Genomic DNA, 72,089 nt, shown 5'->3' with positions numbered 1-72,089 from the left:
TGAGCCTTACTCAGACCTCAAATCAGAAACCCCTTTCCAACTGCTTTATCTGCTTCTTGATTTATTGTCTGTAGCATTCAGCATATCATGATGTAAGCTCCATAAAATCAAGCATGTTGCCTCTCTTTGATAGGACTCTATCTCCAGTCTTCTAGAATAATGCTTATAGATAGCTGGCATGAATTAATGAATAAAAAGATGAATAGGTTTCAGCTGACTTCATTTGTATACAAATGCTTAAGACAAAAGGACACATTTAGTATTATTTTTCTTCTACCATTGAATTAATAGATTAATAGCTCTATAATCTGGTTAAATACTCAGAAAAACTATTGTCTTTATCTTTTATATTCATCTAACAATAAAGAATAGGGAGCCATTTTCATTTTTCTATCAGTGGCTCCCAAATTTGGTGTGTATCAATAATTTGTATTTTTAAAAAATAATCAGCATTTCCTTTTTGAATTTGTATTTAAAATGAGAAATTTAATAAACCTAATAAACATGATTTATAACAATGTATATTAAATATATGTGTGTGTGTGTGTGTGTGTGTGTGTGTGTGTAAATTTATATATAAATTATCTCTCCCAAATAAGGTATATGATGAGTATGAGTCCATGTGTTTTTCAATGTTGGGTGGCAGAGAAAGAAATAAGAAATAAGAGAAAAAAAGAGATGAATGCTTTCAGTTAAAATATTAAAAACAAATGCATTTGCTATGTATTTTAGGAAAATTTCAAATTTTCAAAATAACATTAGGGGTTTTTAAAACTTTATGTAAGTTTACAAACTAAATTTGTCAATGAAGATTTTTCTTAATTTAAACGAAAATGTGAACATTTAATATTTCATTACAAAAAACAATTTAATAATATTTTGTGATATTATTATAAAATGCTATTAATATTATGTTTTACAATCTGAGGAAATTGTTATTATAGTTAGAAAAATTGTATACAACCTTAAAAAAATTTAAATACATAATATAAAGACTAAGATAAAATATAATTAAATAATATAATTTATATATTATAAAATAAAATATAATTTATAAAATAAATTATAAATGATTGGGGAAATGACTCAGTGGGAGCTTTACTCTCAGAAATAATTCAAAAACAAAGGTCCAATAGGGGTTTCCAGGTAACAGATCTAACATAGAATTATACACAAGGAAACACGCTATAAATATTGTCACATTATCATCTTTGTAACTTTTTAATGCTTCTTATTTTGCAGGGTATATGTATCAAGAATATATATTTTGGCTAAATGCGGAAAGCCCAAGTGTTAATATTATTATAATAAAATAAATGTATGGTATTTACAAATATACCTAAAATTTTAACCACAAATACTATTAAAATGTTAGTATTTGAATGAAGTGGAGGAGCAAAAATTTACTTGTACCATTACCTGAGATTACTCCTTAGGTCACTGCGCTGCACGTTTGCCATTCTAAATAAATGCTTATTTGCGAATGAATTTGGTAGAGAAGAAAAGTATTCTTTTGGCTTGCTCTGTCAGCCCCAACTATTGTGCAACATTATTTTGCAATAAAGGCATTGAATAAAAACAACAGCAACAAAAATAAACTAAGAGAACTTTAAGATCATTTGAGCCTTCTGTTTAAGCAATTTTATTCTACTTTTAATATAGTGTTAATGAGTAACATGATGATGCATTTCTATTAAATACACTCTTTTGAAGATTATTAGTGAGGGCTGGTATCTGTTTGAGGTATCTAACTTTTCAATGTCACTTCATTTTTCTTCATACTCTGTATTCTTGATTATATCTGATTCAAAGATTTGTCATGAATGTTACTATAAATGATTTTGGATTTTCTTCTCTATGAAAATTTGAGTTGGAAAGTTGATTCTTTGCATTTTATCCTTATAAGATGTTAATAAAAACTATCAGTTACAACTGTTTTCTTGAAAAATTCATGCTCTAAGTCTAATTAACAGGCTAAAATGTAGAGTTTATATTTTATTTAAAGTTAATAATATTATTATACCTAGTTACATAACAGTACAAATCATGAGATGATCTAATATTTATTACTTTTTCTAGAATTATTATCTAAAGTATATAAACATTTGTTGGCTCAAAACTATCTAATCTTTCTAAAGATTTTATGTAATTTACTTTCTTAGCATTCATATTAGCTTTCATTTCACTATTTCTTTATCTATTTAAATGTCCTTATTTTTTTTAGCATACAATTAACAACTTCGCCACTGAATTATTGTAGCATTTTCTATTATAATTAAAAGTAAACATTTATAATCAATAACTAGTAGAATGTCAATGCAAAAATTGCCTTAGAACTAGTTTTACTCCCAATTGGATCTGGAATGCTTGCCTATATTTGAACATGTATATTCAGATATCAACTATACATAAAATGCCACGCTTGCTTTTATCGTTGACACTGGTACACCAATTGGCTATAAAAGTACCTACATGATTGTACCATCAATGATGAAATATGATTTATAGGGGCTAGAATGGACAAAAACTAGATATTCTGTGATTCAGTTTTCCAAAGCCTAGACCTGACACCAGAGCCAAAATAATTTAAAAAAACCCAACAACAAAAGGAGAAATTTGACCTGAACATCAAAACTAAAACTACATCACAATGCACCATTAGCCATTTTCTCAACTTTCTGTTTCAATCTTGCCTTAAGGGAAAGTTCCTCACTATGAAAAGTGATCAAGTGATTATTTCCCAAAGGCTTTAAGTGAGGTCCTTTACAGGTCCAGGAAACGGCTCATGTGGGCTTAGTAAATTGTTAGATAATGTGCAGCCAGTGCTGAAATATGACCCCAAAGATAATGTAGGAAAAGCCAGCCGAGAAGAGGAAATGAAACAAGCTGATTTCCAGAGCCTAAGAGTGTGAGAAGCCGGTATAAAGCAGTAGACAGTTTGATTGCCCTTGACCCTGCACATTTAGTAGGAGGAGGACAAAGAAGAAATGAATAAATATTGGTCACTTAACATATGGCAATCACAGGGTCCAATGACTTATTAATTTGCAGAAAGAACTATATAATTTAGGGCTAAGTGGAAAACAAAAATTGGGGGGCCCTATTCAAAAAGTATTAAGAATTTCCATAGAGCAATAGCAGAGCATTAAACTAACTGCAAGGCTCTTCTAAGCACAGGGTGCTGTGCTGTGTGACTACATGGTTCCCATGTCCATGAAGCTGACTCTGCTGGTTTGTCATTGGTGCCTTCGCAAATACTATAAAGCGTATTCTGTTATCCCTCTTCATTGGTTAAAAAACTGACACGTAGAAATGTCTGTTATAATTTGCTTGTTTACACATCATGCAAAGGACAAAAACAGGTACATACAGAATAGCCTGTTTTATTTTACCAGGTGACACGTTTTAAAGGCTTATAAAGCACAGTAGAGGGGTTGTATACATCATCTTAAAAATACGTACTACTGTTCATATGTTGTCCATTTCTGATTATCTCTTGATATGCTCTCATCCTGCTTTAGTATAGCAAGCACACTTCCCTCTGCAACTGTCCTGCTAATAGTTTTCCAAATTACAGTGTGGTTACACATCCAACAGATAGAATACTGCACTCCAGCCATGATAACCAGAGCAGTCTTTGAGTTTTTCAGCATCAGCATAGAGTTAGGACTCCATTATCACCAGTCACATGACTAGAAAGGTTGAAGCTAAAGATTCAATGGACTGCATCATGGATGGTCCTCTAAAAGGTCATTAATACTGAAGGACAAGTGTAATTACTCTCACAAAATCCCATGATGCTTGTAAATCTTAGTTTTTGCCATTTTTTCTTTTCTGTTTTGTAATAGAGAGGTGGTCTTTTGCCCACAGGAGTGTACTCTGTGAATCACCAGCACTTGTACCGTGTCAGGGAAGGAGAACTGCCATATTATTATTTAATTTTTTTGAGAAAGGTAAGTGACAAAGGACATGCTGTAAATAGCACGTGACTTCCCTCTGACCAAATTAGGTCCTGTGAATTCTATAAGTGAGCAAATCTAATTTTAGTGAACAAAAGAAGCTTGGAGATGCTGAGTGTAATTTTTATGTAAAAATAGGAAGTCTCTAAAGACAATTCTCCTTAAACAGATGAATGCAAATTACCAAAGTCATCCAAATAGAGAAAGTTGATTTATGCATTTTCCATTGTATCCTTCAACAAAAAAAGCTTTTTCTGTTTCCAAATAGTATGCATTTGGGGTAAAGTTTCACTTTACGAACCAAGAATGGCTGAGAGAAGAGAGCTCCAAAGCAGTCATGTAGGGAAATTGTTTCTCTATCTTTTTTTTTGTAGAGCACAGCTTCTGCCAAATAGTCTGTCCAACTGTCTACTGTATCCACTTTTAGCTACTTGAATTTTAATTAAAAAATAAAAGTTTCAATGTTATGTATCAGAATGCATGATTAATTCTCCATTGGCACCCTATATCTTCAGCAGAGGGCAGACGTGATAAGAGAAAAATCAAATTCTCCTTGACCATAGACAGCAGCTAAATTCCCAAATCAACACCAGCCATTTTAGAAGATGGGTCTTATTCCATCACCCTCACAGCATTGTCAGTGCTTATTAATTTAGTTGTAGCTTTCAGTGCACAAATATCTTAAAACTGCCAGTGAATTTTTAACTACTAATACAACCCTTAAATGACAGTCTTTTTCAAGACAATATGCTACTTATATGGTTTTCTCTACTCCTAGAGGATTTCTTCTTCCCCTTTCCTCTTTCCAGTATGGACATTTCTAACAGTAGCTTTTATAATCTACAGCAAGAATGAAGGAGTACAATTATCTCTGTCTTTATATATTATTGTATGTGTGGTTTGTAGGGTGGATTTTCATCCATATACCCATGCAGTCACATATTAATTCAAGAAGTATTTAATGAGTGCAAGCTGCTTAGTAATCCCTCTTCTAAGAACTGAGGATCTTTCAGACAAAATCTCTCCTGGAGCTTAAACAGCAGCAAGTGACATTTGTTGTTAGTAAAATAATATTTTTAATTGTTTAATTGGAAAGTTTTTGTCACCCTAGTAATGTACTTGCACCTTAAAACCCAGGCTTTCACCATATGTAACTGTTTTGGAGATCTTCTCATGGTACATGTTTCAAGTTTTTTGTGACTCTTTCCTTTACATCTCAATTGCCTTTTCTTCCTTTTAAAATATGTAAATAAAATGTCTCCAATTCTCTATCAGTATTGCTTCATAATTCTCCTTAATTTTAAAATAAAACAGTTTCAGTATTTAATCCTGTAACTTACAGGAAATTCACTGTCCACCTTCTCTCCAAAGATTTTTAGGAATAACCAGAACCTTATATTTCCATGGTTACATCTCACTACAATTCCTTTTACCCTTGAATTCTCCCTACGTATTTTTTTGTGTCGAATCCTATAAATCCTGGCCACTTTTTTTTTTGTCATTTTACTTGTGGAATTTATTATTTCTACTTCTTCATTTTCTAAAGGTTTTCTTCAAGGCATTAACAGAAGTTTAGGCATAATTATTAAGAATGACTATAGCATAAGCATAGTCTAGGAACCAATTAAATACTCTCACTGTTACATATCAATTTGGTAAAGACTACGTAATTTCTGCCCTAAGGTGGAAACACTAGATTCCTCTCTTGGCCCTAAGATTTATTTGTTGACATGTTGTTGGTCCAACTCTCTAGAAACCTCATCTGAGCTTCAAGCCTTTACATTCAGTATGTATTCTATCTTATTTTTGGTATTCCAAATGTATCTCAACTTCAAATATCTAGACTAAATTCATCAACTTTCTTTCCAAAACAGGCCTTCTATCGGTATTTCTTATCTGAGTAACTTTGGTAATTTTGCCATTTGTCTATTGCTTAAACATCAGTAACCCAGTCCAGTCTTAGAACAATGTTATCTTTATTGCAGCCCAAATAAATGGAAATTATAATATATTAATCTTAAAGCTCTTTCAAATATATCAGGTGCTACAAGTACATTGTTAAATAAAATAGATATTTAACCACCACTTATCATTATTTTATTTATTTATTTAGAGACTGAGTTTTGCTCTGTCACCCAGGCCAGAGTGCAGTGGCACGATCTCGGCTCACTGCAACCTCTGCCTTCTGGGTTCAAGCAATTCTCCTGCCTCATCCTTATTATGCAGCCTCTAGACTTCAAAATCTCCCAGAAGGTTCTTACTGCTCCCACAAATACATTTTCTTTCAACAGAGGTGTTTGTTCTATTTTGACATTGTCTTATTTTACCCCTGTTGCGCTTACTTCGTGCTCTACATGACTTCTCCAGGAGGCTCCAGCTAGTCACTCAGCAACAGTCTTGCTCCACCCTGATGAGGGAGCGTTTTGCTTTTAATGACCATTGTCATTTTGTTGCAATATCTGACCTCAGCAATTTGTCTTCTTGTGTCAGGCAATGAGTGTAAGAAGTAGGTAGAGTAGAGGATGGAAAGGGGGAGGAAAGGATTAAAGTTAAGCCTTCATGGCAAGAATCCTCTCTTCAGACCCCCATATGTATATAATGTTTGCCCCATCAAATGTCTGAGTCTTTCTCATCATTATATGTTCTTTTAAATTGAGATTGTGTTTCTGAAAACTCAGTGACTGAAATGCTTGCTGAATGAAGTAGCAAACATCAAATTTCCACTAGTAGACATCTTCCATTATTAATTTGCTGTGATGTGTATTAGTTTGTAGCTCCATTATGTATTTTTGAATCTTAGAGGAGTTCTTTATTTGACTTTTGTCTTGTAGAAACAAACACAACAGAACAAAACAAAAACTTTGGCTTTTTGTTCTATTTTGAATTGAAGGTAATAGAAAGCAACTCACTGCCTCAAAACATATTTTCTCTGATGTCTGCCAGTTAGATCTCTAACGCTTATGATGAGAAAGCCATTCTAAGACTCCTCAAGGGTTTTAGATATTTTAGATTATTTAGAGATCACATGAATATAAATTGTATATAATGAAACATGTTTTAAATACTTTAAAAGTATTTTACCTTTAAAATTGCAAAATAAAATTAAGCTGCTATTTCTGAATCACTCAGAAAGATGCTGAAATAGAGGTTTTATGTATTAAGTATATTACATGTTTATAAATAATATATTTTAAAATATTTTATCCTTTAAAATACATTATTGATTATAACATTACTTTTTTCAAAATACATAAAAACAGGAGCTTATGAGTTAAAATTGAGGGAAATTGTATTCTTTATCCACTCTGATGTGACTTAATTTTGCAAAAGTATGTGAACAGTGAGAAAATTTTCATCCTTTATGTGTTATATCAAAGAGGAACCATGGGGCATATTAAGTATAAGTCTTATATATAGGTGCATATTTCCTTAATGTAAAAAGTTCAAATAAAACATCGAATGTATATACGTTTTAATATTATTTTACTCCAAAATTTCATGTTTTATTATACTAAAATAATGTACTGCATTTTATTATGTGATTTGTGTTTTCTGCTTCCTGTTTTTCTCAGATATGTTAAAATGCTTTGTGTCACTAATTTAATCATCTTCCCCTTGTTTCATTAGTAGGTATTCTTTTCAGAGATATATGTTTTTGTATAGAAGATATAAACTATGCAGTTCACGTTGTTTCTAAAACATCTTTATTGTCGTCCACGTTCGAAGAGAAACACATTGTTTAATTATGCTAGTAGCATTTGCAAAGAAAAGCTTCAAGCCCGTGTTCTTCCACATAGCATTCTGAGGACTTCATGGCCCCAGTTCTCCATTTTAAAATTACAGTTAGGTGATAATTTTGATACCTTTCAACCCTTAACTTTGAGAAAGAAAAACAGTATCACCTAATCATTTTGTTGATATTTTATTTGTATTCCATTTTCCAAGATGAATTAAGTTAGATAAAAGGATCAACAGGATGTGCCTCTGGGCTGAGATGGCCTAGGATTGGATTCAATGTCTGGAAATCACTTCTGTGATTTTAATATGAGTTGCGTTTGTGGTCAATAGTTTTGCAAAGATATAAGTGTCAAACATTGTACATGACACCCCGCAATGTCAGCCATTATAAAGATATTCTATACTGCCAATATTTTAACATTAATCACGGTACTTCTAAACTTGTTGAGTTGGTTTTATTATTTTTACAGTGTATTAATCATTTTATTTATTCAAAAAATATTTATTAAGCACCTACTGTAAGTTGGTCACTGTGGAAAGCGCTGGCACAAGGCCTCTTGCCTCACATGCCTGATATTATAATGGATAGAAACTAAATAATAGTAAAAAAACACAATAATTATAAAACAAATACACATGACATTGAAATGTAAATAGCTGACAAAGCTAATTAAAGCTAACAAATAGTAGCTTTCACATAAATATCATAAAATATATTAAATAGTGAGTTGAGCTATAACTTTACCAAGAATATGAGAAGCTGAATCTTTTGAAAATGAAAGAAGCACATTAGGAAAACATGGCTTCAGGAGTGTATTTAATTATCCCAAGGTACAAATCAGTACAAGGAGAAAAGATTCTTTATTAATAGACTAAATAAACCAGCTTAAGAAAAAAGTTTCAGAGATACGTATTAATCATTAGTATGTTTTATCAATAATTCTTTAATTGGTGAACTTGCAACTGATGAGTTTGTATATTGTCACCGGAACAATAAAAAGACTAAAATGAGGGATTTCATTCATATTTAGTTGCCAACAAAATGTTTCAGACAATTTATTATTATTTTTAATGGTTGAAAAAAGGCAAGGAAGAAAATGATATCTTTAAAGTCTGAAAGTTAAAGCTGGTTAGAGGACAGTTGAGAAATATCTAATATTGATTGTGTTTAAATCTCTCTACATTTTTTTCTCCAATTTACTTTGTTGTTCAATATAATATTCTCTTCACTTCTATTTTCATTCTCCACCTTAACATGACCACATCCACCTATAGTCAATAAAATTAATTGGTGAGTTGTTTTGTTTTTATACCATTGCCTTTGTGGTCTTTTTTGTGTGTGTGCAGGCATTAAACAAATTGCTCCTTCACAGAAACCATTATTTTATTTTCTTACTCTTATTTATATTGATTATGAAATAATCAAATTATAGTATCAAATGAAGCAAATTTAATTTTTTAAAAGGCCTCAGACATATTCACAATGAGAAGCTGTAATTAGTAAATCTGCAAATCAATGGTATATTTATGCAAAGTTGACTCACAAAGGTTCTTCCATGTTAGAGAATTGATTATGCAAGACTTTGTCCAATCTGGGCTTGTTCTTGTAGAGCATCAGGACAGTAACAAATGCTACTAGAGTTCACTGAAGCTTAGGAATTTCTTTTTAAAGATGCTCAAAGTCATTTTGTAACATGAGAATTCAGAATGACAATAAAAATGACTCATTGAAAGGCAAACAATATTAGAGATAAACACCTCTTTGATTTAAATAATTTATAAAATGTATGTAATATATTAGACATTCTAGTATCAAATCCCAATCAGTTGTCATTAGTTGATTGGTAGAAACTTAATAACAAAATATTATACTTGTGTTTAGATGATAGGTTTATTCCTGCTCCTGGTTCACATATCTTTTTTGCATCTTGTTTCTACCTTAAACTGGTAAAATTATTTAGTTTGCTTTCTCTTCGATCCATAAAAATTATCTATTTCTAGAATCAATTATAATAACATATCTAATATTCAATATTGATATCTAATACGATATCTAATAAAATGTTCATAACACACAAATATTTTATGTATGAATAATTCTTAGAACATGTCAATAAAAAATTCTAAAACTTTATTAATGAAAAGGCATGACTTTTAAGTAGAATTAATTCAGTTTTCTCAAAATCTCTAACTATTTAGAAAAAGTGTTTATAGCTTGTTAGAATTAATTTAAGCCTTACTTGCATAGTATTTTTTTTCCTTGTTTGTTCCTGTTAAAATGCCTGGAGAGCTAAGATCCAAAAAAATAAATTCTGACATAGAATACGAAAAAATAAAACGAAGAAAACTGGAAAAAAAAATCAAGATATGCATTACAAATTAACCTTCTTGACCATCTAAAGATTTAGATAGCTCTTAGGAAATATTTAATTTTGTATAGAACGTTTTATGACTAGGCTTACTAAGATAGTTAATTTATTTTTAATCAGAATAACTTGATCAATTGCCTTGATGCATACAGTTATTTAATATCATGTTCTGACTAAATATTAAGTTTTTTGGCCAAGCTGATGTTGAGTAATTCTTTCTGCCAACTTTGAGTAATAGATGTTTACTGCTTTTTAAGCCCCTTCTAAACCTGTAACACCAACAAGGAGATTATATTTAAATATATTTATTTAAATTCAGCCAACATTAACTGAGCTTCCATTTTGTGACAAGTATGAGTATCTGCAATGCAGAAAATAATTACAGTCCATATATCCAAAAAATGTATAGAAATTAAAATATTTTATTAGTTACCTATGGCTGTTTAATAGCTCACTCCAAAACTACAATGACTTAAAATGACAATATTAGTTTGCTGTATCTTATGGTTTCTGTGGATCAGAAAATCAAGAGTGGCTACACTAAGTAGGTGTGACTTGGGGTCTCTCATGAAGTCACAGTCAGATGTAGGCTAAAGTATCTGACAGTGTCCACATAAATGGCTAAAATTTAATGATGGCGTTTGTGGAAGTCTTTATGTCTTTCCTTCCAGGCCTCTCTACTGGGCTGCTTGACCTCCCTCATGACATGGCAGTTGGTTTCTCCCAGAGCAGATAAGTCAAGAAAGCAAAACAAAAATGACATTGGATTTTATGATCTAGCCTAAGGCGTGAAACACCATCATTTACTTTGTATTCACTTTGTCACACAAGAACAAGGGTGATTCAATATGGGAGTAGGCTATCATCTGGAATGCTCTCTACCACAGGCATCAAAAGCAAATGATTACAAAACAGTACATCAATCCAACAATGACAATATATACAAGGTAAATACATAGGACACAATAATAAAGTCATAATTGTATGTAAAGATGTGATAGAAATTCTAATTAGGTATTATACCAGAAAAACATAAATTTTCTCAGTAAGATGAAATAGAGCATATGCGTGTTACATTTTGGAAGTAAATATTATTTGTTTTCTATTCAATACTTCACTAAAAAAGTAAGTTAAACTATACTATATTGCTAGTTATAGAAGTAAAGGTTGAATACAATTTCTTTACTACAATTTTTTAATTTCTTTATTCTAATCACAAAAACTTCACTGACAATTTTTTATTTAAGAACATAGTGCTGAACATACCTTTAAGAGAAAAAAAAATCACAAATTATAAAGTGACAAGAAATAAAATGATGACCATAATGAATAATTTTCTTACTGCCTTGTTTAATATTAATAAAAAATTAAAAGCTGAATATAACTTACAATTCAACACTTGTTCGAAGGAACAGGATTTCTGTGATCATCAATTGTACATCGAAATGACTTCTATTAATACGTACTAATCAATACTGGGCATATTAGCAGATTGTGTCTTTGGACACAATATTTTTTCTGATAATCATTGATGAAATTAATACGTTCAGGTAAAATTGTTTAAAATAATCTGTTAGCACATTTATCTTAAGAACAGATAGATAACAACATATATAAATATACATATATTTATTTCATGTATCAGTAAGCATAATAAATCACAATAACAACAATCATACAATATTGGAGACATACCGTAGTTTTAAACTAAACGTTGTAGTCAAATTGGTGAAATGTTTAGCCCAAGGTTATGTTCTCAGTTTGTAAAACTAAAATGAGACCAGGTTTCTGTATTCTCATTCTTAATTCTCTTTCAACAGTCGGTTCTAATGAAGATGACAGCCGTCATTTAAATACACATCATTGGGTAAAGAACATAAATGTCAATAAAACATTTTCTATTAAGTAGCAGGCTGATGGCACCATAAAAATGAAAATTTTTCAAGTTGTAAAATATAGTCAAAGTCATAATGGAGTACATTAATATAGTTTGGCATTCTCTCCATATTCCTTAGTGAACTGAAAAAGAGCTTTAATTGAAAGCGATTTTGATTGCTTTACGTTCAACCTGCAAAAGATGTACCATGTTTTCCAAGAAACTGTTCTTCACACTAAACTAACTTAAATGTACACTACCTATCAAGTGACTTCACTTATTTTTCTTTGAGTTTTAAAAATTTCTTTCATTGTTATTTATTTGAATTTATATTACACAGAGGGCTTGAATTTGTGTGTTCATCAGTGGCATGTTAAGCCCATGTTGGCCCACATGTGTTAGTTGATGTAGTAAAATGTACATTTTTTTACATAACAGTACTTATTTCAAGGGTTTGCGGAATAAATAGACACAGAAACACGGCACCAGATTTGTGTTTTTGCCTTTCATATTGCTTCATTCATAACACTAATATATGATCCTCCAAATTTGCCCATTATTCAAACACAGTAGAGATTTGAGAGTTTTCTTGTTTTTAAAGTGTACAGCCATGAATACTTTGAACTGCATGATATAAATTAGCTACAACAACAATTTTTTAAAAAAGAATTGCTGCTACTGACAAATCTAACTTTAAGAAAATTTTGTTTACAATGGGAAAGCAAAATGGATGTTTCAATCCTAAATAAGATAATTGTACTATCCTTAATTTTGACAGAGCATTACTTTTTTAAAAAGTTATAGATTAATGCTTATAATTAACTTAGAAGATTTTTTGCAATATAAATCAGGAAACATTTATATTTTAAGGGTATATGACAAAAATTACCTAAAATTAGATGCCTATAAATAAAATATAATTCTAAGTCAATTTGAGACAAATTTAAAGAATAGTATGAACTTGGTATCTAGTCTTGAGAAATATTCCTTTATTCTCTTTGTTTTTTCATCTTGAACATTAATATAGAATTTTGGAGGGAAATCACAAGAAAACTGAAGACATCTGTCCACCAAGAAAGGCATAAAAGCTATAAACTAAAGATAGATATATTTTCAGCTAACTGCAGTCTTCAACTAAACAGCTGTTATTTTAAAAAGCAGAAGTAGAGACACAGAGAACTAGGATCTCAAATAGAATTGAGATCTAAAATTATGCATAAGGAATTAACATATTTTAATCCTAAAGAAAAAGAAAAAATATATTAAAGGTCATCATGACTAGAACTTTTAATTGTCAAAAAACTTGTATGCACACATCTTATCAGATTATTTCCATTTGTGAGTGATTCTTGATTCTTAATTCTTATTTCATTATAACAAAAGGGAAAACTACCACATTTCAGCAAATCAAAAGATAACCTCAAATATCTCCTTCACCTCCATCCTTCAATTCTTGCTTAAAAGAATTGTATGCCCAAAAGCACATATACGCACTCTCATATAAGTACCACTAAATGCCATGCAGTATCATTTATGAGGAAAACATTACCACTCACGTACATAGACTTGCAAATAGTCTTACTTATATTTTTGTCATTTTACAAACATTTCTGGTATTAGCATAAAAAAAGGAAGAAATTCTAGATAAAACAAGAGTAGACTTAGAATATCTATGATTTAACATTTTAAAGTTTCCCTCCCTCCCTCCCTTCTTCCCCTGTTTCCCTCCTTCCCCCCTTGCCTCCTTCCTTCCTTCCCTCCCTCCCCCTTTCTCTCTCTCTCTCTCTCTCTCTTTCCTTCTTTCATCCTTCTTGCAAATCCTCTTCTTATCACTTATCTACACATGTATTCTCACCTGGAAAGAACAAAGCTTTACCTTTATATGACAACAGCTAAAATAGTTTGCAGGAAATTAACTAAAGTTCCTGGGAAAATTTTCATGTTGACATACTTCAACTTTGTGTGCAGACATTCCAATCACTGCCTTGGGTACTCTTATTTACCCATTCTGAATTTACATTGCTTCATCTATGTAATGGGAATAAAATAACAATACCTTGAGATGACGGTTGTGAATCATACAATTTTTTTGCAGATCTTATTAGTATAAGATTAATAATTGTTTTGAATATATTATTCAAAGTTGCAACAAAAATTACAATTAGAATGCAATCTCCAGGTATAAATGTGGCAATCAACTCTGAAGGATTGTGTTCAAAAAGAAAATCCATGTATGCCAGTTATGTATGTATATTAAGATAACAGAAATGATACATAAAATACATCTAATGCAAGCCAAGGAAACTTTTAATTTTTAGTTCAGCACAAATAAAATCCCTATTGTAAACAAGAGTTATCTTGTATAGCCAGTAAACAAGAAAGGTTGACATATTTTTTAATCTAACAAGTAAATAAAATATCTAATGCAATGTTAATATTGTTTGGTCAATATTGTTTGTAAACTTGAATTTAAAACTCTTGATATAATCAGGTGTTCTAACATCTTACCCTCTCAAGGAATCCCTACTACAACCTCAGTGCATTTAAGTACCTGTATATAATGGGAAGCTCATTTTTTTGAGGCAGAGGCTGTTGCATTATTAGACCACTCTAATTGCTGATAAATTCTATCTTAACTTGAATTCAAACATATGCTTCAACAATTTACACTCTTGAGATCTATTAATTACCTGTGGAGAAACAGACAACAGGTTTACTTTATTTTCTATACAATAGTAGTCCTTTAAGTATTTGAAGACAACATCGATATCTCCCTCTAGATATTCCTTAATGATTTTTAAAAATGTTTTAAAATACATTACTTTTTTATCTTTTAGTGTGTAATCAATTTCAGGTTTGATTGTGAACAGATAGATGTTGCTACAGCGATTTGTTTTGCTATTAAGGGAAAAAAGAAGTAAGGAAAATAATAATGTAAAGTGTGAAAAAAGTGCTGGTGTCCTCATTAAAATGTGATTAAATGTTTAAACTTCCAGTACATTAACCCTGACATTTTGTCTTTTAAACAGTGTCAGGTAATGAAGGTCAACACAAGCAAGCATTCTGTTTCTGGCCCTTAGTTAGAAGCACACTGTACTTGGACTTCACAGCAGGGAACTGTCAGGCACTGTTCTCCTCTGTGCTGCTTCTCTCTAAGTACTAGCTTGCAGCTGGCTCCAGCATATGGTAGTGTATGGAGATATTTTCTGGGGTCCACTGCTTCAATCACTATTTAATGATTAATTACTGCAGTCTGATGTCAGGGTGAGACATTCAATGCTTCAGGTAAAAATCTTAACTATAGAAAATGACAGCAGGCAGGGTTTTGAAAGCTGAGTTAACTTTGTATTTCTTCTTATGAATTTATCCAATTTTTCTATCCACTTGCAAAAAGTGAGGTGAAAAAAGACAAAATTGTCAAGTAGCAAACGCCAACCAACAATGACAGGGGTGGTATTCAGCAGAATAGTCTATGATTGTCACTCACAATGAGAATAGTGCAGACAGATACACAATAACTAACTCTCTACTGGAAACCAAGCAAACAACTTTCAATTGACATTCCGAGATACAATGGATCTGAGCTGTGAAAAGAGTCTTCTGACAATGTTCCTTGTAAGCAAATAAGGGGAGATACATTTTCTACCAATATATGTTTTTGAACTTCCTGTAACCTGATGAATGAGGGGATAATATTCTTTTTTATGTATAATATTTAGCAGTAAAAGAAATAATCTGGTAAAAATACTATCCTGATATTAAAGTAGCATAATTGACTATTTTTATTTCTCATAATTGCCTGTAACTTTGAACAATTTATATTGAAAGAAATTTTATTTTAAAAATAATGCAGCAATATGACAGCTAATACTGACATGTATCATGCAAGACGATAAATTAACTTTGGATTCTGATAAATTTAGATAATAATTTTAAATAATCCAGTAATCATTAAAATGTTCACTAATTCAATTAATCTTTTTTGTTTATAATTTTTAGCAATTTCTGGTTTTCTATGAAACCAGTAACAGCTTTCTTTTCTCATTCTCTGTGTTTTTCTTCAATATATTTGCCTTGAAACAAGCTCAAAATACTTTTACACAACGAGAAATATTTTTAAAACTTGCCAAATAACTATTATTCAATGATGTTGGTCATTATCCTTTGCATGTGACTTGGTAATAGATAAAGAGATGATTAGAATGTTTTAAGTGTACAAAAGCAATTTATGCGGATAGGATTACAATATCTATTTGGTAATAGATTCCAGAAGATCACCAATCTGTAAATAGGCATTTATAACTTATTTAGAACTCAGAATATGTTTTTATTGAATAATGTAATAAGCATTTGTTACATTTCTAAGCTAGATTGCCCAAATATCTTTTAACAAAACTCAGCAAGCTTACATTTGCTATAAAGAGTAGAGTAGTAAATGTCACTGAGAGACAATATATGGTATTGCAACTATAGGTTTACTAGTATTGATTTTTAATGCTGTCTAGGTTCCAGTTTTGGATTCTGGGATTATTTGTATGCCACTCGATAGTCTCAGAAATGAACAAGGATTTGCTTTTCACTTTCTTCTGTCCTTCAGGTCTGATGCTTATGGCAGTAAGAGGGTCTTAATGCCTATAGTTTTAAATATGTAAGCATCCTGTGTAAGCCATGAGGTTGCCTCTAACGGACAGCTCTACTAGAGCAAGTAATACCAAAATCTCAATTCACTAGGTACACAGAATTGGTTTTAAAAGAAATAAGGAAGAATTATATGTAAATATGACTTATTTTTCCTTGTTATGGGAAAACATAGATAATTTATTAAAAATTAGATATGGGCCACAAAAAGCAGTAGAAATATGGCCTATTTGATAACATTGGTATCCTCAACATTTAAATATTTTTAAAAATTTGTTAAAAATCATAAAAGACAATTCACTTTGTTCCTGGCATCTGTGTTCAAATGATTTAAATATTTTTAACTTCATCAAGAGGCAGCTTCTCTGCCCCTTCTGGAATCTCCACCTGGGTCAGCCCGCCTGCCTCCACTCCTGCCTCCAGCATGTCCATCAGGGTGACCCAGAAGTTCTACAAGGTGTCCACCTCTGGCTCCCAGGACTTCATAAGCTGCTCCTACAAGAGTGGGCCTGGTGCCCCCATCAGCTCCTCCAGGTTCTCTCCAGTGGGCAGCAGCAGCTTCCAGAGTGGCCTGGGCCAAAGCTATGGTGGGGCCAGCAACATGGGAGTCATCAACACTGTCATGGTCAGCCAGAGCCTGCTGAATCTCCTTAACCTGGAGGTGGACCCCAACATCCTGTGCACACCCAGGAGAAGGAGCAGATCAAGTCCCTGAACAACAAGTTTGCCTTTTCATCGACAAGGTACCATTCCTGGAGCAGCAGGACAAGATGCTGGAGACACAGTAGAGCCTCCCGCAGCAGCAAAAGACAGCTGGGAGCTACATGGACAACATGTTCGGGAGTTACATCAACATCCTTAGGCAGCAGCTGGAGAATCTGGGCCAGGAGAAGCTGAAGCTGGAGGTGGATCTTGGCAACATGCAGGAGCTGGTGGAGGACTTCAAGAACAAGTATGAGGATGAGATCAATAAGCGTACAGAGATGGAGAATGAATTTGTCTTCATCAAGAAGGTTGTGGATGAAGCTTACAGGAACAAGGTAGAGCTGCAGTCTCGCCTGGAAGGGCTGCCTGATGAGATCAACTTCCTCAGGCAGCTGTATGAAGAGGAGATCCGGGAGCTGCAGTCCAGATCTCAGACACGTCTGTGGTGCTGCCCATGGACAACAGCTGCTCCCTGGACATGGAAAGTGTTGCGTAGGTCGAGGCGTAGTACAAGGCGATTGCCAACCGCAGCTGGGCTGAGGCAAAGAGCATGCACCAGATCAAGTACGAGGAGCAGCGGACGCTGTCCGTGAAGCACAGGGATGACCTGTGGCTACAAAGACTGAAATCTTCAAAATGAACCAGAGCATCAGCTGGCTCTAGGCTGTGATTGACGGCCTCAAAGGCCAGACAGCTTCCCTGAGGCTTCCATCGCAGATGCTGAGCAGGGTGCTGAGCTGGACATTAAGGATGCCAATGCCAAGCTGTCCAAGCTGGAGGCTGTCCTGCAGTGAGCCAAACAGGACATGGTGCAGCAGCTGTGTGAGTACCAGGAGCTGATGAACATTAGGCTGGCTCTAGACATAGAAATCGCCACATATAGGAAGCAGCTGGAGGGCATAGAGAGCCAAGTGGAGTCTGGGATGCAGATCATGAGTGTCCATAGGAAGACCACCAGCACTATACAGGTGGACTGAGCTTGGCCTATGGGGGCCTCACAAGCCCTGGCCTCAACTATGGCCTGGGCTCTAGCTTTGACTCTGGCACGGTCTCCAACTCCTTCAGCTGCACCTGCTCCACCAGGGCCGTGGTTGTGAAGATGGAGATCTGTGATGGGAAGCTGGGGCCCGAGTCCTCTGATGTACTGCTCAAGTGGACAGCTGCAGTCTTCCCCTCCTGCAGCTTCCCCAGAGCCCGCCAGGGAGGCAGTTGTGCAGGGTAGTACAGGGAACAAGAGACCCACCCGAGGCTCAGCCCTAACCCTCAGCCCACCTGCGGGGGAGTTTACTGCCTGTGAAGCTCCCTGCCCATGGCTCCAGCTACAAAACAATTCAATTGTTTTTTTTGGGGAGGGTGCAAAATAAAACCTCAGCCAGCTCTGTAAAACATAAATATTTTTAACTTCATTGTAGATCACTATTCCTCATTCTGACAATCAATTAGTGAGTTCCAAGGGAGGTGGCAGAGACAGATCTCGAAACTTCAAATAGTTGGCAGAATACAGATTATATGAATTAGATGACTTAACATATTTGACTCCTATACAGTCCTGAAGTTCCCACTGATATGGTTTTGCTCTGTGCCCCACCCAAATCTCATCTCAAATTATAATCCTCACGTGTGGCAAGACAGACCTGGTGGGACGTGACTGTATCCTGGGGTGGTTCCCCCATGCTGATATTGTGATAGTAAGCAAATTCTCATAAGATCTGGTTGTTTGACAAGTGTCTGACATTTCCCCTGCTCTCTCCCTTTCTCCTGCCACCACGTAAGATGTGCTTGCTTCCCATTTGCCTTCCGCCATGATTGTAAGTTTCCTGAGGCCTCCTAGCCAGGCTTCCTGTGAAGACTGAAGAACTGTGAGTCAATTAAACCTCTTTCCTTTATAATTACCCAATATCAGGTAGTGGTCTTTATAGCAGTGTGAAAAGAAACTAACATACCTATAGTGTTGTCACAGTTTAGCTCTAAAATTCTGTTAGTTGGAACAGCCACAAGACACATTTTGGGCTTGTGTTAGGTGACCAAGTTAAAAAAAAAAAAAAAAAAAGGATAAGCAATTGGTGAAGATTATTTGGGGCATGTCTATTTTATAGAAGCCTCAGGAGAGTCATGGCAGAAACTTGAGAATTAATGATATCTATTAATCTTAATTCATGCTGAAATGGCCATGCAATCAGAAGATAGGCAAGTGCAGTATCTAACTACAAATATAAAAAGGTACCAAACTCGTTTGGCCTACTCTAAACTCCGAAATAGGAGCATTCCAATTTCATTTGGTTGATCTGGCATATTTATGTCCCCAATTTAATGAAGCCTGAAAAGTCAAACTAGTAGTGTTATGATGAGTTAACACCACAGCTTTGATTGCTCACCATCCAAATAGCAAAATTTTCTAATATCATTTTATGGGACTTAAAAGACATTAAACTAAATATGATTGTTGCTCTATAAAATGGTAGAATAGTTTTTCATATACTGTATATATGCAAATATAATATCCCATCTCAACCTCCAGTGCCCATAGTAAGTTACCCTTACAGCTTAGATTGAATAATTATTATTGGTTTATACGCTTCTAAATCTTCCCTTTTTGTGTAGCTAAGACAAAGCTAAGCTTTCAAAAAAAAAAAAATAGAACCATGCCTTATACAGAAGACCATCTTGTTTAAAAGCTTTGCCTTGTTATGCAAGGTATCCTTTCCCATTTGAAATAAATTCATAATATATACAGAAGACAATGCATGTAACCTGAAAATTACAAGAGAACGTTCTGAATGTTAAATGTTTCATATACCTCTCATTCCTTCAGAGAAATGTGGGCTGGGGTTGAGAGATTCAGAAGAAAAGAGAATTATAATCTAAAAATACAAACTTCCGTGACTATATACTGTAGAGACATTCAATTTCTAACTTTTAAGAGCAGCAGTAAATGTATAAATCATTATTTCATCATCCACTCAAGAATCCCCAGATTACAGAGCCCTCTTGGCATTCTGAATGTCAGTATAGACACTACAGAATTGCAGGAACTTTTTGTGAGGTTCATTTGTTTCCCAAATGAAAATCTATAGCCATATATATTTTTTCTGTTCTCCTCCAAATTGGCTGATGTAAACAAAATTGTGTAAAGCAAGTTTAGGAAATAGTCACAAGGTATGGGCTGGAATACCTAGCTGTAGGATATGCCTTCTGTTGTAAGAAATATATTCCTCTTCCCCCACTCCTTGTGATATGCTCAGTAAACTTTCCTTTATGGCATCCTCCACTTTTTTTCACTGACATGATGACAACCATGACAATCATATTTTATAGAGGTATGTTCTTTAATGCACTGATGTGTAAAATAGGTTTACCGTACTTAAAGCTGCTCTTTACTGGCAAGACTATGTCACAATTACTTGACTATAATGATCGACAAAACTCAAAATAGCCTCACTTTGGATAAGCATCACAAGTTAGAATACATGTCTAAACTATCCAACTTTGTCAAACTCCTTTTCCTTTGTCTTCCAAGTAAAGACTCTCTGAAAAAAAATTCACTATTATTGATAGGATCTGGATTTTGATTTTTTTTCCCCAGGCTTTCTCACTATTCCTTGACTCTGATTTTTAGAGGGGAATATTTAGTTTGGATGTAAGTAAAATAAAAAGTCATAACTTTCTGTTTTTGGAGGCTTAAAGTAATAATCTTTTCATATTTGAATTGTATTGGATTGTGTTTCATACTTTCAGAAGTTAAATATACAAATAATTTATATTTTCTATAGAAAGTAAATGTATAAATCATTGCACCAAAATGAAAATAACTAGTCATCTAGTCATTCAAAAATATAGTGAGAGAACCAGTGGAAATAGGCATCAAAATTGATAGGGGCCAAGACAAAATAGAGTGAAATTTCAAAATAAATAGAAAAGATATTTACATATAACAGTTTTCACAGGACATTTCAGAACTCTTGAAAACATTGACAATGTTAAGGACTAAAAAACAGGTTATAACAGAGAAAAGAAAATAGGTTTGAGAGGAAGATATCTTTTAAGAAAAGTGGTTTGTGAGAAACCTTTAGCCAGGCATATAAGATGTATTGCTTCCAGGAAGTTTTCTATCCTACATTTTGGGGACGTAGACCAGGGTCTGACTTAGGCCTGAGAAATCTAGAAATAAAAGATTAATTCTCATAGTGGTAGGGTCAGGAGACTTCCATTTCAGTACCATAGGACTGCACTCTGAATTTGTTGGAATGAGGAATACATGTGTTGTCATGCACTGGATGTAGGCCATAGGAGAGAAAATGTTGGCTTGGAGTTATTTAGGGTTTCATCTACAAGGGCTGTTTAGAGGATTTAAATATCTAGAAGAAAGAACCTGGGAGAAAAGTTCTAGGAAATCAGAAAGTAGTTCTTAGCTCTTCTGTAGGGATATCCAGGAGAGAGGATTACAGAATCACTGGAGATTCTATGAAAGAATACCAGGGAAGGAAGGGACAGACTAGAACTTGTTGCCAGTTTCGGAGAATACCAATAAACTCACAGAGAAACCATTTAAGTAGAGATTTTCCTTTGTCCTTATCATTTCTTCATAATTTCTTGCTCTGACTCTTCAGGTGTTCTAAGCTGACTAGCACAGTAGTGCATGGGGATGGAATAGGGTTGTAAGAAAGAAGTTCAAAGCCGAGAACTGGAGAAGACAGAAATATTATTTTACTACTGCCAATTTAAACCTGAAGCAGTCAGGCCCTAGCTAGTTAGAGAGGGAAAATATTTAATACAAAATCAAACAAATGCTTAATTAAAGGAGCTTCAACCATGGTATATGCCCCCTAGTACCATTTTAAGATGATGTTTTGAGAATGAAGGTTAGAACATTTGTTATTTCAATTTGCCAATGAATTACTATTTTCATATATTTTTGGCCAGCACAAATATGTACTCTGGTTTTATTCTGTAATTCTTAATGTTCAGCAAATTTTAGCCAAACTGGGGAAAGAAAGAACTAAACAAGACATTTTTTTTTCTGTAAATACCTTTATTTTTGCCTGCATTATTAAGAATATATTTGTTGTCTATAGAATTATAGGTTGGGAAGCTGCCCCCCAACCCCCAGTATTTTCCAGATCTAATTTCAGTACTTTTTGGCTTTGATTGTTTCTTTGGGAAGTCTGCTATCACTATTGTTGCTAAGATAGAGGAAATACTGTATACTGCTTTTTTTCCAGGCTACTTTGAAAATGTTCTCATTTTTGTTTGTTTGTTTGTTTTGCTTCGTTGTTTTGTTTTTGTGTTTTGAGCACCTGGCATAATTTTTTATTTTTTTTATTTGAGAAATAAAAATGTATAAAATTATGGTGTACAACATAATGTTTAAAAACACATGTACGTTGAGGAATGACTAAATCAAACTAACATATGTATTATGTCATGTATATTTTGTGGGGAAAACAGTTAAAATCTACTCTTTTCAAGTATAATACAAAACATTGTTATTAACTATAGTTACTATGTTGTACAATAAATATCTTGAACTTATTCTTTCTGCTTAGCTGAAATTTTGTATCCTTTGACTGTCATCCCAATATCCCTCAACCCCTGCTTCTGCTATTGTGAATAATGCTGAAATAAACATGACAGTGCAGGTATCTATTCAAAATACGAATTTTATCACCTTTGGATGTATATCCAGTAGTGGGATTACTGAATCTTATTAGTTCTAGTTTCAAGTTTTTGTGGACCCTCCACACTGTTTTCCGTAATGACTGTTCTAATTTCCACTCACCACAACAGTGTGCAAGGATTCCTGCTTCTTCACGTCCTAGCCAATACTTGGTATATTTTTTTCATTTTGATAATAGCAAGGTGTAAATTGACCTCTCAGGTGTGAGAGGATAGCTCTGTAATTTTAATTTGCATTTTCCTGATGATTAGTAATGTTGAACATCTTTTCCTATATCCGTTGGCCATTTGTGTGTGTTCTTTGAAAAAATGCATATTCAGATTCTTTGCCCTTTTTAAAATCAGTTTATTTCTTTTCCTGCTACTGAACTATTTATTATACATTTTGGATATTAACCCCTTAACAGATGTGTAGTTTGCAAATATTTTCTCCCAATCCTTGAGTTGCCTCTTCCTTCTGTTTATTCTGTGTTTTCTTTTTTCTTTTTTTTTCCTACTGTGACAACAAAAGAGGAAGTTTAATGTAATCCCATTGGTCCATCTTTGTTTTTGTTACCTGTGTTTTTAGGGTCATATTCGAAAAATCATTGCCCAGACCTATGTCATGGAGGTTTCCTTTACGTATTCTTCTAGCAATTTCACAGATGCAAATGTTATGCTTAATCTTTAATCCATTTTTAGCTGATTTTTCTATATGATGTAAAATAAGGGCCCAATTTATTCTTCTGCATGTGAATATCCAAGTTTCCCAATATCAAATATTAAAAAAAATACATATCCTTTTCTCATTGAATGTTCTTAGTATCCTTCATGAAAAATCAAGTGATCATAACTGCTTTGTTTTTTTTTTTTTTTCTGGCCTGTTATCCTGTTTCATTGATCTATGTGTCTGTTTTTGTGGCAGCATCATGCTGTTTGGGTTACTACAGATTTGTAATGTATTTTGAAGTCAGGTAGTATGATGCCTCCAGCTTTGCTCTTTTTGATCAAGATTGGCTATTTGGATGTGTTAGTGGTTCTATATGAATTTTAGGATTATTTCTTCTATTTCTGAGAAGGCTTTCATTGCTTTTTGCTTGGGATTGCATTAAATCTGTAAATCATTACAGGTAGTATGCCCGTTTTGACAATATTAGTTCTTTAAATTTATGAACAATGCATACATATTTCAATTTATTTGTATCTTCTTCAATTTTTTCAATGTTTTATGTTTTAAGTGTGCAGATATTTCACTTCCTTGGCTAAATTTATTCCTAGGTATTTTGCTGATTTTTCAGGTTTTTGAAATGTATGATTTTCAAATTTTATTGATTTTGCGGGATTTGAAACCCTGCAAAATATCAAAATACTTAGGATTAATTTGTAAATCCTGCAAAATCAATAATTAGAAATAATTACTAGGATTTTCTTGACTTCTTTTTTCAGATAGTCAACTTCTTAGTCTTCAGACACCCCAGTGATTTTTGTATGTTGATTTTGTATCCCACGATGCTATTGAATCATTTAACAGTTTTAACAACTTTTGGTGTATTCTTTAGGGTATTTTAATGTAAGATTAGGCCATGCAGAAACAGAGACAGTTTAACTTCTTTTCTTCCAATCTGAATACTTCTTATTTCTTTCTGACATATTATTATGGTGCGTAGAGAAAGTGGGTATCCTTTTCTTGCTCCTGATGTTAGAGAAAAAGCTGTTCACTTTTTACCATTGTATATACTATTAGCTGTGGGCTTGCCATATGTGGCCTTTATTGTGTTGAGATACATTTCTTGTATACCTAATTTGTTGAGATTTTTTTTTTAATCACAAAAGGTCGTGTAATTTTGGTTTTTCTTCAGCATTTATTGAGATGATCATATGGTTTTTGTCTTTCATTCTGTTGATGTGATACATCGCATTTATTGACTTCTGTATGTTGGACCATCAGTGCAGTTTTATGTAATGTGCCTTTGTATGATTTTCTTTAGCTTATTAGAGTTTCTTGAATCACTGCTTGACACATTTCATCTGTTTTGTAAAATTTTGACCCTTATCTCTTTAAATTTTGCCTCCATTTATTTCAATTGTCCTTCTGAGAAATAAATTACATGTAATTATAGATTGCTTCATAATTTATGTTATGTTTTTTGCACTCTTATTGCACTATACATTTTCTCGTTCCTCTATGCTTCAATTGGTACATTATAAATTAATCAATAACTCTCTATTATCTCTAATAGCTTTAAAAAATCCATTGAGTTCTTAATCTCAGTTTTTTAAATATAATTTCCATCTCTTCTTAATGTTTTTAGTTATCTGCCAAAAACTACATTAACTAGAACATAGCATTCTTGATTTTAAATATATATTTAATTATTTTAATCTTTTGATTTATTAATTTTAACAGATATAAAATCTCTGGTTGTTGACTCCTATTGACAGCTAGCAAGCTCTAATGAAGAAAATACCTCATCTCAGGTAATGACACCTCTAAGATAAACGTTGCATACTGTCTTTCCTCTTGATGTTAGAGAATGTTTCTGTGACAATCTTACATACTCACACAGATGGTTACAGCCTCTTGTGTGTAGTAGTCACAGCAAAGGTTGTGTTTTATTAATGCTTGATCCACATGATATTGTGGACATAAATTAGTGTAATTTGTTTTTGGCATAGTTCTTTTAAAATTGTATCCCCTGTTAAATATGGGATAATATCCTTGCCAGGATAATATCTAATTTACAAATAAAGGATAAACTATTGAAAAATAAGAGCTCCAACATGAGGCATTAGTTACAACTATAATTTGCACTTTTGGATAATTGTTATTTCTCCATGTCTAATAATTTTAAGTTATAATTCTTCTTAACTTCGTCATTTGACTCAGATTAACATAAGCCCTGAGACTGTGCAGTGATTGGACACATACCTTATAATTTTTAAATAGTGGAAAGAGTTTTTAATATGTTAAAATTAAAAATGTGAAGTGATTAAAAGTTCTAATAGAAACTTAGGTGCGGGTGAGGTAAAAGTTAAACTGAGAAAGACTGTAATCTGTCATTGACCATAATGTCTCCCATTAAGTGTAGAAATATAAAGAATAACAATAAACATAGCATTTATCCATTTGCAAGTACATGATCATATGGTCTTCTACATTATAATAATAGTTATTTCAGTCATTATTAGTTTTGCTCCTAATATGTGTTAGGCATCATTATAATCTCTCCACAGTTCTGTGAAATGAAAAAATTAGTGCTCAGAGACATTAGGTGTTTTTTTTTCCAGTTTAAACATTTGATAAAGAAAAATCAGTTCACTAGACCAAATTGCAACAGGCTAAAGTTTGTGACCTTCAAAATCTAGAATCTAGAGCCAATGACTTAAGAAAAATATAAATACGATTTCTTAATAATTTAGTTAATAATTTGTTTATGCGAAACAATAATGTTAATATACCCGCATTATATGATATTCTGTAAAAATACAAAGAGATTTTTCTATGCTAAATTTTTAAATAAGTAATACATACTGAACATACATACATTTTTAAAAATGACTAATTATAAGATAAAATTAAAGTTTACAGACTACACTGATTTAAATGTTATTACTTTCTCTGCTTTAAAACACTGCCTTAAATTGCATGAAGTAAATATTTTCTTTTAAAAGCAAATTTGGTTTAAGACACTGGCTTCTATAAACTAATTGACTTCAAAACATATAGTGCAAGGAGACAAACACTCAAAAATATTCTCTACTTGGAGGTTTCCAAATACAAATGTATATTTAAATTATTTAATTTAAAATATAGTTTTCATTGGTAAATTATATAGAAAAAATGCAATCACATATAGGAACATAAAGCTATTTATTTTACATGATTATATACATATCCAAGGAATATACTAAAATATGTTTGAGTGTTATTGGGATGTGGCAGAGATTTAATATAAGACTGAAAATATAGGGTAAATATTTTAAAAACACAAAAGCCTTGGCACCTTTGAGAGAACTGGGAAAACAAGATGGCCGAACAGGAACAGTTCTGGTCTGCAGCTCCCAGAGAGATCAATGCAGAAGGCGAGTGATTTCTGCATTTCCAACTGAGGTACTCAGTGTCTCATTGGGACTGGTTAGTAGCACGTGCAGCCCACGGAGGGCAAACGAAAACAAAGTGGGGCGTCACCTCACCCAGGAAGCACAAGGGGTCAGGGAACTCCCTCCCCTAACTAAGGGAAGCTGCAAGGAACCATGCCATGAGGAACGGTACACCCTGGCCCAGATACTAAGCTTTTCCCACAGTCTTCTCAACCCGCGGACCAAGAGATTCCCTAGGACGCCTATGCCATCAGGGCCCTGTGTTTCAATCACAACACTGGGCAGCCGTTTTGGCAGACACCGAGCAAGCTGCAGGGTTTTGTTGTTGTTGCTGCTGCTGTTATTGTTGTTACTTTGAGATGGAGTCTCACTCTTATCACCCAGGCTGGAGTGCAGTGGCACTATCTCAGCTTACTGCAACCTCTGCCACCCAGGTTCAAGTGATTCTCCTGGCTCAAGTCTTCCAAGTTGCCAGGATTACAGGCACCTGCCACCATGCCTGGCTATTTTTTGTATTTTTAGTAGAGACAGGGTTTCACCATCTTGGCCAGGCTGGTCTTGAACTCCTGACCTTGTGATCCACCCCCCTCAGCCTCCCAAAGTGCTGAGATTACAGGCCTAAGCCACTGTGCCCGACCAGGAATTCTTTTGTTTTTTTATACCCCAGTGGCATCTGGAATGCCAGCAAGATGGAACTGTTCACTCCTGTGGAAAGGGCGCTGAAGCCAGAGAGCTGAGTGGTCTAGCTCAGCAGATCCCACCCACAAAGAGCTCAGCAAGCTAAGCTCCACTGGCTTGAATTTCTCGCTGCGAGGACAGCAGTCTGATCTCAACATGGGATGCCTGAGCTTTGTGCGAGGCGGGGCATCCACCATTACTGAAGCTTGAGTAGGCAGTTTTCCCCTCACAATGTAAACAAAGCCTTAGGGAAGTTCCAGCTGGGCAGGGCCCTCTGCAGCTCAGCAAAGTTGCTGTAGCCAGACTTCCTCTGTATGATCCTCCTCTCTGGGCAGGGCATCTCTGAAAAACAGGCAGCTGCCACGGTCAGGGGCTTACAGATAAAACTCCCATCTCCCTGAAACAGAGCACTTGGGGAAAGCAGGGCTATGGGCACAGCTTCAGCAGATTTAAATGTCCCTGCCTGCTGGCTCTATGCAGTGGATCTCCCAGCACAGTGCTCGAGCTCTGCTACCTCCTCAAGTGGGTCCTTAACCCCCATGTCTCTTGACTGGGAAACACCTCCTAGCAGTGATCAACAGGCACCTCATCTAAGACAGCTCCAGCTGGAATCTGGCAGCTGCTTCTCTGGGAGGAAGCTTACAGAGGAATAAACAGGCAGCAATATTTGCTGTTCTGCAGCCTCTGCTAGTAATACCCAGGCAAACAGGGTCTGAAGCAGACCTCCAGCAGACCAGCAGCAGAGGGGCCTGTTAGAAGGAGAACTAACAAACAGAAGGAAATAACATCAACATCAACAAAAAGAATGTCCACTCAGAATCCCCATCTGAAGGTCACCAACATCAAAGACCAAAGGTAGATAAATCCATGAAGATGGGGAGAAACCAGCACAAAAAGACTGAAAATTTCAAAAACCAGAACGCCTCTTCTCAAAACATCACAACTCCTCACTAGCAAGGGAACAAAACTGAATGGAGAATAAGTTTGACAAATTGACAGAGTAGGCTTCAGAAGGTGGGTCATAACAAACTTCTCCAAGCTAAAGAAGCATGTTCTAAACCAATGTAAGGAAGCTAAGAACCTTGAAAAAGGTTAGAGGAATTGCTAGCTATAATAATGAGTTTAAAGAAGAATACGAATGACTTTATGGAGTTGAAAAACAGAGCACGAGAAGTTTGTGAAGCAAACACAAGTAACAATAGCCAAACCAATCAAGTGGAAGAAAGGATATCAGAGATTAAAGATCAACTTAGTAAAATGAGGCATGAAGACAAGATTAGTGAAATAAAAATGAAGAGAAACAAAGTCTCCAAGAAATACACAACTATGTGAAAAGACCAAACCTACGTTTAATTGGTGTACCTGAAAAGTACAGGGAGAATGGAATGAAGTTGAAAAAAACTCTTCAAGATATTATCCAGGAAACTTCCCCAACCTAGCAAGACAGGCCAATTCAGGAAATGCAGAGAACACCACCAAGATAATCCTCAAAAAGAGCAACCCCAAGATATATAATTGTCAGATTCACCAAAGTTGAAATGAAGAAAATAATTTTAAGGCCGCCAGAGAAAAAGATCAGAGTACCACAACGGGAAGCCCATCAGACTAACAGTAGGTCTTTCTGCATAAACCTACAAGCCAGAAGGGAGTGGGGGCCAATATTCCACATTCTGAAAGAAAATGATTTTCAACTTAGAATTTCATATCCAGCCCAACTAAACTTCATAAGTGAAAGAGAAATAAAATCCTTCACAGACAAGCAAATGCTGAGAGGTTTTGTCACCACCGTGCCTGCCTTAAAAGAGCTCCAGAAGTAAGCACTAAACATGGAGAGGAACAACCAGTACCAGCCGCTGCAAAAACATACCAAATTGTAGACGATTGACACTATGAAGAAACTGAATCAACTAACAGACAAAATAACCAACTAGCATCATCAATGCAAAAACCCTCAGTAAAATATTGGCAAACTGAACCCAGTAGCACCTCAAAAAGCTTATCCATCATGATCAAGTAGGCTTCATCCCTGAGATGCAAGACTGGTTCAACTTATGTAAATCAATAAATATAAATCTATCACATAAACAGAACCAATGACAAAAACAACATGTCATCTCAATAGATGAAGAAAAGCCTTTGATAAAATTCAACACCCTTTCATGATAAAAACTCTCAATAAACTAGGTATTGATGAAACATGGCTCAAAATTATAAGAGCTATTTATGACAAACACACAGCCAATATCATACTCAATAGGCAAAGACTGGAAGCAATTCCTTTCAAAACCGGCACAAGACAAGGATGCCCTCTCTCACCACTCCTATTCAACATAGTATTGGAAGCTCTGGCCAGGGCAATCAGGCAAGAGAAAGAAATAAAGTTTATTCAAATAGGAGGAGAGGAAGTCAAATTGTTGTTGCTTGCAGTTAACATGATTGTATATTTAGAAAACCCCATCATCTCAGCCCAAAATTCCTTAAGCTTATAATCAACTTCAGCAAAGTCTCGGGATACAAAATCAATGTGCGAAAATCACAAGCATTTCTTTACACCACTAATAGACAAACAGAAAGCTAAATCATGAGTGAACTCCCATTCGCAACTGATACAAAGAAAATAAAATACATAGCAATACAACTTACAAGGGATGTGAAGGAGCTCTTCAGGAGAAATATTAACCACTGCTCAGGGAAATAAGAGAGGACACAAACAAATGAAAAAACATTCTATGATCATGGATGGGAAGAATCAATATCATGAAAATGGCCATATTGCCCAAAGTGATTAATGGATACAATGCTATCCCCATGAAGCTACCACTGACTTTCTTCACAGAATTAGAAAAAACTACTTTAAATTCCATATGAAACCAAAAAAGAGCCCACATAGCAAAGGCAATCTTAAGCAAAAAGACCAAAGCTGGAGGCATCACACTACCTGACTTCAAGCTATACTACAAGGCTACAGTAACCGAAACAGCATGGTACTGGTCCAAAACAGATATATAGACCAATGGAACAGAACAGAGGTCTCAGAAATAACACCACACATCTCCACCCATCTGATCTTTGACAAACATGACAAAAAAAAGCAATGAAGAAAGGATTCCCTATTTAATAAATGGTGTGGGGAAACCGGCTAGCCATATGCAGGAAGCTAAAACTAGACCTCTTCCTTACACCTTGTACAAAAATTAACTCAAAATGGATTAAAGACTTAAATGGAAGACCTGAAACCATAAAAGTCCTAAAAGAAGAAAACCTGGGCAATACCATTCAGGACATAGGCATGGGCAAAGACTTCATGACTAAAATAGCAAAAGCAATGGCAACAAAAGCCAAAGTTGACAAATGGGATCTCATTAAACTAAAGAGCTTCTGTACAACAAAAGAAACTATTCTCAGAGTGAACAGGCAACCTAAAGAATGAATCCATCTGACAAAGAGCTAATATCCAGAATCTACAAATAACTAAAACAAATTTACAAGAAAAAAAAAAGCACCCAAAAGTGGGTGAAGGATATGAACAGACACTTCTCAAAAGACGGCATTTTTGCAGCCAACAATCATGAAAAAAAAACTCATCATCACTGGTCATTAGAGAATTGCAAACCAAAACCACAATGAGATACCATCTCATGCCAGGTAGAATGGCAATCATTAAAAAGTCAGAAAACAACAGATGCTGGAGAGGATATGGAGAAACAGGAATGCTTTTACATTGCTGGTGGGCGTGTAAATTAGTTCAACCATTGTGGATGACAGTGTGGTAATCCCTCAAGAATCTAGAAATAGAAACACCATTTGACTCAGCAATCCCATTATCAGGTATATTCCTAAAGGATTATATCATTCTACTATAAAGACACATGCACATGTATGTTTATTGCAGTATAGTTTACAACAGAAAAGACTTGGAACCAATCCAAATGCCCATCAGCGATAGCCTGGATAAAGAAAATGTGGCACATATATACCATGGAATACAATGCAGCCATAAAAAGGATGATTTCATGTCCTTTGCAGGGACATGGATGAAGCTGGAAACCATGATTGTCAGCAAATTAACAGAAGAACAGAAAACCAAACACTGCATGTTGTCACTCATAAGTAGGAGATGAACAATGAGAACACATGTACACAAGGAGGGGAACATCACACACTGGGACCTGTTGGAGGGTGGGGGGCTGGGGAAGGATAGAATTAGGAGAAATGCCTAATGTAGATGATGGGCTGATGGGTGCAGCAAACAACAATGGCACATGGAGCTATATAACAAACCTACATGTTCTGCACGTGTACCCCAGAACTTAAAGTATAATTTAAAAAATGCAAAAGCCTTGATAAACCAATGGAGATATCACGCCATTAACCAAGGAATATGATTAACTCAACTTTCTGCACCTGAAGTCTAGAGAGGGGAAACAGAGATACAGATTTTTATGTTTGGATACATAAATAATTGAAGTTATGCTGTTAATTAAAGAGTATTATATGTGTTTGTGTATGAAAATGTATGTTAGCTTTTATCTTCATATATTCTTCAACATACCTTATTTCTACTTAAGAAAAAATATTATGTGTGTTTCAACACTATCTTATTACTGCTTTTTGTTTTTTCTTTAATTTTTCATTGTTATTGCTTCTCAAATATAAATCATCAGCATATTACCTTCAAGAATGTTGCCACATCTATCTATACTCATCTTATAAGCTATGCTTTTTTTATAATTTTTTTCTTTACATTTATTCACATTAACCACACTAAATTTATTTAAAAATAAAATGCTTATAACGCTCATACACAGAAATCCAGTTTTACTTGCAATAAACCATAGTTACATAAATGAATACAATGAAAATAAGATAATACATTTCAATTTTTTAAGTATAAAGCAAACATTTTTAAATCACCAGACTATACATAAGTTCCTTAATGAGAAACAAGGAATTGTTTAGAATCAATAAGGAAATAAGGATGATTCTACTCGTTGGCATAGGTGGAGATGAATATGACGTTCTTTATCCATAAAGAGGTGTTTTTAGGTTTGATTTTACATAGCCTTAGGAATCCTAAAACACATAAAAATGTATTAAGGATGATCATAATATTTTCCCACCTGCTCTGACTAACCAAATCATGCAATGTGATGCTGATTTTGGGAAATCATCTGTATTGTCAATATTTCTTGTCTTTTCTGAATATACCTACAACTTTAAAAACTACTGTATGCTTTTTTGGTTGAATAAAACCCTACACTAAACAAGTGATCCTGTAAGTCATCCAGGTCACGCATCTATTTAAGTGTACTTAATACTAGTACTGAGTTCCTTCCAGGTCTACCATTGACATATAGAGGCAGGATGTGCGCCCTCTATAGTTGCTGATTTGAAAACAGAGTATCCAGCTTTACGCAATCTCCCTCGAATATCTAGTCACAAGCTAGAGGTACTTAGACCAGGCAAATTCATGATGTTTCTCTGCCTAGGAAAACTTGGACCTCTAGTACCAGTCCTGTGGACTTTATAGCCTGCCCTGGTAACACCCTGCTAGCTTAGCCATGTCTCATAATCAGAGTCTAGGTATGTACCATGAACACTTATAATAAAAATTTAAAAAAACACATGTGTCTTACGTTGGTTCACTCCTTTCATATTCTCTTTTTACTTTACCATTGAAGTCATTTTGGGAACCACAGAATTTAGATATAAAATATCAACTATTGCTGTTTATACTTTTTTCTTTTTGACTTTATGCAATATTCTTACTCTTTATTTTTAGTATTTCTGTCCAAATTATTCATATATTTTCAGAGTTGAATAACCTAATTGCTCTAGTTTTTGGGTTTTATATTTTACTTAGAGATGTGTGTGGGTATGTTTAGAAAGATATACATATTAGTGTATATATGAACACATTGTGGACATAACATACACATAAATAACCATATGTGTATGTGTATGTGTGTGTGTATATATATATATGTATATATATATATGTATATATATATATACACACAAAGTTATATATACAACATGTATTATGTACATACACAAACACACACATGTAAGCTTATTTATTATGATTTTTTGTATACTAGCAAAATGTTGGAAGCAACCAACATATCTAGCAGTAGAGACTGGTTGATTTATGAAGGTATATCCACTGAATGGGCTATGTAACTTTAAAAAATAATGTACAAATATGAAAAAAACTCCAGGATATGTTGCAAAGATTAAAAAGCAAGTACAGAATAGTGTGTCTCCTACACTAACTTTGAGTAAGTTGAGAAAAAATATGTAAGCTGTTTTGTTTAAATTGGCAACACACACACGCATACATACATGTATCTACAAAGATAATAAATAACAAAAATAAAAGAAGAATAAGAATCTTCCAAGGGAATTGAGGTTTTTTGCCCCTTCTAAGGGGATTGTGGTTTTTTGCCCCTTCTAAGGGGATTGTGGTTTTTTGCCCCTTCTAAGGGGATTGTGGTTTTTTGCCCCTTTGCATTTTTGATGTATCTGCACTTTTCTCCTTTGTCTAGATTTTATTTTCTAGAAAAATAAGTATTTTTCTATCATCGTATGTCTGTCATATTGTCTGTTCTTGATATGTTAAGCTATTACCATACTGTGACTAGTAAAATGTGTTCTCTTCTACTTTTTAATATTTCAAACACAAATTTGTGCTATGTTCATACTTATTAATTCAGACTATCACCAAATATTCATAAGTACATATTCTGCCATTCATAATATTCTGTTAGCTATATTATTAATTTTAATTCTTAGTTTGGATTTGTCATTTTCAATGGCATTTCATCTCTTTACAGATACATTTTAAAAGTTATCTACCAATTAGAACTCTCTCGTATGCAGAAAAATTTCCATTTTCTGAACAACTCTTCTCATTACATTGGATGCATAAACATTACGTGACAAAATACAGCACTCATTAATGATGAAATACTATCAATAAACTTGGAGTAGAAGCGAATTTCTTCCACCTGATGAAGGTCATCTGTGAAAAGTGTATAGCTAGCATTATATTTACTGGTGATTTTTCCCTCTAAGATTAGGAAAAGGCAAAGATCCTCACTCTTTCTAAATCTACTTACCATTGTACTATAGCTTCCAGTCAGTATAATCTGGCAATGAAAAGAATAAAAGACATTCACATCAGAAAGGAAGAGATAAATCTGCCTTTATCTGCAAACAATATAATTCTGTACATAGAAAATCTAAAGTTATATACAAGAGCCATTAGAACAACAGTAATAGAATAACAGTCATAATAAATTATTTCATCAACGTAGTGGGATGTAAGATCAACATACAAAAATTAATTGTACTTTTACATAGTAGCAATGAACTCTATAAAAATGAGATTGAGAGTAACTTCGTTCATTGTAACCTTAAATAGAATAAAATGCTTAAGAATGAATTTAACAAAGTATACTCAAGATCTATATGCTAAAAACTACAGTATATTTGTAAGTGTATATTAAAGAAGACTATTAAAAACGGAGAAAATGTATTTTTCTGGACAGTTCTCCAATGAGATGACAATTCTCCCTAAATTGATTTATAGTAGATTAAAAGCAGTTTCTATTACAATCCCAGTATGCTTTCTGGCAGAAATTGCCAAAACAGCCTTGAAATTTATTTGGAAATGCAAAAGACCTAAAATAGCCAAAACAATTTTTTTACAAAGAAAAAAGCTGTAAAACTATACTTTCTGACTTAAAATATTGTGTAGAGCTGCAGCAATCAAGACAGTGTTGTATTAGAATAATGGTAATCATACAGACTAATGGACAGTAATTGAGAAACCCCAAATAAACCCTTACATTTATGATTGGTTAATATTTGACAAAGGTTCCAAGCTATGTCATGGGAAAAGTCAGACTTTTAGACATGCTGACATTTAATGTGTACATGCAAAAATGCAAATTTAGCTCTTAACTTAGAGGACCTACAAAAATGAACTGATAAAAGATCATAGACCTAAATGTAAAACTAAAGTTACTTCACTTTCAGAAGAAAACTCACAGAAACATCTTCATAATCTTGGATGAAGCAGAGTTCTTAGTTACAACACCAAAGCATGCTGCGCAAATGAGAAAAAACGGCTATAATTAATTGATTAAATTCTGAAAAATAAATGTCGCATGCTTCAAAAGACAATGATATGAAAAGTTACAATCTAAGAGAATGTATTTGCAAATAACATCTGTTAAAGGACTTCTATCTAAAACATGTAATAAACACTTAGAACACAAAAACAAACTGAGTTTTTAAATGAAAAAATAATTTGAATAAATACTTAACCAAAGAAAATATACAAATTTTTAATAAGCACACGAAAAGATGTTCAACGAGTCACTTGGGAGAAGAAAATTAAAAATACCATTCTTACCCACTAGAATGGCTGTATTGAAAAACACGGATAATACAAAGTGCTGGCAAGAATATGAAGAATTTGAAACCCTCACGCTTTGCTTGCTGGAATGTTAAATGGTGCATTCACTTTGAAAAACAGCCTGGAAGTTCCAAAGAAAATTAAATACAGTTGCCCTATGACCCAGATACTCACTCCTTGTTATATACACAAGAAAAATGAAAATATACATTCACACTAAGACTTGCACATGAATTTTCATAGCATCATTATTTGTCATAGCCAGAGTAAAAAACATATGTCCATCAAAAGATGAATGGAAAAAGCATAATGTAACATATCAATTCAAATAATAGGATAATGATAAGCCTGCAGGCCAGTGGAACAGAACTAAGAGTCCCAAAATAAAACCTTACATTTATGATTGATTGATATTGCAAAGACACCAAGGTGATTCTACAGGAAAAGATAGAATTTTCAAAAAATAGTGTTGATATCACTATACAGTATCCCTTTTGTCTTAGGTAATTTTATTTACCCTAAAATGCAGACAACCAAAAGGAAGCAGGATTTGCTATATTAATATCAGATGGTATATATTACACGCTTGTTTCACCCTTTTACGTTCAATGTAATATTATGTTTACCTTGCAGAATAACTAAATCAAGCTAATTAACAAATCCATCACCTCATGTACTCTTTCATAGTGAAAACTATTAAAAACTACTTTTTAATACATTTTCAAGTATAATTGAATTGAGTTACTTCCAGACAACATATTCTTGCTCCACACTTTTTGATCAACTTTTCTAATATCTGTATATTAATTTGTATATGTAACTATTTAAATTTGATTTAATGATTGCCGCATGAAGGTTGTTAAGTCTGCTATTTAAAAAGTATAATAAGAAGTTTTAATATGGTATAGAGTTGTAACATGAAATTTGTAATTTAAGCCATTTCAAAGTGTTTGATTCAATGGCATTTAGTAGAGTTACAATGTTGCGCAACCATTATAGCTATCTAGTTCCAGAATATTTTACCACCTCAAAGTAAAATTCCATACCCATTAAGCAGTCACATTCCATTCTCCCCTCCTCACACTGCCAATCATTAACATCTATTTTTCTATTCTGGATATTTAATATAAATGAATTCATATGGTATGTGAATGTTTTTCTGGCTTCTTTCATTTAGCATGATGTTTTCAAGGTGTAGCCATGTTATAGCATTTATCAGTACTTGATTCATTTTTATAGCTGAATAATATTCCTTTTATTATTAAACCACATTTTTTTATTCATCAGTTAATGGACATTTAGGTTTTTTCCACCTTTTTTGCTAGTGTGAATAATTTTACTGGAAACATCTAAAAACACATTTTAGTTTGAACAACTGTTTTCAACTCTCCACTAGACTTTTTCTGAGGGTCCATCAGGGTTGAAAAGTCTTATTGTTGTTGAGTGAGGATATGAGTCCAGGCTTCTCACACGACCTGATATCATGGGGAGAAAAGACTTTATAACACCCAATGGAGTGAAAGTCTTGGCTCCCTCCTACGCCTCCTCTGAAATCACACCACCATGGAGTTACAGTATCTCTACTCTATTACAGAATCCCAAGGGTGGAAGTCTAGGCTTCTCATTTGGTTTTTGTTGTCACAGGTGGGGTCACAGGTTTTGTTTCATTTATTTTTTTTCTTCTGTGGAAAGATGAGAATAATTATTGTTTAAAAGTTTTCTCTCTTGATAGGTTGCCTTTTTCCTGATCTGTTAAGAGTAAAAGCAGGCTTATATTGGAGATATTTTTTTCTACAGACCTGTCAGTCTTGGATTGTCAATTTCATCAGCCCCAGATCTAGAATATATGGGGCAGAAGAAAATGCCCAGAGACCTCATCATCATGTTGTTCCTTGTGTCCTAACAACACAGGAGAGTCTGCTTTCTTCACTCTTCCTTTCAGAGGATACTTATTTTTTGTTTTATATATAATAATCAAGGGTTTTGGTCATACTTAGTGATAGAGGTTAAAAAAAAAAAAAAACACGTCTATTCTACCTTCCTGTAAGTGACAGTTGCTAATTTCTTTTTATTGCATTAAGAGATATCGACTGGTTACAGGAAGTCTGAGCAACTCTGTGAGCTCCCAGAAGTTACTTCTCAACTCCTTACCTGTTCTAAATAGGCAAGGTGTTTACTCATTTGACAGATCATACCTGAATGCCTTCAAATACAATGATGCACAACAAACTAGGTAAAAATATATCTGTAACCTATTAATAGCATTGTATTAATTTGTAGCCCAGGCATCCTATCTAAAAAAGTCCATCACTCACATTTTACAACAACACATTTACAAAATATACATATGAAGAATACAATTATCCACGTACCATAACTTAGTGAAATGTGAACATTGATCTAAGGAAATGTCTGTATATATCAATATCTTATACATAGGAACTACAAGAGGGTGTCTGAGCCCAAGTGACAATAGGTCTATATTCCAGGGTTAGACTAGAGCTCTTAGAATTTCTAATTCTAAATATGGGATTTTTTTCCATGATAAGACTAAGCGTCCTGGTGGGTGTCAAGTTACCCTTCTATGCGGAGAGGGTAAAAAAGGTTCTGGTTTGAACTTTCCAATCTTTGCCAATTTCCTACCTACCACCGGCACTGTTAAAATATGTCTAATAAGTACATAGCAGCTTTTCTGAGTTAGATATTGAGTTTCAAAGTGAAATTCCTTTGGTTCTTCTATAGTTGCCAAAAATAGACCATTTAATGAGTTTACTCTTCTTATTGAAAAGAAACTCTTATTGCTAAACAGGGAAACATCCTTCTACATGAATTGGTGAATTTGGACAGTCCTAATATAAATATATTTTTAAAAATGATCTAAATAATAACTGTGCTTTGCTCTAGTAAATGAAATGAGTTAAAAGATTGCCGATATAAAGCTGTGATTATGTATAATTTTTAAATTTATTTATTTTTTTGTTTTTTGGAGATGGAGTCTCACTTTGTCACTAGGCTGGACAGTGGTGTGATCTCTGTTCACTGCAACCTCCGCCTCCCAAGTTCGAGCTATTGTCCTGCCTCAGCTTCCCAAGTAGCTGAGATTACAGGCACGTGCCACCATGCCTGGCTAATTTTTTTGTATTTTTAGTAGAGATGGGGTTTCACCATGTTGGCAGGATGGTCTTGGTCTCCTGACCTCGTGATTCGCCTGCTTTGGCCTCCCAAAGTGCTGGGATTACAGGCATGAGACACTGAGACTGGCCTATGTATAATTCTTAAATAAGCATAATTGTATGCTTGCATTGTTAATAATGTCATCAGGTATTGAAATTCTATATTAACTACATTGTAAATAAATATTAAATATATGCATCAATTAGTTGTTACATTTGAATAATAAATGAACATGCTTTCATGCTTTTAAATTTTGATTTTTATGATTATTAAGTACCCCTCAAACCTTGATGTGATTTAAGAATTTTAAAAATTAATTATCCATATTGACAATTTAAAAATTAGAGTAAACGTTTTTGTTCAGTAATCTCACTTTTTAACTAAATAAAAGTTGCTGCATCAAGTTTTAGTATCATTTTAAAATATGTCCTTGTAGAAGTTGCCATAAATGTCGACATTTTCAGCAGCATAAATTTATAGTGACACTGAATTTTTATGACACTATAAAAGTCCCTACTCATGATGACATCTATAGCTGCATTTTCACAGAAATATAAGAATTTGTATCTTAGACATGTGGTTAATCCTATCTTGTTTTTCAAAGAAAGGAAATTGAGGTAACAAATATTTCTGATAACTCCAAACCAGTCATATATATGTAAAAGGAATTTAAAAATTGAACATTTTTCCTTTAATGTCTGGCAGCCAAAAAATCTGTTTCTGTTATTTTTTAAATCAAACTAGCTGGAGAAGAAGGAAAAAAAAAAAAGGTTTAACTGGGAATTGGGTGAGTCCATTAATGGAGGAATTAATCAGAATTTTACTGGAGAAATGGGGGACAGAAGCAAAAAATTTTATAGTAAATGTTCAGAGCTCCTGGGCTATTTGCTTTCTTAATTTGCCTAATTGTTAAGAATGTGGAACTAAAATATTTAGAGAAAATGACAGATACTATACATGTGAATTAATGTTTTTAAGTTTATTTGAAGTTGAAAGAAAAGGTAATGTTTGTATTGAGGTAAATATATTAAAAAAGTTTAGAAACTCCTGCTCAGGACATTTATATTGTCTTTAACTTATTTTTTTACAATTAAATACAATCAATAGTTGATTGTTTCTTCTTGAAAATGTGGGTGGAAAAGATTCAATCAGAAATTTACAAAAGTTTGTTATTTGACAAACCAATGCTCACTGATCTCAAGCTATCAGAGGAATAGAAAAGTTGTCACTTCCAGGAATAAAACAACTTCCAGTAAGGTATTCATTCTAAGAGAAAAGTAACTTTAAACAGGAAATATTGGTGACTGAAGCTGTTATATGGAAGTAAGTTATGAATAATAGTTTAATTTTATTATAAGCCAAGTATCCAGTGACATTAGATTGATAGTGGTATTGGTTTATAGTATAATCCTAATTACAATAAATCATAACATATTAATACTTACAGAACATGTAACAATCTAATTTAAGATCTGCCATTATACTTGTGAATTATATTGCGATTTTTTGTGTGTGTGTGTCCAGGCCTTTCCCATTTTTTTGGCTACCAGTTTCAATATTGTCTCCTTAATGGGCCATCTTTGAACATTCTATATTCATATTCCCTATCATGGAACCATTTATGCTTTCTTCTAATCATTTTGCACTTATCTTTTTTGTTTGTTTGCTAACTTGTATCATACATTGCACACAATACACCGTGAACTCCAGGTGGGCAGATATTTAATCTCATTTTTATCTGTTCATGATACCTAACATAAGGCTTAGTGTATAATAGATATACAGCAAATACTGTCTATTACAAGAAAAATTTTACTCTTTTGTAATTGAAATATTGAGATATATTCAAATATATCTTCATTAAATATATATATTCAAATATTTTTTCAGTAAAACTATTATATAATACATTTTCTTATTTTAAATTTAAAATTTACCTACTACAAATAGGTAAAATTTATGTAACTCTTACTAAATAATAGGCAGAGTGTTATGTGCTTTATAATCGTTATTTTATTTAACCTTCAGAGCAGTATTATGAGGTAGAAACTATTTTTCACATTTATTTGAGACAGAATAATTTCTTTCCCGGAAAGAAGGATAAAAGGGAGGAGTGAGAGACCAAACAGCAGAAGCAGAGTTATGGCATGGAGAATAAGAGAAAAAGGGAGACAGAGAGAGAGAAAGAGAGAGAGAGAGAGAGAGATTTTGAAAACTTCGAATGAAGAGCATCATTTGAATAACACATATGATTTGTGGGATTTTTTTTTTTTGGTCAAAAGAATGTAATATATGTTTCAGCTTCTTTCCATTTCTATTTGGAAGTGAGTGAGTTGCTAAATAGCTGCCTGATATTTTGTTTGAATATAGTAGAGTGCTGAGATGAACTGCCATATGTGGGTTACACTGGGGAAACAACCTTTATCTTAAATCATTTCCTTGGTCAAAAATATACTATTACTTTAAAAATGCAGCTTCACCATGAACAGTTTTTGGAATATGGTCTTTGAAAGTAGAAGCTGACACAGCATGAGCTCTAATGGTTTTAAAATCACCCCTACAAGTCAGAGACAATTTGTCTATACTGCCCTCCTGTAGAATTACCAACTTAGGGACTGTTGAATATAACTGATGCAAAGCATTATGAATTCACAAAATTGAGGAAATGTAGTAAGAGTCCTTACTAAATTACAAGTATTTATTCATTTGCTATCTTCTATTTCCCACTAATTTTTGGTAATTTCTAGAAAGGGAAAAAAGTGGAAGAGAGAGTGCATTTGTTCAAGAACTTTGCCTTGTTTACTGGGAAAGATCATCCCTACTGGACATTCTGATGCCTCAATAAGACAAAGCAAGCAACTTTGAAATTGTTGTAGAAGATATATGCTCCATTACAAAAGTGGAGAAGTTCTTATAGGGTGCTTGCTGTACCAGAGATGAAAGAAAACTCAAAAAGTCTATTGAAAAGCAAGAGATAGACAATCTTGGAGGCACAAGCGTGTTGGAGATTAAATGAGAGTCTTTGAAATCTCACACATACATATATATGTATATACACATACACACACAATCATATATACATGCATATATATATATTTTGCTCACTTAAATTTACTGAATATCTTGGCTCTGTGACAAAATGCTTGGCAGCTGTAGATTGGATAAACAATTCGATTGGTAGCTAGCTATTGGAGTAAATATGTGTCAAGTACACAACAATACGCCATCAGGAAAATAATGCTCACATGTGTTCAGATCTGGGGAACCCCTGAAGATGGCTATTCAATGGAAAATAGTGGTGAATAAAGTGGAGGTTCAGTTACTCCTGAATCTGAACTTCATGGTAGCAATTGCGGCCGAAAGCTGAGGGAAAACTTTAATGTCATTTCAAACACAAGAGACTTCTGAATTCTCTGTAGTAGGAAACACATTTATGGACAAAAATATAATAAAAAGAAACTAAGACCAAACAATACACAGGCAAAATATAAAGGTGGGTATAGGGAGTGGGAAGAAATACAGATTAATTCTTCATCTTTTGAAATTAGATTTTTGACAAGCAAGGTAACGTTCTTGTGTATGAAATTAAGGGAATCCCTCACACCCAATTATGAGATCTCTCAGAGTGTTGATTGAAGACTCTATTTAGTTTTCATTGATAAGTATGGAATTAGCTTTCCTATTGCCTTGTATACTTCAGAATGTGTGGGATAGATTTTGATGTTTAGGGGTGAGAGCTAAAATGAAACCACCTGCAGACAAACAGTTAAGGGATTTAGAACTAAGTTTACATTAACATGTCTTAATTATTTCACAGTCTGATGTCGGCATTAACATGAGTTTACTGCTTTAGGTCTTTCCCTCCTCATGTTAATAGTTTCAATGGCTTCCATAAAGAATTTTCACAAATTTAGCAGCTTAATACAACACAGATTTTTAATTTCATAGTTCTGCAGGTCACAAGTCTAGGTATACAATGGCTGAACTTTATTGATTGATTGATTGACAGAGTCTGGCTCTGTTGCCCAAGCTGGAGTGCAGTGGTGCAATATCGGCTCATTGGAACCTCTGCCTCCCAGGTTCAAGTGATTCTTGTGCCTCAGCCTCCCAAGTAGCTGGGATCACAGACCCACACCACAATGCCCGGCTATTTTTTGTGTTTGTAGTAGACACAGGGTTTTATCATGTTGGCAAGGCTGGTCTCAAATTCCTGACCTCAGGTGATCCACCCACCTCGATCTCCCAAATTGCTAGGACTGCAGACAGGAGCCACTGCAACCGACCTATTTATTTATTTTTGAAAATGCTGAAATCGCAATATCTAGAGGGTTGCATTTCTTTTTCTTTTCCTTTTTTTTTTTCCCCCTGAGACTGAGTCTTGCTCTATCAACCAGGCTGGAATGCAGTGGTGTGACCTCGGCACACTGCAACCTCTGCCTCCTGTGTCAAGCGATTCTCCTGCCTCAGCCTCCGGAGCAGCCAGAATTACAGAGTCACCCATCACCATACACTGCTAATATTTTTTGCAATTTTTGGTAGAGATGGAATTTCACCTTATTGGTCAGGCTGGTCTCGGACTCCTGACCTTGTGATCCATCCACCTCAGCCTCCCATAGTGCTGTGATTACAAGCATGAGCTAACATGCCCGGCCTGTATTTCCCTTTGGAAGCTATAGGAGAGAACACATTTCCAGATTACTGGAAAAACCTCATGCCGCAGAGCTGTGAGATGGAGGTCTGTTGTTTCCCGGCTGGCTCTTGGACTGTGGTTATCCTCAGCTTGTAAAACATGCAAAAAATTCCATGGTTTATAAGCTTATCCGTCCACATTTTAAAGCCAGCAATGGCAGATCACATACTTCTCATGCTTAAGTTTCTCTGACCTCCTCTTTGGCTTCGATTTCTCTCTCTTATTCTACCACATCTGTCTGACTCTAATTGGAGAAATGTCTTTGTTTTTAAGGGCTTATGTAATTTTATCAGGCCTGGATATGTAATCCATTCTCACTGTTTTAATGTTCATAACTTCATTTCTTCAAAGTCTCTTCACAGAAGTACTTAGATTAGTGATTAATTGAATACGTAGGGGGGAATCTTTAGAATCCTGTCTAACAAATCCAGTAAGATGAAGTTTCAAGTAACTTAGATTTAAAAACCAGCAAGCCAACCAACCAGCAAACAAAACCAGGGACATGCCAAACATCTATTTATCTGAAAAACAGACTAGTCAACTCAACTCTCAGACCAATATTGTTCTTCTCCTAATAAATTGTTCAAAAAATTGTTTATTAAATCGCTGTTTATATTTCAGACTCTCCCCTTGTGTGCCCCCCAGTACTATAGTATCACAAATTTTGTATCATTTCAATCAGGCATCCTCATTGAATGATCTGCTTGAAACCATACCCACAGATTCTTACAAATATTTTATCTGCCTTTAACCTCTTCAGTCAGAGTCTTTACAAGATTTTGTTAAGATATTAATCTTTTTTGTTATGGTAAGCAAAAAAGTAGAGGAAAAAATGGGTTTTCTTGATCGTAAGCCTATTTTGATGGCCTTTTGGGGAAGTCAGCTGTCAACAGAGATACTTTACATGTCTTTCCATTTTATTGAGGTTTGGCTGGGTTAGGAAAAGGATTCTGTGGACATACAGCCTTTCTTATCCTGCAGACTCCCAAGGAAATGGGAACTGAATTCCATCATTTATTTTTCTTCTTTCAGAATAATTTAAAATAGTTCTAAATTCTTGAGTACTTGTAATGTTGCTAGACACTTTGTCTCTGGATGCACACAGGCTGAAATAAAAGTACGTGTAGGGTATCTCAGAGGAATCAAGTTTGCTGAAGAAAAGGAAGAGAGGTTCTGGCTAGGATTTAAATATGTTCATTACAGGAAGAGTGAGCATATTTTACTGGGATAAATGAGTGACAGAAAAACACTTTTTATGTAAGTATTAAGAGCCTTCCTCCCATCTGAGTTGTTTAACTAGCTTCACTGGTAAAATAAGGGAACTAAAAAAAGTGAAGAAAAGATTTGGCTGATTATCAGAACATAAAAACACAGCATTGCTTATGATAGAATAGAATGAGAAGACGAGGAGAAAAAAGGGACATTGATTAAGTGAGTAAAAGAAAATGAAGTCAGTGTTGGAAGTTATTTTGAGGTGAATATGGGAGAAAGAAATGGGCATGATTGAAAGAATGGAAAAAAAGGTTTGTTCTGTAGTGTGCATAAAATCCCCCATAATGCATCTTTGAAAGAATTCAATAGAGGTATAAATTCCCTTTCAATTTTGTTTTACTAGGTGTTGTATTTGAGTTATTTTACATGCTTCATAGTGCTAAGAAGGTCCATAAAAATGTCATCCAGCATTTTATTTTCAGATTACATAGGGATATGCAAACTAAAGCTCAGCAAAATTTAAAAACACTCTCATGATTACCAGTTAGTAAGTGCCAGAGTGGTATGACTCAAAATGAAAAATGGTGCACTGGCTAAAGCAGTGTCTGTGCTAAGAGTTGGCAAATTTTTTCTCTGAAAGGCAAAATGGCAAAATTTTATTCTATATGGGTCATGTGGCCTGTCTCAACTAATCAACTCTCCCATTACAGTACAAAAGAAGCTACAGACAATACATAAATAAATACATGTGGCTTTGTTATCATCAAACAATATTTATGAATACTGGTGGCAGTTCCAATTTGATCCATGAACCAAAGCTTGTCAAATTCTGGTCTAGAGCATTTGAGAGATTAAAAGAGATCAAGCATCTATAAGGACTATGGAATTAGTGAATTTGATAAGCACCATTGATGCACTGAAGAGAGAAAATGACTGGCTCATCGTTTACTAATCAACAACTTAGATAAAAATACTACTTCTGTGGCACAATTTAAAGGGACCTTTATCTTCCAGAGCAGAAGAGACACAGGTGATGATTAAGCCTATAATTTAATTATTAGAGTAACAGAGTCATAGAAGGATCATTTAGTATACACAGCCAGGGCCCTAATAGGAAAGAAGTTGAAATCTGAAACTTGAGAAGGCCTATTACATATAGATTGATGCATTTGAGAATGTTGAATCTCTTGATTCCATGAGATTCTCCTGGCATGCAAAGTATACTGAACCCTATTTTTAAGGAGATTCCAAATCTCTTGGTGGGAGAATATTCATAGATTCCAAATGAAATAAATACCTTAACAGTAAATGGTCACCTTTCCCAGGATATGGCATCACTTTCTCTTTTGGTCACTAGACTTTTACCTGCTAATAGTGTGAAATATCACACCCAGACTAAGTGTTAGGTTCCTCAGATAAAAAATATAAGCCAATGAAGATATATGACTTGACAACTGTATACCAGTGAAACCAGGAATCTACACTTTTCAAAATTGTATGCAGAATATAAAGCTGGATTACTGAGTAATCTTCAATGACACAGGTTTAACACACTGGAATGGATTACTGGGTATGGGTCTAATATGCTGTTTGAAAACTTGGGAAAAGCATTACCCAAGCTACTATGGCCAACTAGGGGAGCATGCTCCAAAAAGTGAGCATGCTATTGCAAATGGAATTGTTCTCTTAATTTCCTTTTTGGATAAGTCATTTTTAATGTATATAAATGCAACTGACTTCTCTATGTTGATTTTGTACACCGTGACTTTACTGAATTTATTAGTTCTAATACTTTTTTTAGTGAGGTCTAATATTCTACATCAAAAATCATGACATTGGCAAACAAAGATAATTTTCTTCCTTTCTTTCCAATTTGGATTCTTTTTATTTCTTTTTCTTGCCTAATTTCTTTGACCAGGACTTTAAGTTCTATGTCATATAGAAGAGGCAGGAATGGGCATCCTTGCCTTGTTATCAATTTTTGAGACAAAATTTTTGACTTTTTATCATTAAGTATAATGTTAGCTATAGGCTTGACATAAAAGGCCTTTATTATGTTAAATAAGCTCCTTCAGTACCTAATTTGTTCAAGATTTTTATTATAAAAGGATATTGATTTTGTCAGTGCCTTTTCTATATCTATTGATATAATGATGTGTTTTGTGTCCTTCATTGAGTTAGTGTGGTATATCATGCTGATTGATTTGTATAGGCTAAGCTATCCCTGCATGCTAGGAATAAATCCTAGTTGATCATAGTGTATTCGTCTTTTAATGTGGTGTTGTGTTTCAGTTTGCTAGTAATTTGTTAAACATATTTGAGTCTATTTTCATAATGAATATTGGCCTGTAATTATCTTTTATGGTCATGTTTTTGTCTGGTTTTGCTATCAGGGTGATGCTGACCTCAGGAAATAAGTATGGAAATCCTCTTCTTCTACATTTGGAACACTTTCAAAAAGAATAAAATATTTAGGAATAAATTCAACCAAACTTGTGTATTTAACACTACAAATTGACAAAATAAATGTTAAAAGAGATATCTAAAAGGGCATCTCGTGTTCATGGATTTGAAGAATTAATACCATTAAAATGTCCATACTTTTAAAGCAATTTATATATTTTTATATATATATATGCATATAAATTGCTTTATATATATAAATATAAATATATATAGTCCATATATTTATATTTCATATATTTGGAATATATATATTTTCTATATTTTTAATATTCCACATATATGAAATATATATATTTATATATTAATTGCTTTTATATGGAATATAAATATATATATTTATATACATAAATTTATATATAAATTATTTCATATATGGAATATATATATATATATATATATATTACATGTAATGGTTATCAAAATTCCCATGACATTTATTTTTAGACATAAAAAGAAATCTTGAAATTCATGTAGAACCACAAAAGATTCCAAATAGCCAAAGCAATATTGAGCAATAAAAGCAAAGCAGAAAACATCGTGCTACCTGATTTCAAAATAAATTACAAATCACAGCAATCAAAACATCATGATACTGTCATAAATAGAGCAATGTAGACCAACGGAACATAACACAGATCCCATAAATAAATACATGCATGTATGGTTAACTGATCTTTGACAAGAATGACATGAATATACAATGGGGAAGGGATATATTCATTAATAAATGGTTGTGAGAAAATTAGCCATATGCAGAAGAGTAAAATTGAATCCTTATTCATACTGTATACAAAAACCAACTCAAAATATAATAAATATTCAAACATAATACCTGAATCAACAAAACTCTTATGAGGAAATATAGAGAAGAAGGTTGTTGACATGAACTGGGCAATGATTTCTTAGGTATGACACCAAGTAACAAAAGCAAAAATAGACAAACAGGACTGTATCAAACTAAAAAGCTTTTGTGCAACAAAAGAAACAACAAAATATAAAGGCAACCTACAGAATGAAATAAAACTTTTGCAAGCCATACATCTAATAAGGGGCTAATATCCAATATATGTAAGTAAGTCCTGTAACTCAATAGCAAAGTAATAATAATATTGTAGTAATAATACAACATATGTTATGTATTCTACACATAATCATACAATTATATGTAGAATTATATTATATAGTTATTATATAGTTTAGAATTATAACACTTTCATTATTATTATTTGATAAAAAAGAAAATAATGTCTCTCAAAGGAAGACATAGATGGCAAACCTTTTCGTATATGAAAAGGTCTTCAAAATCACTAATCATCAGGAAAATGCAAATATCACCTCACACCTGTTATATTGGCTATCCTATTTTTTTAAAATGACTATGAATGTTGACAGCAATGTGGAAAACTGAGAACTCTTGTACATTTTGGGTGAAAATGTAAATGGATGCAAGCACTAAGAACAATGATATGGAGGTTTTACAAAAAGTTAAGGATAGAATTACCATTTGATCCAGCAATCCCATTTGTCAGTATTTCCCCAAAGGAAATAAAATTAGGATCTGCATTCGCATATTGCAGTAGTAATCACAATATTCAGGTTATGAAAACAACAGAGGTATCATATCAAGTTGGAGGACTAGAAGGTTTCAGTGCTCATCACATTCCTCATACACACAGATAAAACTATGAAAAACTAAATACCGTAAAAAACTATTGGAAAGCTCAAGAGTTCAATAAAGAACCTGCAGCAATCCAGAAGAGGAAAAGCTGAGGATGACTGCGACTCCATAGCAAAGCATAGGAAGTGTCTTACCTGCTTCACCTCATCCCCTACTCTGGCATAACTTGGCCTCATGAGGGATCTCCTTGCCAAAATTTTCCCTCACCAAGGAAAAAAGGACAATCAGAGGACCTCAGCAGCCCTCACCTACACCACAGAAATCCTCAACTTTTTCAAGTGAGGTCACCTGTGTTTCTGTTAATGCTGATCCCAGCAGATAGAGATATCTAGAGCACACACCATTGCATGTCCCCCACACCAGAAAAACAGCTGCTACTGTAGCTTCCAGAGAAACAGTCTCTGTTGTACTTCTCTGGGGTCAGATCAACCACCACCCCAACCATGTGCACACACTGAACCTGAGAATCATAGTCAGTCAGTGTGTGCCTGTGATGCAGACTCTGTCCTCACAGCCACTCTACACATTTGCACTTTGGATACTAGTGTCATAGCTGCTGTAACAGGTGCTCCTGATACTGGACCAAAGAACCATGGTTGACTCATGTATGGCAGTATCCAGGACACAAGAACTGTGAGTACTACCTGTGTGCTCCAGACACTGGTTCTGTGGCCCCTCTTATACTGCAGATGTCGGTAACACTGCTCTCACAGTTGTGGAAGCATGGTTTGCCCATGCCTCAAACCTCAAACCTCAAAGCAATGATCATTTCACATATGCCTGGGCATCAGACATCAGAACTACTACCACTGTGAACATGCCTTTACTCTAGAGCCAGCGTCAAGAGGGACCCCCCTCTGCCATGAGTCCCTTCTGTGGTAGAAAAAGAGAATAGGAGTACCCCAGATAACTTTCTCAATAAAGACCTCAACAGTCCTCGCTGCCGCTGTGCAGACCCACAATCTTGGTTGCTGAGGACTCCTACAGACTTCACCAATGCTGACTTCCACTGACAGAGCTGCAAGTAGATTATCCCACTCTGCCTTTCCCAGAGATGGAGCTAACTCGGATAACCCAATCCAGCCAGCACCCTCAGAGCCACCGATATGTAAAGGTCTTTCCTCATCAAACCCCTTTTGTAGAGTATGAAAGATGTGACTGCTCTCTGATATGCACAGATATCAACACAAGTCTACAAGAAACACATAATGAAAACATAGCACCGCCAAAGAAATAATTTTCCAGTAACTGACCTCAAAGAAGTTAAGACCTATGAATTGCCTGACAAATAATTCAAAATAATTGCTTTAAGGATGCTCAGTGAACTAGAAGAGGGCACAGAAAAAAAACACTACGAGTTCAGGAAAACAACATAAATGAAACACCTGCAGCATAGCACCAGGAGTTTTAAAAAGATTAAAATCATAAAAAAGAAAGAAACTGAAATTCTGTAGCAGAAGAATCAATGTATGAATTGAAAAATGCAATAGAGACATTCAACAGCAGACTTGAACAACAGAGCAAAAAAACTGCAAATTTAAACACAGGTTTTTAAAAACTATTCACTCAGAAGAAGAAAAAATGAAAAAGAATTTTTAAAAAGCCTATGAGATTTATGAGATACTACCAAGTGAACCATTATATATATTATATGAGTTTCAGAATGAAAAGGGAGAGAGAAAAAGAGCAGAGAGATTATGTAACATAATAATAACGGAAAATTCCCCCACAACAGTGTCATCATATACATGCATATGCCTTCAGAGGTATTGAGGACTGCTCTTCCTGGGTGCTGATCTAGGGCCAGAGAAAGTCCAGCACTACCCACCACTGTCACTGTTACCACCCAAGTGTGTCATCCAGGGCCCTAAGGACAAGCCTATTTTGTCCAGTAATGTGATAACCTCCACATGCCATACAGGCGCCTGAGGATTGGCCCCACTAGCCTAACAGCACCTGTGCACAATTTTCTAAGGGCCTGGGGATTTACCTGCCCCAGGCACCACTGCCAGTGCACACACTTGCCTTCATGGGCCTGAAGACAGACTTACCCAGACTGCCACCACCAGCACCACCACTGTCTGTGTCCAAATGCACCATCCAGGGCACTGGGAATCAATGCATCCAGCCTGCTGCTGTGGTACACATGCACACTATCAGGAGGCATAACACTATCAGGAGGCCTAACTGGTTCTCATGCATGTTATTCAGGGACATGGGGATTTATCTGTCCTACCTGTCATAACCTGCCCATGCTTGCACATATGATTGACAGGCCTCAGAACAGGTCTGCTGCCACCTGCACCCATGCACACCATTCAGGGGACAGGGAATTGACCTGATCCATCTCACCAGCATACATGTCCACCTTCCACAGAAAACAATGATATTCATTGCCAGTGCCCATGTGCACCACCTTGACATTAATCTTCTCCTTCTGCCACCTTTGGTGCCAATGCACAATATTTGGCATTCTAAGTATAGACTTGCCCCACATATCTCACCACCATGGTGCCGCAGCACACAGTCTGGGAGCCTTAAACTCAAGCTGCTGTGCCCACAACAGCCTGTGTTTGCATGCACTATCAGGGGGCATAGGATAGGACTGCAGGGGCCAGCACTGTCCCTGCTACTGCTCACACAGGTTTTCTGAGAGCTTGCATATCAATTTGCTGCTGCTGGTGCCCATATACACAACTGGGGAGTCTTGAGGACACTTCTCTCGCCATCACTAATTATGGAGTCACATATAAGAAAATACCCATCAGAAAAACAGCAGATTTCTCAGCAGAAAACTTACAGGCCATAAGAGAATGGAATAATATATTCAAAGTGCTGAAAAAAAAACCTGTCAGCCAAGGATAATATACCCAGCAAAACTATCATTCATAAATGAAGAAAAACTAAAGAATTTTTCAGATAAGAAAAAACTAAGGGATTTTGACACCACTTAACTGTCTCTATAAGAAATGTAGAAGGGAATCCTCCACATGAAAGCAAAAGAATATTTACCAACATGAAAACATAATAAAAGAGGGAGAAAATAACAAAAGATATATAAAACAACCAGAAACCAATTAACAAGGCAGGAAAGAATTCTCACCTATCAATAATAGCCTTGAATTTAAATTATTTAAATATCCTATTTAAAATACACAGACTGGCTAAATAGAACAAAAGCTTATGATCTAACTATACACTGCCTACAAGAAATTCACATAACTTATATGGCACATATAGACAGAGAAGGGATGAAAAAAGGTATTCCATGTAAACAAAGACAAGTAGTGGGCAGGAGTAGCTGTCCTTATGTCAGAAAAAGATGTTGAGAACTTTTTTCAGAAGTGTATAAAAAGACAAATCATTGTATAATAGTAAATGAATCAATATAGGAAGAGGACATAACAACTCTAAATACATAGGTACCCAAAACTGAAGTACTCAGATATATAAAGCAAACATTATTAGATGTAAAGTGAGAGATAGACTTCAGTACAATAATAGTTGGAGATTTCAACACCTCACTCTTAGGATTGGACAGATTATCTAGACAGAAACCAACAAAGAAACTTCAGATTTGTACGACAGTTTAGACCAAATAAACCTAACAGACGTTTACTAAACATAATATGTGATAGCTGTAGAATATACATTCTTCTCAGCAGCACATAAAACATTCTCAAGGGTACCCATATGTTAGAGAACAATATAAGTTTCAACTAGTTTTTTATTTTCTTTTTAATGAATTAATAGCAAATCACAATGGAGTAAAATTAGAGATTGGTAACAAAAGAAACTCTGGAAATGTACAAGTACATGGAAATAAGATAACAAAAACATGATACTGAATTATCATTGAGTCAATAAAAAAAACATAGAATGGAATTTTAAAAATTCTTAAAACAAATGGAAATGAAAACACAGCTAACCAAAACCCAAGCAATATAGCAAAAGCAGTGCTAAGAAGGATGTTTACAAGAATATACACTTATCATTAAAAAGATAGATTTCAGATAAAAAACCTCAAGGAATTAGAATAATCAGAACAAACAAAACCCAAAATTACCAGAGGAAAAGAAATAATAAAGATTAGAACAGATCTAAAATAAATAGAAAAGAAAAGAAGAGAAAGAAGGAAGGAAGGAAGGAAGGAAGGAAGGAAGGAAGGAAGGAAGGAAGGAAGGAAGGAAGGAGGGAAGGAAGGAAGGGAACAGCATGGAAAGGATCAAGTATTGGGGTCCTATAACATATTTCTGGCAACCAAAGAAGGGACTACAGTGCAGGAACCCTTACCCAATGGCTACCTTTGAGTAAGTGTTGGGGTCCTGTAACATATTTCTGGTGAACCACAAAAAAATATATAATAATACTGAAGAGACCCCCATCCCAACCCAAAGGAAAATCATCTGTACACATCAATTGGCTGACTTTGGGTAAATGGGGTGGGTATACCTGGGATAAAGAGTGGGATTGAGTTAAAGGCCCAACTTAGAGGAGTTAGTGTCTCTCCTAAGAGAGGGTTAAAGGCTCCTCTCAACGAAAGGCAAGGATGCTTGACTGACTTTGTGTTAGAGGCCCGACTTAGGAGGGTTAGAGGCTCCTCTTAGTAAAGTCCCTCTCCACTAAGAATGGGTTTGGTACTGCAGGCTATGCTCTTTGTATTAATCAGCCTTGTCCTCTGCATGAATCAATTTCTTGGTTGCTGTTTCTACTCCATTGTCATTTTCAGAAGACATCATTTAACTGGTCTTGGAGATTTTAACTTATTCTTCTCCTGTGTGCCTCTTGATTTCCATTCATTTGCTTGTGAAATATTGGGAACAAAAAGCATTGAACGCTCCATCTTTAAAATTGCTGATTGAGATTTGGTATTTAACAGCTATAAATAATAAGCTTAAATAGATGTGATTGTGCTTTGTTGCCACTATGCCAACTAGGTGTGACTGAGAAGCACTAGGATGAAAATCAGGGGACCTTACTCCTTGCTGTTTCGTTTCATTTTACACACACACACACACACACACACCCCGCTTCTTTCTTGGATCTGGGCAAACCAGCTTTGCTTGACTGCTATTGCCCAGAACCTGCTTGCTCTGGTCATTCCCATCTAAATCTTCATTTCTTTTGCCTTATTCATCATTTTGTTGAAGTCCACATTGTGGTTTATCTAAGATTCACGGCTTGGCTCACTTATATTATTTGGAGAATGTGAAGGAGAGAATTCAGTTTTTGGCAGGGATCTCCTTATTATTCAGCTGGACTTAAAAACCTCTCTTATCCTTTTTAGTGGGACTCAGCCAGTATTAAAATAATCTTGCAAGTTTGGAACTTTTGTTTCAACATCACCTGCCTCCTTCATGGGAACCATGTCATCAATTCCAAAGAACTCACCACTAGAATGTATGTATTCTTGAATATTCGGACCAATTTAAATTGAATGGGCTTAAGAAAACTGGTGTTTCTATGTAATACTGTTTGACCTTGGTATTATCTGGAAAACACAATAAATGGGCTCCTACTGGAACTATGGCCTTTAATACTACAACTCGATTTGTTTTATATGCTGGAGGGAAAATGGGATGAAGTACCATATTTTCAAGCATTTTTGCTGCTTAGTCAGGATAAAACCCTGAAGCAGATGTGTGCATATTTAATGAGAGAATAAAGAGCTAGACATACTAGATGATCCTTTAATGCAACCCCCACATCACCCTCAGTTCAGTGGGCATTTTGGGATGGGGCAGAACCTCCTTCTGTCAGCTCTGAAGGTTCAGATGTGTCAGTCCTTTCTTCCTTCAACCCACCTGCAAGTTCTATGGAGAACCTTTCGTCCCCTCCTCTTTACCTGTCTAGTCTCACTCTATATCCATCACTCCCTGAGGAACTTAGCCCAGTGTGTACCACTCATAGTGGAGTCTTCTATCAACCTCCGAAGGGAAATCTTTATCCACTTAGAGAGGTGACAAGTGGGGAAGAAGGCACTGTGAGAGTACACGTTCCCTGTTCTATGTCTGATGTGGCTCTGTGTAAAGAAAAGTTTGGTCATTTCTCTGAACATCCAGGAAAATTCATGGATGAGTTTGAGAAATTAACTCTGACCTATAGTTTAACGTGGCAGGATCTGCATGTTTTGTTGTCTCTGTGTTGTACAGTGCAAGAGAAACAATTTTGGGGACAGTTAGAACCCATGCAGATGAGGAATTGGCTTGTAACCTGAACCATAATATGTATCAGGCAGGAGGTATAACAGTTTCAGATCAAGATCCAGAGCAGAACTATCAAAGGGGCAGTGAGGGCTTTGGGAGGAGATATCACATGGTCACTGTTTTGTTGGAAGGTATGAAGAAATGTTTGAAAAAGCCTATTAGCTATGAAAAGTTTATGGAAGTTTCTCAGGGCAAAGATGAGAATCCAACTTTATCTCAAGGGTGTTTAGTTGAGGCAACCAGGAAATATACTAACAGTAATCCTGCCTTAAAGGAAGGACAAACCCTTTAGGGAGTATATTTTATAACCCAGTCTACCCCTGATATCTGTAGGAAACTACAAAAAATAGCTATGGGCCCCCAAACTCCTGTGGAACAGCTTTTGGATTTGGCATTTTTAGTTTTCAATAGCAGAGACAAAGCAGAGGAAGCAGAAAGTGCAAGAAGGACCTCTCACAAAGTGCAGCTCTTGGCTGCAGCATTAAGCTGAACTACCACATGGAGCTGCCCTCCTGGCTCTTGGCCTGAACAATGGAAGCTGAAAAGCTGGGCATCTGAGTCACCATGCCTTGGTCATAAATCAGTGTGCACACTGTAAGAAAGGGAAGAAGGATTTCGCAGCATTCTGAGGGGAGCCGTTGGCACCCGAGCCACTGATGACTGACATAGCCAGGTAAGCCCAAGTGTGATGGGACCCGTGATCTTCTGCCTCAGCTCCCACTGGACAACTAGCCATATCTCTGGAGGAGCCTCAGGGAACCCTTTATGTGACAGATAAGAATATTAACCTCCTTCTGGACTGCTTACTCTGTTTTGACGCATTATAATGGGACTCTGTCACTCCAAAACCATATGGTCACGGAGATAAATGGACAAGTTCATGATGCCATTTTACTTATCGCTGTCATTAAAGAACTTTGGTTTGTTTCCTCACATACTTTTCCTACCATGCCTGGATGCCTCAGGACAATGGCAGCGACTGCTCTTTTAGTAGATGAAGCCAATAAACTGGCTTTAGGATAGCATTTGGAGGTTTAACTCCACAAGCACAAGGATTCCTAGAAGCTAAAAGACACCACTGGAGGGCAGGGGGACACTTACTGAAACGTCAGGCTTTCCAGCTAGACACTCCTAATGAACTCTTGATACCAGGTGCTAATCGATGGAGAATAGTTAAGCATTTGCATGACTATTCATTTGGGAAGAGATTCCCTGTTTCATGTTTCAGCTTTTTAAAAGAAAAGGCTTACTTAAAAAAGTAAAGCAGGTTATTCGAGCCTGTGAACTTTGTGCTCAGAACAACCCAAATAAGCAATTTTTACCTTCTCCTCTGGTAAGGCCAGTTCAGCATGGGGGAATATACCCTGGTGAAGATTGGCAAATAGTTTATACAGATTCTCCCATATAAAGGGTTTAAATATTTATTGGTGTTTGTTGACACCCTTTATCGATTGCATGGAGGCTTTTCCTACCTGGTCTGAAAAGGCAACTGAGGTTTCTAAACTCCTACTAAAGGAAATAATCCCTAGATTCGGGCTGCCTAAGAGTTTACAGAGCAATAATGGCCATCTTTCACAGTGACAATTACTTAAAACGTATCTTCAGCCCTAGGAATTCAGCCTGGAGGCTACAGTCTTCAGGGAAAGTAAAAAGAGCTAATCAAACTCTGAAAAGGATTCTTGCTAAACTATGCCAAGGGACAACGGAAACCTGGCTATCTTTATTACCTGTAGCCTTATGGGTTCCGGTGGCCCCTAGGAAAATCTGCAGTCCTTTTAAAAAATGTACAGAAGGTCAAAGGTCTTTCTTAACAACAGACCTCCTAACAGACATAGATACTTTCAAGCTGCAGAATTAATGTGATCAACTTAGGGCAAGTGCAAAATGCCCTCCTTGAATCTGGAAATCAGACTCCCTTCCCCCACTAAAGAAGAGAATCTTTTTACAACTCAGCTGGGAGATTGGGTCCTATTAAAAACTTGGAAGGAAAGATCACCAACAGATCAACATTTCCTAAATTGGAAAAGACCCTATCAAGTTCTTTCTCCTTAGCACCCCAATTTCAGTTAAGCTTCTGGGAATAAACAGCTGGGTCCACTTATCTCAAATTAAACCTGTCTCTTATATGTCCCACAGCCTGACAGAACAAAAGACACTGATCTTGTTTATTCCTGAGCGCCAATCAGTGACCTCTGACTCCTGTTCAGAAGAAATGAAAGGGATGGGCAACATAGACATATGGATTGGAATTCCACTTTTGGGTATTAGTTGGGCTTATGCAGAGAATAACTCCTTTACTCAATGAGCACAGACATTAGCCTCTCTACATAATCAGACAGCTGTTGGGTATGTAGACATTTTAATTGAGACCCAAGGGGGATCGTGGGCTTTGATCAAAACTGAATTTTGTGTGTACATTCCAGAGTATTCACATAATATTACCCAGGCTATGAAAGCTTTAGACACTCATGTCTCTGCCATTGATGCACTATCAGTTGACCCTATATCGACTTGGTTTCAGCAACTGCCCAGTTCCTAGAAAGCCTTCTTGTTTACTTGGAATGATTTTACTTATTTTGCTTTGCTATTGTGAAATATATTGCAGTTGTACTCTTTGTGTAGGAATGCAAGACGAGCTCACTCAACGCTTTCTTAAATTGGACACATTAATCTTCCAGACATCATTTTTTGTCAGAATTTAGAGTTATGAACAACCTTCATTATACCAACACTCTCTGAGCTTCTTTCTACCCTGAATGCAAGAGACCCTAATAGTTAGGCAGGAATATCATTGCCCATATTCAGCCTGAGGAAGTTACAGAAGACAATCTTCATCTCTCTTGCAACCCTTAAGATTAAGGGTCCTCTTGTAAACGGGGTCGGTGGGAGAAGATATGTCAGAGGTGTTCAAACCAGAGCAACTCCATTTTGAGTGAGGGCTTGGAAAATGAGGCTGGGGCTTGCTGGGCTGCATTCCTAGAAAGTTAGGCATTCTTAGCCTCTAGATGCTTATGGCTGAGGGAACAAGTTAATAATGTTTACTAAACAGATCAAGACTTGGGAGTGTCTAGATATCCAGATGATATCTGGAGAACAAAGGCATTCTTAATTTTGCTTTCAAGGTAATAATATTGATTCTTGTAAAATATAGTAATTAAAAAATAATCCCTTATCGCAAACCCTTGTGGCAGAGCACGTCTCCCCAAGTTCTTTTTTATCATATATATATGTATATATAAAATAAAATATATACATACATAAGCATTGTACCTAGGGTGGATGCATTCCTCCTTTTTGGGGAACATCCTACTCTGTCCGTTAAGCAGCTGTTCTTTCATTACTTTGCTGTCTTAATAAACTTTCTTTTACTTTGCACTTTTGTGTTATGGTTATACAAAAAAAGAAAGAAAGAAAGCAAGAAAACAGGGCAGTCTAGAATGAGTCCTCTTTACAACACTTGAAAATATATGAGGTGATGGTATTCTAGAAGCTCTGGGGGACATTTTGTTTACAAACATGTTAAGTAAGATTCTGGTGAGAAGGTACCTGGGAACTTCTAAGAGCTCTGAAAGTTGAAATGTTGTGCTAAAACTGGACTATCTGGTAGCAAAGGGAAAGACTAGATAGATGATAGATAGATAAGAAAAGAGACAGAATAAGAATAGATGAGTAGAATGTTAGAATGTCCAGGGCTTAAGTTTATTAACCCCCACAAAAGTCACAATCTCAATTTCCAGATTTGAATCTATTTTCAGACTCAGAACCGATTAACTGACTAAAAAGTCATATCTTCATGAAGAAGTACCTTGCAACACCACAAGAAAATAATTACAGTAATGATTTATCCAAGTCTTCCCTAAAGAGACACATGTCCATTTACTTTGTTGGCCAAACACTGGCAAAACCATATCTATTGAGGGTTATATGACACGGTGGTGGAGTTTGTGCTGAAATCTGGGGACCTGAATATTCTTCTTTCACCCCCGCTTATAGTAATAGACCCCTCTCGATCAGGTAATAAGTGCAATGGTATGATAGGTCTTTTTCACAATGAGTCTGCTGGACCTATCAATACATTCAACTCAGTCCCCAAATTTATATTCAGAAAGGGATGCTTAAAAGTTTTCCAAATCTGTCACATCAGTTCCTTGACCTAAAGAATAGCAGCTATTGTCATAGGAAAGGCCAAAGTCGAGTACTGAAAGAATTCCTAAATGAAGTGACAGAGATTCATTCACCCATTCTAATACAACATTCCCATTTTACTGCATAGACCACCCAGTATAGTAAAGGATCATGTACTGTCTTTACTTGTTCTCTCGCTATTTTTTTCATTATGCCATGTATTCATGTAGACTATTTTATTTTTCTTCCATAAATTACCCCATTCCTTATTTTCAATCTTAATTGTCATACTGTTTAATCTGAATCAGACATGCCAGCCTCTATCAGTCATCTCCTATACTTATTTCACCTCAAGGTTCCAACAGTTCTATCACTGAAATGTTGCTTGCGCTTCTTTTTACCCATTCCTATTGGCAGCATTTTAATTTAGCTCTTTATTACATTTTACTTGATTAGTAGAACTGCTCTATCTTTACTTCTTTTACTTACTTCTTATTCATCCTTTATATTATAATCAGAATTCTCTTTCTAAAACACAGGTGATTATTTCTACATTTACAAACTTTCCAGTACTTCTCACTGCCCACAGTATAAGGCATAAACACTTTATGAATTCAAAGCCCTTTTAGAACCTGGCCTCAGTATAAATTTCCAATTTTATCCCCTACTAGTTCTTGCCATTCACTGTAATTGCTATGTGCTAGTTTCATTGATCATTGTTCAAAATACATTTTTTTCTATCTCCCTTTTTGTCTTAGTAAACCTTATACAAACTTTAACCTCCAAAGCTCTAATATTATCTACAATTGAAGGCATTTCTACTTCACTCTCTTTTTCTTCACCTTTACTCTGCCTCTCCTTCCCCAACCCCATCTGTTCCTTCTTTTTTCACAACATACCTTTATATAAGAAGAAAATAGCGAATTGAATTGATTTGGTAAAGAGATTATGGGTACAGTGTGTGCAGTGAGACAGATCTTGTTAATTCTTTGCCGTACCACTTACATCTGAGTGACCTTTAGGAACTCTCCAGCCTCTGTGTTTATTTTCTCAAGATCAAAACTGAGGTTAAAATACTGTCTTAGTCTGCTTGTGTTGCTATAAACAAATACCTGAGACCATACAATTTATAAAGGAAAGATTTTATTTGGCCACAGTTCTGCAGGCTTTATAAGAAGCATGGTGCTGGCATGTGATTGGCTTCTAGTGAGGTCCTCAGGCTGCTTACTCATGACAAAAGACAAAGGAGAGCTGGTATATGCAGAGATCACGTAGTAAGAGAGGAAGCAAGAGAGAAGGGAGAGGTGACAAGATGTTTTAAACAACCAGTTCTCATGGAAAATATTATCATTCATTGTACAGGATGGCACCAAATCATTCATGAGGCACCTTGGTTTCACCCCAACCTTCATGACCCAAACATCTTCCATTAGGCTACACCTTCAACACTGAGGATGAAATTTTGACATGAAATTTTGGGAAATAAAACATTCAAACTATAGTATTCTGCCCCTAGGCCCTCAAATCTCACATACGAAATACAATCATTCCATCCTGAGGGTCCCCAAAAGTTAAAAAATGCTCCATCATTAATTCAAAAGTCTAAAGTTTCATCTGAGACCCAAAATAAGCTCCATATGGCTATGAGCTTGCAAAATCAAAAACAAATTATTTACTTCCAAGGTACAATTGTTGTCCAAGCATTGGACAAACATTACCATTCCAAAAGGGAGAAATAGGAGGAGAAGGCCAAAAGGAAGGGATAACAAGTCCCATGCAAATTTGAAACCCAGTGGGACAGACATTAAATCTTAAGCTCCAAAATAATCTTTGACACCATGTCCCACAACACGGTCTCACTGGTGGGAATGTGGGATCCCAAGACCTTGGGCTGCCCTGCCCCTGTGGCTTTACTGGGTACAGCACATGTGGGTGCTTTCACAGGCTCAAATCTGGTCCCTGCAGTTTTCCAGGTTGTATTGTGCCAGTGGCTGTTTAACTCTGAGTCATACAGACCTTGCTACTTTTAAACAATGGGTAAACATGCATCCATAAATGTGATACTGAAGGGTATTAACACTGAAAAATCCACTTGCATGATTTTTTGAAGAAATACCCTAAATTGGTGGTAATTCACATATATTTTCAAGTTTATTCCAGCGTTAGAATTTTTTTGTGTTAAACATAGCCCCAAAGTTATTGAATTATTGATTCATTATAATGGTGACAGATATTACCGTACACATACACATACACACACATATACACACACATATGCACACACATGTATGTATATATTGCCTTATCAGCCAAATTTAAAATTTAAATAGTGTATTACTGGTAGACTTTTGAAATTTTCATTTTAAATCAACTTGTGAAAGGTTTGAATAATTAGGACTATTTAAAAACAAAATTCTTATCAAATGTATTGAAATTTCTAGTTGGGCTGAACCAATATTACATTAGGGTCCAAGATATTACTATCAACAAGTTTCTGGCAGAAAAAGTTCACACTGATCAGAATGATGGTGAATGTTTGGTAGGAAGAGAGATTCAGAAAAAAAAAATGATTTACTTATTCACATTACTTCAAAGATTCAAATAAATTAGTGTAATTAAAACTCATAATGATTTATTGAAGGAGGTTATAAATTTTTTGTCAGCATCTTCATGTAAATTTAGGACTACATTGTAGAGCCACTCCTTCCTCCAACCATATTTTTGATAGAAGCATTATTACATGTCAGGCACTATTCTAAACATCTCTCCCTCTCTTTATGTATGCATCCACATATCCATACACACACATATATACATATATGTGTATACATTATATATACATATACATATATACTATAAAGAATATGTATACACTTATTAAGTCTTTTGAAATTCTTCTATATTTTAACAGAAGAAGAAACAACCTAGAGAGATTCAGTAAATTGCTGCAAGTACCAGAGTTAGTAGGTGGTATTACTGTGTTCGAAGTCAGCCAGATTGACTCAGAGGCTGTAGTCTTACCACTACTCAACTGCTAATGGTAGAACTAAAGAGAAATGGCATTGTGCTATTCAAAGGGAGATTTTAACAAATCATGAAAATGTAATCAGAGCAGGTAGCTGCTCCCAGGAAGGGTAAAACAGAGTAAAATTCAGCACTCCTTAATAATGGAGAGGAAGTTAACAGATCACAACCAACAATGGACAAAAATTGTACTTCTTGAAGGATTGTAAGTGCATTATTCTGTTTTTATACTGCTATGAAAAACTGCCTGAGACTGGGTAATTTATAAAGGAAAGAGGTTTAATTGATTCACAGTTCGGCATGGCTCGGAAGGCTTACAATCATGAAAGAAGGCAAAGAGGAAGCGAGGCACCTTCTTCACAAGACAGCAGGAGAAGGGCAGAGTGAAGGGGAAAGAGCACCTTATAAAACCATCAGATCTCATGACAGAAAACTCACTCACTATCACGAGAACAGAGGGAAACTATCCCATGATTCAATGACCTCTACCTGGTCTGTCCTTGACGCGTGGGGATTATAATTCAAGATAAGATTTGTGTGGGGACACAAAGCCTAAGCATATCAGTAAGTTGCTTTGCTTTTTTCTCTACAGAAAATACATGCCTATTTACAGGAACAGTGGGTTTATGTTTACAGATAACATGAATTTCTGGGAACAACTGCACAGGAGTTAGAGTGCCCACATTTATTCTTAGGCAAGCATCCCTATGGAGAACGTTAAAAGATGTTTACCAAATCCTAAAGAAGTGGTAGAATTTTCAAATCAAGGAAGACATGAAAGAGGAAAAATATTGTGAGGAGATAAGAACATTTTTAGGGGGCTTGGGAGTGGTTTACAGATTGATACTTTTAAGAAAGATTGCAGTAAGTTAGGAGGAACCAGAAGGGAGAAAAAAATGTCAGATTCGAATTGAATACACACAGGAGACTGCTCCTTGAAAAAGTCTATATTTCCCTTATGTAACTCAAGGAAAGTTTAAATTTGAATGCAAATTTTGAATTCTCCTCTACTGTGTGTGCTATTGTGATGCTCTTTTTGAGACTTGCCCTGTCTTCATTTACGGCATTCTATATCTACAGTAAATTCAGATGATTTGGTCAAGCAGTGGCTGGTGGGCAAGCATGCCACTACAACTCCCTGCGAGCTGCAGCAAACAGTGCTGGGAAGGTGCTCGCTCTTGTCAGTGGATTAGGGCGTGGCATCAGTCACCTTCAGGTGAAAACCCTATTCCTTGGGAAGTGTTAGAGAATTTCCAGGCTCACTAAAATCAGTAAATCAAAACATTTTTATTGCTGCCTAACCCTACCTTACCCATAGTCAATATAGCTAAAGGTGATCCCCTTATGCCTTGAAAAAAGAGTGTACTGGTTACTACTGTTTCATTTTTTAAAACAATGCTCTCACATGCCATAAGTTTTCATTTGTTTGGAGTGTTTAGGTGAATTACATTTACACAATCTAGCAATCTCTCAGTCTCATTTAGCTGTGTGTTTCCAGTACAATCCGTTAGTTTGCCCAGTATTGTCAGACCCATAAAAATCGGAAGTTATCATCCCATGCTCTCAATAACTCTTTATCGTGGCATTGTAGGTTAATTTAGCATACCGAAGTGATTGTCCTTTTCTGAAGAATAATTCTGAAACACTTTTCACTTCACACTAAATAATAATTTTGGTTTAATTATATAGTGAGGCTTGGAGAAGCAATCAAGTGGAGTATTATAGGCTGAAAAAAATCACAATAAAAGGAAATAAGAAATTGTCCCCAAAGTGCTTCCCAATATGGAATTCTATCTTTATTTAGAAAAAAATTAGAGGATTTAAAATAAAGTAGCTATTTCTTCATATCTATAAAACACTATCTTGTAGCAAAGGATAACTTTTATAAAGGGATCAAAAATAAATTAGTAGCACACATCGTTGTCAGTATTTTATTTATATTTATGTATGCATGTATTTTGCAGGGAACTGAGAAAGGAGAAAGCAAGACAGAATAGAGAATGAACTGTTTCATAGCACTGACTTTTCAACACTGTAAGACTAAACAAATCACACTTATTAGTATTGAAAGTATTTTAATCAAATAAGTTATTAAAGTAGATTATCAGCTAAGCAATTGTCTCTTTTAACACTAGCTTGTCTTTCTACTAAAAGCAGGCAGAAGCTTTTTAGCCGACAAATTAATATCCATGTTACAAAGTTCATGTGCAGAGTTATCATTGTTATGCTTAACTCAGAAATCAACCCACCACCTATAGCATAATTAAAAATTAAATGTATCTTAATTATAGCACTATATAGCACTAACTAGTAAGATATCGACAGTCATAATTACATACTGAAATTCTCTAGGCTCTGTTAACTCTAAAATTAAGATATTTCAAAGAAATGTGGCAAAAAAATGTCATATTACTCTGCAATTTATTAATAAGAATGTTTCTGTCCACTGTTTGTTATGCTGCATAAACGTGATATATAACAATACCATCTGACAGATTTATAGGAAACTGCTGTTCTTAAAATCAGTCTACCCAAGTTCTATTTTTCTTACTATTTAAAAGGTTTTTATTCTTAAACTTTTTTCACTTAAGAAAGCTGATTTAAGTCAGAATAAATATAAAGTGCTGGCATTTAGTTTGGACTGCATAATTTTGTCAAACTTAGGCAAAGAGAGTCAAGAAGAAGATTCCTAATAATGGTTTTTTCATTCCTAATAATGAATTATTTTTATTATAAACAAAGGAAGAACTATTTAAAAGATGCAATCTCTTTTTCTTTCAAAAATGAATATCTAATTGTGAACCTTGAAAGGTGAATTATGTAAATAATATTTAGAATGGTTTTACTAATTTTGTTAGTATTGATTAAGGCTCTAATTGATATTTAAAATGATAGCATAATTGTGTGATACTCCATCAAAACTAATTGATTTTTGTGCATATATCTGTATCATAGCTATGTTTATAAGTGCTTATGCATATACAGATAGATTGAAATAGCAATAAGTGCTTTAAAATATATTAGAGGATTATCACAAAGCTTTAAGTTTTCAATGTTGTTTATATTGACACCTGACCATTTTTCTTTTGCCATCATTAGCTGAGCACAGCTTTTGACCTTAAAAGGGTAGCATTTACATAGGAAAGCTCATCTTACCAGAATGCACCACGATATTCCCCTAAAGGAATAATACATATTGCAAATTACTAGAAAAAGGTCATTATTGTATTAAGTTAAATACTGCTTTTTAAAAAAATCAGATAGGCATTAGCTTTTGAGTGAGAAAACTTCAAAAATTATATTTTTCAAGCTTTTCCTAATCTACATAAGACTGCTTTAGAGCCCATCAAAATTTGTAAGTTTTATTTGCAGGAGTTTAACAATGTTGCATATTTTTAGGAATACATGTGCAGTACCAGGCATTCATCATGAACCTAGTGAGTTACCAGCAAAGAACCACAGAATCTTTTTAGAAAACTCTGGTAGATTATTAATTTTTAAATATGTTTTGAAGCCATCTTAATTTCAGGTATTATAATCAAATCTCATTGCTATATTTTCTAGAATAATGAGAGAAAAGCATCACTAACCATGGGGTTAGGCTGTAGTAAAATCATAAAATATGGACAATTGTGATTTCATCTAATAATACTTTCTAATTTCTAATAAATATTCTACAATCATTGTATAGACCCTTACATCTAATCTTGGATTTTTCTAGTTTTTCTTTTTGTTGTTGTTAGATTGGTGATTTTGCAATTTATTGGTGTAAGAATGCAGGAGATTCAACTTCCTTATTTATATATGCAGTAAATATTTGATAACCTTTTCAATAATATAATGCACTCAAAAGATTTCATACTTGAATAACAAATTTTCAAATTGCATAAAAATATCGTACATATGCTTAAAAAAAAAACCAAAAAGCATTTAAAGGAGGCTAATATTAATGGAATCGCTAGAAACGGGAATTGTAAGATTTATTTTTTATTTTTAATCTTAAACTGAATTAAAGGCACTTACCAATGAACAGTGATTTTAATGAATTTATTCTATCTCTAAATATAAATTTTATTATTCACTTTCAGCCATTCCACTGATATTTATTGAGCACCTTCCGGTATGAGAATCAAAACCAGTGATTGGGAATGAGTGACACAGGCCTCAGGAAACTCACATTTGAAAGGAGGAGCTGACTAAGGAAGAATATTATTATGAATATGTGTTTTAACTGCCTTAATACCGAGATGCACCCAGTGTAGAGAATTTACCACAGAGAGAATTGCAATAATTTTCAATGATTTGTGCTATAGTAAATCCATTGTCAAAAGTGAAAAGAGTTTTTGATTTTAGTGCCTAACAAAAATAACAACTTGATAATAGAACAAAGTTACCGGTATACATTAAACTTCTAGTTTCCAGCTAGAGAAAATGAAAAAAAAAATCATTCAAGGTTTCGACAGCAGTTTGTCCTTTGATTCTAAACAATGTCACTTTTCAGATGGAATGGTGAGGTAGGTATTAGAAGAATTTGAGATAATCATTAGATTTTATCAAATAATTCTTTCTAGTTTCTAATAAATTAAAAAGAAAGTCATTCCACTGTTATTTTTGAGAAAAGCACTAATTATTTGGGAAGTTCTAAGTCTATTGAGTGTAACTACACAGAATGGTGAAGCTGAGAATCTCTCTGTATCACTTACACAGATACCAGATACCTAACCCTTCCTAACTCATGTCTCTTTGTTTTCTACTGCCTGTATTAATGTATTTTTATTGTTTATTGTTTTATGGTATTTTGCATGATCTTCGAACAGGCAATATAAATATGTGGGTTAGATTTTATTTTTAATAAATATATGTATTAGGATAATATTAATTTTGAGATAAATAAAATCATGCTTCTGAAATAGAAGAAAAATATTTAATTTGTTACAAAATATTGCCCATGTAAGCAGATGAGGTCCTATCTACTCAATCCTCATAGCCATTCCTGCATTAGTTCATCACATTTGATTTGCAGCCAGTGATCTGAAACACCTTTAATCAATAGACATTTTACCAGACACAAACAAATCTAAATATCACTTGACTTTTGGCATAAATATATAAAGTGCACAATTCTGAGATTCACTTTGGTTTTCTCGTCACTTACAACATCTATATTTTACAGCATTCTAAAAATTTTTTGCCATAGAACTAATTTTGTTCATGTCTTTGACTTATATACTTCATTGAGTTTGACTTCTGTGATTTTCCAGATCTGTGACTCTTATGCTTTTATTTTCATCATTTAAAGTATGTTCGTGTTTTGGGACTGCCTGTGTATCTATGATTCAGCTGTGATCTGCATGAATGTAACTGAAATCTTTTTGGTGTGTCTGCATGTGGTACAATGTAGGCATATAAACAGAGCTACTCACAAACACCAAAAAGTCAATATAAGTGTAGTGCCTTGACTTGCAGACTCAGCTTCTCATTTAGACATTAGCAGATGGATAGCAATTCTTTAACATCAGATGAGACAGGTCGATTCAAGCGTGTGAAAAGTCACCTTGCTAGGTCTGCTTTGCCAGAGAAGATACCTAGTTACAGATTCCACCAGTTGTCTTCAAATTATTATTCACCTCATTAACATTTACTTGGCACTTGCAATCAGCTAAACATCGTACTTAGCACTTGTCTCAAACAGTTGTAGGTTTGTAGGACAAAAGAATTCTAGCAGAAACTAGTCCTATAAGACTCCTCAACTTTTTGTCATCATTTTACATGGCAGAGAGTATGGCATGAAAAGTATATATACATTCTTTGCTAAATATACGTTCATATATCTATATATATTTGTCTATGTCTATCTCTATATATAGATATGGAGACAGACAGACAGTGTGTGTGAGAGAGAGTGAGTGCAAATGTACGGAGACTTAGATTATTCTCAGATGTTCCAAGAAAACAAACAAATGCAAAACACTTTTACCGGATCTCTGAACTCCATTTCTTCTCTGATGTTCCACTCCCTCCTGCAACAAGCTGAAATAAAAAAAAACTGACTGCAAGTATTAGAAATAAAAGACTGCAAGTATTAGAAATCCTGGTAAAATCAATTCGTTCGATAGTCACTAATATCCAGAGAAGTGTTATATAGGTCAGGAAAAGTAGTGTAAATAGAATAAGGACTAAAAGTAAAAAAGTACACATTATTCCACCTTGGCTTGGATGCTTAGGTGTTCTGACCCCTCTCTGTGCAAACTCATGACACTGTTCAACTGTATAAGGTTCTCAATTCTATTCAGTGCAATAGGAACAGATGTACACTGCAAAATAGAAAATTATTCTCCAAATTATATCATTGGCATGCTGTCACCTTCTAAAACCAAATATGTGGCTATTCACCTTTGTTCTGGTGCTGTTTTTTTCTTAGTTTACATGTTATATACATATGTCCTAACTAAAATATACCCTAATGAACAACATTATTATTGTTTACTGAAATAAAAAATTGAAGTCCTTTCCAGCTTTGACACAAAATCGCATTTCTGAATATAAGTACTGAGTGTTCATCTACCAAAATTTTATTTTGTTCTTTTTTTTAATGTCCACTTTTGGTGTGGCTATCTCTATTTCTACTTAAGACAGACATTTCTTAAGAAAACAAGCTAAACTTAGTGTTTTTAATTGCATGAGAAAACATTATAGTTGTTGCTGGTCTTAAAAATGAATATGTCACTGACAGTCATAAAATACGCTATAGAAAGATGGTATTGAGTGAATTATTTAAATTTCATAATATGTGCACGACCCATATGATATGTTATATAATAGATAAAATATACATGAAAGATAACGTTATGTATATGCAAATAAAAGTACAAAATATCGTTTATAAGCTATTATCTGTATGACTTCAGCTTGGAAAGAAGATAGCACTTTTGCCTTATTTCCTTCCTAATGAAACTTTTGCTGAAACCATCCTTCATATATCCATGTTGCTGACAAGAACCTTGACATTAGTGGTGGCAAATGTATGCGGGAGTGTGTCAAGATTTACATCTATTTGTTTGGAACCAAACTAAAGATATGATAAAAATACTTTCAAAGACGATTAAAATGTACTTAAGTAATTATTGAGTACTCTATGAATATGTGGTAGCTTTAATAACATATTTGCTGTCTAAAGACATTTTTGATACTGTGTAATAACAGTTTAAAAGTCAATAGAGATAATCATATACTTCAGAAAGAAGGTATCTTTTCAGAATAGATTATTTCTGAAAAAGAAGAAAGTTTTTAAACATTTTCAGCCTACATGTCAGTTTCAAAAAAAAAAAAGAAAAATTTTAGAAGAAAACACAAATGAAATCAACCCTAGATTAACTTGAAGCAATATATACTAGTCATTCCTCAAGATTCACAGGGGATTGGTTCCAAGACACAGCCTACCCTCATCACAAAATTCAAAAATGTTCAAGTCCCAGAGTTGGCCTAAGGTGGGCCAACTGTACATGGCAATTTTTTTTCCTGAATCTGTATTTGTGAATTCATTTACTTACTTAATTTTATTTTTAACTCCCAAATTAATATTTGCAGCATAGTCATCCAAAGGCATGTGCAGACTGGTAAGAAATGTGAGTTACCTGACTTGTACATCCCCAGCTGAGATATAATAAGACAACACTTTGCTTCTTGTTACAGCTATCATACTGTAAATAAGTGTCCCTTTTTGCAATCTATTTAATGTCAATGTTTTTGTACTTTTATGGATTTCGTTGATGATTAGGATGTTTATAACAGCCCCCAAGCACAGTGATGAAGTGTTGTCTAATGTTGCTAAGTACAAGAAGGCTATCTTTGTTTTGTTACATGTGATTACTGTTGTTCATGAATTCAATGGTAATGAATCAAGGATCTATATTGAAGATTTTAAAACAGAAACACACATAAAACAAGGTTATATATTAATCAGTTGAGGTAAAGTTTTGACCAAAAGCTCTCAGGAACCTAGCCCTGTATTTCTTCTAGGAGCGACTGTTTAATATATGCTGATAAGTGTTTGTGGCAGTTTGCAGAGCATAAATGCCAAGAATAATAAGAGTTGGCTGTAATTTTTTTAATTATTTCTACTAATTTCCTGAGACACAATAACTTCTTTCCAACAATGATAGATTATGTTTATTTTAAACTCAGGTCAGTCTTAAACTCTGAAAACATCCTGGTGGCATAGAACAAAGATACAATTTAGGTAGGTAATGATATAGTGACAATATACACATTTATATAGTATTCCAAAAACAGCAAAACAACAAATATTTTTCAAGTACTGACATGTGCCAAGCACTTTATTAAACACTGTATTAAGCCAAACTATGAATGATCTTTTTTCCTAAAAGTTTAGGTGTAACACTTAATCTTGAATAAGAGACATCAGTCAAATAATTACACAAATACATGTAAAAATTCTACTGAATTTCATGTTAGTGAATAGATGCATATAGGTGTGTAAATGTTTATATTGTGCTGAAAGAGAAACTTGAGAAGTGTTTCCTGAGGATGTGAACTGCGCTGAGGTGTGGAGAAAGGAGTAAAAATGGGAGTTAGCTAAAGGAAAAGAAGAGAACTCTAGACAGAGGCAGAGATCTGGAGATGCACTGGGTCAGGAAAAGGGTACACGGGGAACATCAAAGGCTGAAAAAACAATGCTGTGGCTGGAGTTAAGTGGCTTGGAGGAGTATGGTACATAAAGGGCCTAGAGAAGAATGGAGAAATAAATTTAAACTTGTAGAGTCTTCAGGCAATTTAAGAAATGTGTTTATTTCAAAAGTTATGGAAGACCTTGGAAGGTTTGAATGAAAAAAATGGAATTGTTAGACTTATGTTTTAGATAGCTAGCTTATATCACAGGGTGAGCAATGGATTGGATAAGTGGCAGTGTATGTACAGGTCAATCAGTTTAAATGCTATTAACAGTGGCTCAGAGAAGAAATGATCTATTCTGGGATAGGGTGAGTGCTGGTGGAGATGAAAAGTGGACAAATTTGAAGGATATTCGAACACATGATTATAGTAGCTGCTCTGTGATGCATTTATCACAATTCTGTAGTTGAAGACACAGAGGCTAGAGGTTTAATGATCATTCTGAGGAGACAGAGCAAGAATAAACAAGAGTAAGGATTACAGTCCAGTTGTTGTCACTCCAAATTCATTGCAAATGGATTCAAAGTTTCCAAATCCCTTCATGGATGATTCCAACATTAGAAAACTAACGTGAGAATGTCATTCTTGCCTCACCTTCCTACTCCCACAAGGCTCAGTTAAAAACTCAAGACTCAAATAACTCCTTTGTATGATAGGGAAAGACTTGTTAGACCTATGGCGG

General features: G+C 34.7%; 1 pseudogene; it reads left to right on the top strand.

The window, feature by feature from the left end:
* The first annotated feature begins 16,877 nt into the window (after window positions 1-16,877).
* On the top strand, window positions 16,878-18,507 carry LOC116533780 (annotated as a pseudogene).
* The last annotated feature ends 53,582 nt before the right edge of the window (window positions 18,508-72,089 follow it).

The sequence above is a fragment of the Sapajus apella genome, unplaced genomic scaffold, assembly GCF_009761245.1.
Source record: "Sapajus apella isolate SASKATOON/1434 unplaced genomic scaffold, GSC_monkey_1.0 scaffold84, whole genome shotgun sequence".
Lineage (NCBI taxonomy): Eukaryota > Metazoa > Chordata > Mammalia > Primates > Cebidae > Sapajus > Sapajus apella.
The sequence above is the reverse complement of the archived record's forward strand: the minus strand, read 5'-3'. Positions and strand labels throughout refer to the sequence as shown.